A 72,089-nucleotide genomic window follows, 5' to 3' on the forward strand; every position below is an offset into this window, starting at 1 on the left:
GTAGAAATTCAAAGTTAATCTCAAGTAAAGTAACTCCGCCCGTAAACAGTTGCAGTGGACGGCCATTTGAAATTTATCCACTTTGTTCAAGAAAACAATGTGGAAACGCCGGAGAAGAAATAAACAGGAAAAGAAAGATTACGTGCAGTAAATGAATAGACGTACACTTATATCGTCGTACATATCGACTTGTTATTTTTATTATGACGTTATTGCAAACAATACAAACTATTGTTAAGATTATTTTGTCTGGTGGCTTTTATCTACTGAATCAGAAGAAATAATTCAATTACATTTTCCGCTTACAGTAGTATTTATAAGAATTATTAGCGTATTCTATTAATAGTATCGAATTCTTAATTCTGTTGTAATTCAGATCAGAAGTTCAATTTGACATTAACTGCTACCCGAGCAAAGCCTGAATTATTATTTTATAGAAAAATCAGTAAAATTATACAAAATTTCCTTGTATTACTCATGCAATTACATTCATTTAAATTCATAGTTAAAACATAATAATAAACCACAATTATTGGTATTTGATAAATTGAATTATCCAGTACTGCGAAAGTACTACTCCAAAGGATTTCAGATACTCTAGATTATTCATTCAAGCGTTCCACATTCGGATTCTGTGTTCGAAATCAAAATGCTTGTGCTACACGTATACAACTATGTGAAACAGTGTAACGCAAAGAACGTGATCGTCTATCTGTAATTTGATGTGCTCTGAAATATAGTGAGCAATTCGTATATATTGATCATGAATGAATGCCAAAATTGGCTTAGCAATTAACCATTTCGGTTGCGGATCCAGGAGTTCGTTAAAACATTCATCGATCCTCGATCAAAAAAGACAAATAAAATGAGATTTTTGGATTTTTCTCTTTGTATTTGTCTCAGTTTGACATATTCTCAAAAGCAGCTCAGACTTAGACCAGAGTTTGATGATGTAATAGTTGTACCCGCAACATTCTAGCTGAGTCGGATCCATTTTATTGACACAACACATTTAATTCTATAAATAATAGTTATAAGTATCAAGATGTGTATTAGTTTTAAGTCTTTAATGTGTTGTGTTAACAAATAAAGTGTTTTCCATTCTATTCTAATACTTTCCTGTTTTGGAGAGCAAGTTAAGTTGGACCCTTATTTTTCGCTGGGAAATGCATCTCGGTCGAAGGAACGCGCAGTTTCAGTCAGGGTATATGGTAGTTTTACCGTCCTACAGCCAGAATATTAATGGGGAAGTAAGTTTAAGAATTCCCTATCTTATATGAGAGACAAAGATCTGCAGCTGATAAAAATAGGCTGATAATGATGATGATAAGCATAGACAAAAATACAACGAATAGTTTCGAGAAAAACTTGGTAATGCACTCTCGTCCGTTTTTGCTTTCCACTGCCGTGCCAAATATATTCGTAAAAGTTCCGTCTCTATTTATTCAGTTACTAGCGGACGCCCGCGACTTCGTCCGCGTAAATTTCGATGTAAACTTTACTACTACCCCTACCCTACCCTACCCCTACCCCTACCCTACTACTACCCCCACCCTACCCCTACCCTACCCCAAACCTACCCCTACCCTACCCCTACCTTACCTACACCCTACCCCCATCCTACCCCTACCCTCCCCGTACCCTATCCCTTTCCTACCCCTATCCCACCCGTACCCCTATCTCACACCTATCCTACCCCTACTCTACCACTTCCCTATACTACCCGTACCTCTACCCTACCACTACCCTACCTCTACCCCTACCCTACCACTACCCTAAACCCGGCCCTAAACCTACCCTACCCCTACACTACCCCTACGCTTCCCTACCCGTACCCTACCCTACCCTGTAACTTCTCTATCTTACTCCTACCCTTAGCAAAATCGGTCCAGTCCTTCGAGAGTGGTGGTATGACCAAGAGAAATAGAGACTTCTATGCTAATAATATAAAGAGGTAAAGTTCGTGTGGTTGTAGGACGTAATCTCTGGATCTACTGGACCGATTTGGAAAATTGTTTTACCAATAGAAAGCCACGTTATTTGCGAGTGTCATAGGTTATGTTTGATCCCCATATTCACACAGGAACGGGAACTACGTAAATGAAAGCGCCGGGCGTCATATAGCGGAATTTCTGCGTCTTTTAGAAATTTTGTATTATCTCCGAAACTATTTAAGTAATTAACATACTGTAAAGGGCAAATTTTATCTCCATAATATCCTTGTGATTATTGAATAATTTATTTAATAAGGATTAAAGTTTAGTTGTATAAATAATGACGTAAACCTAAGTATATAAAATTAATAATTTTTAAAACACAAAAGGTACTATATCTGCTAATATATAGAAGATAGATATATGGTGTCGCGGACTTTTATGAAGAACTTTTAAAGATACATAAAGCCTCCATACATTAATTAAAATTTTACACAATAGTTAAGGCAGCGCATGCGAATAAGTCTGTTTAAGAGGATTTTCAGTCCGACCTGTATGACAAAAACTGTGATTACTCGGCTAATATATATGATACCTATATAAAATAGCCTATAGCACTCCCCGATAATGTAGCATTCTACTGGTGAAAGAATTTTTAAAATCGGACCAGTAGTTCCGAAGATTACCCCATTTAAAAAATGTGACAAACTTACAAACTTACAAACTTTACCTCTTTATAATATTAGTATAGATGTATTGTACTAAAATGATGACGAATTTGAACAGCACCGTTTAACGATTTTTCATTTTTAAATCAACCACTCTACAAAATCATATAAAAGCAAAATGCAAGCATCAACAAACTAGATTTTCAAACACTTTATAACGGGTTAGTTCTTCAAGTTGTTTTCAAAGTTAACTAACTTCGGCTGCACTCGATCATTCTTTAAAAAGCAATAAACGTTCATAACTGCGAAGTAAAACTTCTTCTAACGGAAAATGTGCTGATACACATGTGGATACTGAGCAATTTTTAATTTGTTACAAAACTTAAACTTAAAGTTTAAGTCCAACTTAAAGGTACGGAATGGCATTTTTAGATAGTTCCTCAATTACTCATTTAGTGAACTTATACTAATTTTTCGATCTTCATTAAATTAGTTATACTGATTTTTCGATCTTCATTAAATTAGTTATACTGATTTTTCGATCTTCGTTAAATTAGTTGACTATAAATTATGTAAAGTAAATACTTATTATATCCATCGCTTATAAACTTGTCTTTTTTCATGTGATATTGACCGAATGCTTCAGAATCATTTGCATGTTTTTAAAGTACACTTTCGTGGCTATTGATAAAGTATTTTGATATTTCATACATGTAACGCTATAACGACTCAACATATCCGTCCTTACATTATAATTATAGTAACTAAATTACTTTTTACAACGTGCGCGTCCATTACGCGCCAAATATGTGTCAGCTGATGTAACTGCTCAATACAACCAGAGTTGGATGTACTCGTAGTATCGAAGCGCCTCCCCGTTGCATCGCCAGCGGATTTTCGCCTGCAAAGAGATTTGAATAAATCGACAATTCGTGAAATCGGTTTATATGAATATCGATTAGAATAACACTCGGCTGGGAATCGAAGTGAGGTTGTTTCTTCGGATTAAGAGATCAGAAAGCTTAGTAAGAGTTGACTGCATATTTGAGATTATATTTCATAAAATAAACTTGAATTTGGTAATTCATATTCTAATAAGTAATTCGAAAACAACAGACAATTTCATATAAATGTAATACTCGTAGGTACATCTATGCCTATAGTATAAAGCTGAAGAGTTGTTTGTTTATTTGCTTGATGGCGCTAATCTCAGGCACTACTGGTCTGATTTGAAAAATTCTTTCAGTGTTAGATAACTCATTTATCAAGGACGGTAACGGAAACCACGCGGCATCACCTAATAGTACAATTATAAAATAAATAATCATTTCACGTATCTTATTCTTACTCTAACTTCAGAAAATTATTATTAAGAAATAAAAAAGTTTCTTACACAACGTTAACATTAAAGCCAAGGTTTCAATCATCAGGCGTTATTATGTTTACGGTACTCTTGTTATTAGTGAAGTTTTGAAACCTTTTATGATAAAGTCGATTGTGTCGACGAACTGTTTCGTGTTTATGAACGATTTTTCTGAGAATTTCCAGTGTACCAATAAATTATAGTTCAAATATTTGAAAAAGTAAATCTTCATTATAATTATTATGGGCATCAATTATTATGAAATACTAATAATATAGAGAGACGATTTGATTGTTTGTTTGCTTGCATTGGATAGGTTCCGAAACTATTAAACCGATTTGAAAAATTCATTCACTGTTGGGAAGTTACAATATCCCCTGGTGCTATAGGCTATATTCTTTATTCCCGTATTCTTACGGGAACGGGAACTACGCGGGTGAAATATAATATAATTTTGTAAACTATAAAAACTATAAAACTATTTCTATCGTGAGTGTTATTCATATTAATTGATTATGAAACACGGCTAAAACTCACGTGAAATTACGTCGGAGTATGCCCGACTAGTTTCGAACCCATACGGGGCCCTTAGTCATGAGCTGGTTCTTGCATCGCGGCACGATCCAAACTGCGAAGCGGCTGCGCGACGCGCTGCTGCACGCATTGACTAAGGGCCCCGTATGGGTTCGAAACTAGTCGGGCATACTCCGACGTAATTTCACGTGAGTTTTAGCCGTGTTTCATAATCAATTAAAACTATTTCTGAGTAACAGCAAATATAATGGATAAAACAAGACGATCTTAAACAAAGCGCAAGGGAGCTAATCAGCCTGCTAATGCCAAGTCCCGGTATATTAATAATGCATTGCTTTTCATCAAGCAAAGCTAAAGGTTTTAGTAAACTTTCAGCATTAATTATAGTCAGGGATAATCAAGGTTTGTGAAAATTTAATGGAAGACTGAACTATGGAAATTGAATTTCATTTAGAATGAAAATTTTATTATATAATTACTCAGAAGTCCTATTTCAATAAAATACTTATATAGTACCTATTTAAATAAACATTACTACAATTCGTGTGATACGATGCGTCCGTTACGTACGATGCGGGTATGTGGACACCTACCATAAAACAGAAAGAGCATCTGCATCGCAAAAACATATTAATTGTTAAGTAAGGAAAAATTCTTACTTAACAATTAATTAATAAAATTTTCAATTTAATTAATTAAATTTTAATTCAATTAAAAAATAAAAAAATTTTAAGTAAGGATTTTTTTGTTTTGGTTTCTATGTCATACGTCTCTATATGACACTAACTATAGCAATGCGTTTCTGTTGTAGACGAACTTAACTTCTACATACAAGGACAAACCGTCGTCCAGGAATAGAAGAACTATAACTAATATACATATGTATACTTATAATAAAACTGTAACAGGTCAGGTTTTGTTAGACAGCATTAATTAAAATTGATATTGAAAGTGAAGCTTAAATGAATTTGACAAGATTTGAGACCATAGTATGTAAAAGGTTATCGGATACTTTTAGTCCCGAAAATTAAACCAGAAGGGGGTGAAATATGGGTTGAAAGTCTACGTCGATTTCCACGCAGACGAAGTCGCGGGCGTCCGCTAGTACAAAATATTGATATACCTCTTAGAACATGCACAGACACGGCAGACGCGGCAACGTCCGCCAATGAGCACGTGTAGTTTCCGGAGTCATTTCTATTTGCGTTCGCTATGTAGAGCCTAGAAAGGGCGCCGTTCGTAGAAGCTTCGGTTTTCACACTGTTGAACAAAAAAAATAGGTTACTGATCGAAATTTACCATGAAAAAATTAGTCTAAGAAACTATAAGAACATATTAAAAAAAATTGAGTACTTAATGGTCTACGTAACACATATAAATAACAAAGTTGTTAACTTTGAAAAGCCCAGGTTACTATTTACAACTTGGAACAATACTCCAAGTCACAAACAATATTACATCCATCTAAGGCGCTAATATTCAATGTGTGTGGCGCAATTGGTTTCCGTAAATAGTGGGGAGTTAGAGAGGGGTACCGATCGTTTGGCCGGAAGGACTTGCAATATAAGGCGCTCGTCGTGCGGTCGGCTTCAGTATACCTACTCGTAGTGTTTGAGCCGTCCACATTTCTTGTTCTGTATTTCTTACTTTATTATTTATATTTTAATTTGCTTAAATCGCTACATTAATTTTATAAATAGAATCTTGGAAGAAGGATATTTGTGACCAAAATTAAACTTGAAAATATTGAACAGGAATGATAAAAAAATATCAAAATTTTACAGAAAACACATCTAGTTGATTCATCATCATCAGTCATCTCAGCCAATGAACATCCTCTGTTGAACATATGATAACGAACTTGCTTTTGATAACTGACAGTCACTACCCTTAAAGTTAGTTAAAAACATTTCAACAAAGTATGTCTTTCGTAATGTAGCAGAAAAAACGATAGCTACCAATTCTCTGACTGTACTAATTCACACAGAATGACACTTCCATTCTGAAATCGGGGTTTCAAGAGGCACCCGCATAATGAAATCAGTGTTTTAATTAAAACATTTATTCAACCATGATAATACTCAAACAAAAGGCAAGTGAGTTTTAACTGTTACAATTTTCTTTCAAATAAATCTCGGTCCCAAATATTCACATACGTTCACAAAGGGCGGCCACCAATTTCTTTGTCCACATTTTCAGTATGCAAATTGTTGGGAAAATTAACGCTTAGGTCGGTCATCCTTATTATTATGTTCGGGATATTGTAAGATAGGAATCCGTTCAATTACATTTAGTATTGTTTTGAGTTTATTGGTCCTTTGAGCGGGATAAAGGAAAGTGGAAAACTACAGTCGTTTCGATACGTGGTTTGATTGTATCTTGGTTATGTTTCTTTATTATTATTTCTCTCATTTATTTATTTGCCTTTTTTTATTCTTAACAGTGTTAAAAAATACAAAATTAAACACAAAACACTTTTAATTATTTAATAAAAAAATCAATTTGATTTAGATTGTTTATTCTAAGCCAAAACCTAATTTTTATAACACCAACTTCGGCTATTATGTTGTTTAAGTTATCTTTTGTGCTATTTTAATCAAAGCAATTTGATACATTAGCGACTTATTTTTCTACGTTATTTTTATTATATTTGAAACGCCCTTTGTTTATATTAAACGGTACGAACCAATGGCCTTGCTTTGTTGGAAGTTTCATTTGAGCTACATTACCAGTTTTTTATTTTGCATTGTTTATTCAAGCTTTGTTTGTATTTTCAATTCAAGGTCCAAACTACAAAGGTCAAGCTGTTAAGTCAAAAGGCTATTTATATTTCTACTATACTCTAATGTTTGTTATTTAAACGTCTTGTAGAGTTTGGTGTTTATTAGGATACCAGAAATCGCAGAAGGCAGGTAGATTTTGCGTCCACACCGGTTAGTACTGCCTAGACATTGTATAAAATTCCTAGGTAATGTTCAATCATATTCATATTATTCATACAGATTACCGGTAATATAATATATTACAGGCAATATATATATAGTTCAGGTATTCTGTACAATGTTTAAAAAATTAAATGTCACGTGTCTCAATCGGTGAAGGAAACTGCATACCAGAAATTTTCTTAATTCTCTGCATGTGTGAGGTCTGCCAATCCGCATTGGACCAGCGTGGTGGAGTAGCCCCTCTCATTCTGAGAGGAGACTCGAGCTCAGCAGTGAGCCTAATATGGGTTGACAATGATGATACAATGTTAAGGCAACTTTTCAATTGTCGGTAAGTCTGAAGGGCCATAAATCGAACTAGCTGAGTTTCATTTTTAGAAAACATACCTACTAAAAAAAACCGAAGCTTGGTCATCCAGGCTATTAAGTGGCACAAAATAATTCAAATCCACGCGATGTTCGTTTGAATTCACCAGGACTGGTGCTATTTAATTTCAAACGTCATTAATTTGGTTTAATTTCAAATGAAAAAGCTAAATATCATTTTAACGTTCCCAGTATTCTAAATTTTAGCCATTTAATATTAGCCCTAGTATTAATTGGTATATTGTAATAAAAATTCATGGTATCTTTGACGTTTAATAAATTTGCGTGAGTACCCTCGTAAGACTATATTATGCAATTACAATGCTATTATTATTCCCAATTTTCGCAGTTGTGAATATTATATACTTTGTTTTCAATTTTCGCAGCTGTGTATATTATATACTTTGTTTTTATTTCGATAGCTATATTGAGCTAATGGTTAAGTGGATTTTGTAATCAGATATAATATATAATTCCTTTTTATATAAATATTTATTCTGATAAGAACAGTTTGACCGTCCATATGTAGCTGTTTGAATCTCTGATAAGAAATCTAATTGAACCACATAATAAATATTGATATATCACAGCCTTGCATTTTAAATAATTTTCCATATCTCATATTTCACCGTCATTTTTATTAGTAGTAAGAAAACAACACAGAGAGGATTGTGAATTATGAATGAGCTGAATGAATTATGAATGGAATAAACAGAGTATTAATAAAAAACATGTGGGATGTTTTATAAAAGAATGCTTCGTTAGGGCGAATTTGCTTAGGGGCATTGTGATCTCATTGAGCTACTTTTACATAATAGAAATTAGAATATAGCTTTATCAAATCTATGGAAGTAGTAGCTACAAACTACAAGTAAATCTAGGGGTCATAGCACATATAAGAACTCGGCAAAGGATCGTCACCGAATTCTCTTTCGTCTTGCAGTCAACCAGGCGTCGTCTCATTTCATTTCATTTATTGATTTATTTGTTGAAAATAGGTACACAAATTAACAATATAATTATGCATTCGGCCATTTCTGACATACAACAATTTGTAAAGACACGAATAATTAAAAAGTCAATAGCAATACATAAACTATGTTTAGTAAATAAATATATTTGTAAATACTCTTTGCTTTACTGAGTGAGAAGGTACCTATTTGGTGGAAAAAGCTAAAACATTTGTCCTTGATTCTTCAAACGGAATGTTTCTGCAGGATATTTCTAACAGTTTTTAATAATCAAATTAATTACTGTTCTTTAAAAAAAAAATGTTTGGCACAATGCAGTTAGGCGTATTCCTTTTTTGTTGGTAGATATTTCTAAGAAAATTTCAGTAAAATGCGATATTTAGTGATGAACTTTATATAACTAGTTAAATTTAACTAATTTCACTAGTTTTAACTTTTAAGGTTTGGGACCGGGAAATTGGCGGTGTTACATCCCCTTTATGTTATACCCTTGTGCCTCAGAGAGCACTTTTAACCTTCGTTCCCAGTCATTATTATCATAAACATGCGCCAGTGGCCGGTATCATAACATTATAATCACTAAACCCACCAACCCGCATTAGAGCAGCATAGTGGGTCTGAGCTCCATATCCCCTCTTATAAAAGGAGGGAGGCGTTGCGTGTAATGGGTTGTTAAAATAGGCTGATGATATTTATTTATTATTCTTTTCAAGTTAGCTTTTATTCTATCCAAGATGGAAGCGGACTAACTTGTTAGGAGGAGGATGAAGAACCACACACACCCCTTTCGGTTTCTACATGACATCGCACGGAACGCTAAATCGCTTGGCTTTGTCGGTAGGGTGGTAACTAGCCACGGCCAAAGCATCCCATCAGCCAGACCAATCAAGAAAACCTCAATCGTTCCAGCCGGAGATTGGACCTTCGTCTTGTGAATCCACCACGAATTCCACTATGCGCATTCTAAGGGAATAAAAGAAATGAGTACTAACCTAACACCACCACGCTTGGTGTCATAGTTGAGTAGTCTTCCGCCATGCTTCCAGCTGACTTGCCGAGCTGGTTGGGGCACTTCACTGACGACACACCGCAGTTCTATGATAGAACCCTCCTTGTAGAACTTGTCTTGGAGAGGTCGGCCCCGCTCGTCCACTATCTCGACCTTTGGTACTGTGGAAAAAGGGTTATTATTTGTTATTTGTATTTCAGATATTTTAAGTGAAATGGCAATGTCACTCAGATTTGTAATTATTTGGATATTATTTTTTGGATCTAGATTTTCTAGAATTTTAGAAAAATAGAGCCTTTTGTTTCGATGGTTTTTTCTGAGGCCCTGACGTAATTTTTACGATGTGTACAAAAAATTTTATGTTGGTCTACAGTTAACTTATTTTACCACTTTGAACCGTTTAGTACCTAATTCTACAGATATTTTCGTAAATATTTTTTGTATTTTAAATATTACCAATATTTTCGTTTAGTCCTTCAATAAATTGATCCAGGAGCCTTTAGCGTCAAGCCTCAGACCAATTACAGAAGGACCAGTATCGCACCTAAATTCACTAACTAAATTGTCTGTCATTTACATAATTTTTGAGGAAAACGTGATTAATTTTGGTATATATCTTACTTACTAAAAGTTTCTGCTTGTTTTTTACACCATTCAACTACCATTTAATTTCACTAGTATTATGGTATAGATAGATAACAAAATATTTGGTCTTTACAGTTACAATATCTCGTTTCTATTCATAAAAACCCTGCATAATTGGTTTAGCGATCGGATTCGTTTATCTCTTTGTTACAATGCCGGTAAACTGAATATTCTATCAGTCCCGTGCACATACTGCAAACACAATTGATGGATTGTAAACCACTCGGTGACATTGTCAAATGAACTTTAAAATAGTAAAAATCGAATCGCACTGACAAATGATTTATTACTTTCTGGAAATGATTTATGGGTTTTGACAATTCGCAAAAACCTCATGAAATTTTATTGGAGACCATATTTTAGTCGTATCGAGTTAAATTATAAATGCTTTGGAAAGATTGGTGCATGTTTATTAAAGAAATTTTTTGCTTTGTCTGTTAAAGGAAATAAATGTTCTAGAATTTGTACCTCTACGCCTTAATTTTTAATTTAATGTACCCTCAGTTGAAGTGCTGATTCATAGTTCAGTCTTATGTTTTCTTTTTTTTTAGCTTTCCACCTAACTGCGGTCTTCAGAGTTTTTTTTTAATTATTTTATGCGAAATGTGCAAGCCGTTTAAATATGTGTAATATCGTTTATAAGGCTTAAGATCAATCAACTAATATAATATGGTTTTAAAATGTGAAAATGTTTCTTTGTTTGTGTTCTTCTTAATAATGCCCCAAAATGGCATTTTTTAAAAATATGAATCGTAATTTTTATATAATAGGCTAGTTGACATTTTTTTTAAATGGTCTTTAATACTTCATTATTGTTCTACTAGATTGATTTTTTTTAATACGTGATTACATGAAAATTTTAGTTTTAAAATATTTTTTTGACAGCACGAGCCAAAACGCCTGTTGGCCATGATGGTCTGTATCTCAACTGTTTCATGATATCACTATAATAAATATTAGTTAACAATCAGTCAGTTAGAACATGTCACAATGTACATCATGAAATGGACGACAGCGTTTTTGACATGATTTTTAAATTAAGTTTTATAAGAAATCCTTAATTTTTATTATTAATTAATATCGATATATTTCGGACCCATATTCCCAATACTATGCGATTTTTTTTTACCTTTTATGTTATGTTTTTTTTTTTTTATTATTGAGAAAGAATACAATATGGAACTTAAGCTAACTAATCCTAATAACTATACAAATCATGCCCACGTGGAATGGTGGCAAGAATACTGGCTGCATTTCCGCGCTGGACAGCCAGGCTGATCCTTTGCGCAAAAAATGAGCCAGCCCTTCTGTCACCAGTCGAGGCAACTAGCCGCGGTGAAATTAATATTATATATTTTAAATTTGATATGAGTCAACTATCCTATTATATTTTAGTGTTAAATGAAACTAAAGCACGTAAAGCCACGGACACAAGCTAGCGTTTTATAGTCAGCGAGTTTCCGGTTTTTAACCAAGGCCCCTGTTTATTTATTCTGACCCACACTTAGTGAGCTGCAGATTTAAACGAAACTCTAACTTTATCCGGGCCTAAACAGCAGTTAATGTTATAATAAAGGTTTATTATGAGACTGAGATAAAACGAGTACAAAAGCTATTTAAGGCAAATTATTTCAACGTTTTTAGCTTAATTTAAGCGCGGTTTATACGTGTGTACATGGCGGCAATATGCTCTCTCCTTTATAATAATTAATTTAAGGTTCATTTCCTCTTAACTGACTCGTTGAGCCCTGATAGCCCAGTGGATATGACCACTGCCTCCGTTCCGAGACTTAGTCGTTAACTATGGGCCTCAGAGTCACACAGCGGGCGATGGAACGAGCTAGGAGTATCTCTGCGTAATCGAATCAGAAATGAGGAGATCCGTAGAAAAACTAAAGTCACCGTCATAGCTGAACTAGTTGCGAAGCTGAAGTGGCAATGGGCGGAGCACTTAGTTTAAAAAGCCGATGGACGTTGGGAACCCAAGGTGCTGGAATGGCGACCCCGCACTAGAAAGCGCAGTGTTGATCGACCTCCCACCAAGTGGAACGACGACATCAAGCGAATCGCAGGGATTCGCTGGATGCAAGCGGCTAAGGATCGTGATGTTTGGAAGTCCCTACAAAAGGCCTATGTCCAGTTGTGGACGTCGGCTGATATGATGATGATGTTGATGATGATTAAGGGTGTAGTCATTTGTTACATCACCAAAGCCACCATGATCTAACACCTATAATTGCGTACTGCACCTACTTACATATAGTAGGAACAGGCTAGAGTTTTTTTAAAATGATAATGTTTGTCCATCAAAAGCTCTGAAGACTAACATACACAATTTATTATCCTACACGTCATGATTTGGTGTACTTTCATAAAAAAAACGAGGCTGTGGAGCTTTAACTCACCATGCTGTTGCATACGCTAGCAGACCATTATCAAACGCGCCTAAATCAAGTAAGATGAGGTCTATTCTGTAATGTTGTTTTGTATAACTCGCAAATGCGAGTTTTGATTTCACCTCTGTCTAACACGATACTATAGAAAGAGAAAGGTAGATGTGCATTCGAAACTCTTGCGAGTTAAAACATCCTTACAGAATAGCCCTCCTGAAGACGGACGACGGGAAACTCGCGCGTCGTGTGAATATAAATTATTTAACGTCTAATCCGAGCCTCGACAGTGGATTTAGATTTCTATTTATGTTCCAACTCCAGTTTTAATTACCTATTCGTGCCGTTTAATATATTTTGACCGCTTTTAATTTAGTGTAAATCTAGTCTGTCAGTGCGCTTATTGAGTTACAAGATAACTCCATTTTACTAACAAAATCAAACGCTATACTAAAATTTAAAACATGCTTTTACTAAAAATAGGACAAGCATTTTCACCAGCTGATGGACGTCTACAGCAGGGCATAGGTATTTTGTAGGGACTTCCAAACATCACGATCCTGAGCCGCCTGCATCCAGCGTATTCCTGCGACTTGCTTGATGTTGTCAGTCCACCTGGTGGGGGGTCGACCAACACTGCGCTTTCTAGTGCGGAGCCATTCCAGCACACCCCAATGTCCATCGGTTCTTCAAACTATGTGCCCCGCCCATTGCAACTTCAGCTTCGCGACTCGTTGCGCTATGTCAGTGACTTTGGTTCTTCTGCGGTTCCTATGGTTCCGAGACTTTGTCGCTAACTATGGACCTCTTAAGAATGGAACGAGCTATGCTCAGAGTATATCTGGGTGATCGAATCAGAAATGAGAAGATCCGCAGAAGATACTAATTGGTTGAGAATTTAACAAGCGGGGATGACCGTACGAAATAATGCGTAGGTATAAAGTACCTAAATAAATTCCTACTGAAAAGACGAATGACTACTTCTTATTGCATAATAATGAATGAATGATATTTATTATGAAGTTTGAATGAGTAAATCAAACGCTAGGCTGTAGAACCCACATTTTACACGAGGGTGAAAAAGATTTTTTTTTTATGAAAAGTCGATTATCTTACTGGAATTTGAAGCTATATAATAATACTAGCTGATGCCGCGCGGTTTCACCCGCGTGGTGCCCGTTCCCGTGGAAATACCGGGATAATATAAATGGACTATCTAACACTAAAAGAATTTTTTAAATCGGACCAGTAGTTCCTGAGATTAGCGCGTTCAATCAAACAAACAAACATACAAACAAACAAACTCTTCAGCTTTATAATATAAGTATAGATTATCAAATAAATATAATAGAGTACCTACCCTCATTTGTTTACTATAATGAATCACCAGTATGATCCTAAAACGAACCCTTGTAACCAATTTCTAAATAAAAGGATCGTGTTATACAAATTTCTCCCGGAGCATTTATCGATAACAAGGATAGGTCCCGTCAGCCTTGAATTAATATTCCCGGCGTACCTACGCGTCTCTTGGGGACGATAGTATTCTATTTAAGTCTTTGTTCAACCTCTTTATTTCTCACGTCCGGCCTCGTTATGTCCGGTCAATTACATCGGTCATTACCCGTGTTCTTGATTACTCCTTATAAGACGAGGGAGTAATCTACAAGAACTTTCGTACGGTAAGTAAAATTCCTGTCTAACTAACAAACATTGTTGAGATGTTTGCGGAAAGAGAAATGGAATATCTCTCTGGAATAGCGAAAATATGCTGCCTACTAAATACTACGACTATACTCCTTTTTTTATCAGTAGTCTATCTATCTAATATTTATGTCGCCAATAAATTGTAAAATACGTTAGTTTATAATTTATCTCACGAGATTATAAACTGTCGATAGATTGTGAACTGAACATACTGCTTACAATTTAACGTGTTATTATTCGGTAGATTGTAATTTATCGAAGTGAAACAGTAAAATTGTCTAAAAATTCATCGTCGTCGTCGTCATCAACCCATATTCGGCTCACTGCTGAGCTCGAGTCTCCTCTCAGAATGAGAGGGATAAGGCCAATAGTCCACCACGCTAGCCCAATGCGGATTGGCAGACTTCACACACGCAGAGAATTAAGGTAATTCATATAACCCTAGAATTTTTTATGGCAAAAAATTATATTTTCTCCCGCTCGCCGCGAAGCTAATTGACTGGTGAGTGATGACTGGGTAGATACATGATTTCTCATATTTTTCCGCGGAAAATAACGCTTTATACTGGATGGTTGAGGATCCTTGAACCCTGTTATTTTCAAAATTCTTAACACAAAAAACAGTCTAAACTCCTTAATTGACTATTTGTACTTACTTACGATACGTTATTGTAATGTTATCAATCAATTGTAAATTATAATACTGTATGATTTTTTAAAAAGAGCAACTGTTGAGTTTCTTGCCGTTTCTTCTTCTCAGCAGAACCTGCCTTCCGAACCGGTGGTAGAATTTTTACAAATAGTCAGTAGTTTAGTAGTAAACTGAGCCTACTTGAAAGAAATGATTTTTGTTTTTTTTTGACGTTGGTACGTTTGAGCAAGATATGCTGCTAAATAAACTAAGGAGCAATCTCCCTGTCTATAAATTATGGCGCGTCAAAATAAAAAAATTGACCTCACAACATGTTCAAAGCAAATTGCTTCCACTTGATTTACGATTTGGACATGACTCCAATATATTACTCTAGATTAGAATAAGTTTGTAAACAGTAAAATACGATATAACACACATTTCTTTACGATCTACTAAAATCTAATATCTATCTCAGACAGATATGAGAATTAGGGTACATATAAGAGACTCATCGCAGACTCTCCATACATGAGTAATATCAATTGAAGAATACTCAATTTTCCATGAATTCTTGAGTACTGAAAATGAGTCGTTTAATTAATTATTCCGCATGTTAGAGAACATCTAACATCAAGGTCAAGTATTATTTACGGGACACCTGTATAGATAGATAAATTCATTTTCGCTCGCAAGGACATGAACGTGTAGAAATTAAATTGCCCTCTTCCTTACTTTACGTGTCCAATTTAGGTTGTTTTGCGGTTACGTGCTTACGTATCACGAGGTGTTTTGGGTTATCTTAGGGATAATGTCATTTATATAACGACAGATATGACCGCCACAACCTATGTATACCATGTTTTCTACTAATTTATTGTTATTGTTTTTTTTTGTAAATAAAACATGAATTATTTTTTTATTACAATTTCGTTTTTGTCATTTTTATGAAGTAAAACTTTTTTACGCACGCTTGACTTGGGAAGTATGATGATGAATGCGTTACAAAAAGTGTAATAGTTGAGGCGAACGGACCTAGAGATGGAGAGCTAAAAAAGTTTTATTTCAGTCGTGTGTTACACGGTGTGTTTTATTTCAGTTTACAACGCATACGTTTTTTTATAGTATTTAGCTGCATAAAATTATTAATGGCAACTTCCAAAACCACCATTAAACATTTGTCATTAAGGCTCTCTAGCAACGGGTTGGTATTGCCGTAATTTGTAGCGAATGTGGACGTGATTTGTCATATTATTTCGAAGAAAAAAATATTACGTCCCATACTTAGGACAAGTCAAGTCAAGCATAATGCACATTATTTTAAAAAAACCTTACAATCATCACGTGTGAAAACAAACAGATGACAAAAAACCTATAGTATATGACCACTGCCGTCGATTCGGAGGGCATAGGTTTGAATTCGGTCCGGGGCATGCACCTCCAACTTTTCAGTTATGTGCATTTTAAGAATCATTGTGGGGAAACCAGCATACCTAAGAATTTTCTTAATTCTCCATGTATGTGACGTCTGTTAATCCGCATTGGGCCAGTGTGGTGGACTTAGTCTTAACACCCTTCCTGTTTCCTTCCGAAATATTACTTCCGTACAAAGTTCTCCTCTGTCCTTGCTCCACCGTAAACAGTGGAATAAGAATAAGAATAAGAATTGTTTTATTTGAATAAACTCGGTACATATAAATAGCAATGACGTCCTGGCCCTTAAACTAGGTAAGCCCGTGTCTTAAGGGCCAGTGACTTCCCTGGGTACATTTGCTACATACAATATCCATACAATATCCAAAAGAATTTTTACAAAGATCTTAAAAATACATTACTAAAAAAAAAAGAGTTTATAATTTTTAATGTTGTGTGCATGTTAGTGCGTGTGTGTGTGTGTGTGTGTGTGTGTGTGTGTGTAAATACATGCATGCGCGTAAGTGCGGGTATGTCTGTGTGTGTGCGTGTGAATATTGTGTGCAAATCAGCAGTTTCACTGCAGTACATACATGTCTTTTACATCCGGCCTTTTTCCGATTCCTGCAAGGTAGTCCATGCATACACCATGGCTTGTAAAGCATTGGGTCAAATGGTAAGATAAACGGCCATGTTGTCTGCTCGTCCAGTTTGAGAGATTCGGAATAAGTTTAATTGTCGGATGTGTCCCACTCCTTCTGCCATCGCGCAAGAGTTCCCTGATTAGCTGTCTCTGGCTTTTGAGACGTTGTTTACCTTAATTCTGTTCTCTCCATAGCTATTAGGTGGATAGGCGTCAGGTTAGCGAGAATCAATGCTGCATCAGTGGATACCGACTTGTATGCGGAACAGACACGGAATGCTAGTACGCGTTGTGATTTTAGAACTTTTCTTCTGTGTATAGCATACTTCATGGCTGGTCCCCAGATCGGTGCTGCATATAGGATTATCGACTGAGTAGCCAGAAAATACATGTATATTTAGCATAGATATAAAAGCTTTGCCTCTCAGAAAGTGGCACCATTTTTAACCAGAACTATGTTTTGAAAATGAAGTGATTTTTTTTGCTTTCACACACATTTTCTCATAATATGTCTCGCGGAAAGGAAAGTTAATACCGGAAATATAAACAGCATAACTTACTGAAGCTTTTCACAGCGACTACGCTTTATGGAAAACTTTTTCATGCTCGAAATTTAAAAGACTTTCCTAGATATCAAAGCGCCAAACAAAAATTAACCTAATGTGTCTCGTTTTAAAGTTCTAAGCTTGCTATGTTAATGGAGTACAGCTTTATAACAAGACCGTGAGTAAAACTAGTAAACTTATTATTTAATTTAATAAACAAATAATAAAATACTTTAAAAAACTAAAAAACACGCTTTTAGCACGCACTAAAAATTACATATGGAGCGTTTTGTCCATAAAAAACTAAAAATACGGTTTTAACACGCACTAAAAATTACAAAATCCAATCCGCCATCTTGGACGTCCGCTATATTGGAATTAAATCACGTGACTATTTTTTTCGTATTCTTGGCAGCAAACCCTTTCATTTAATATCCATGATCATGGGGGTGCATTTGTATTGATGAGAACTTTCCACCTAGATTGGTTGTGACTGTATTAAGGGTCTGATGATGAAGACGAAGGACAGTTAAGAGAACTCCTCAACGGTTCACAGTAGCTACCTTGTGTTTTGACTTGATAATTTTGTATTGATGAGAACTTTCCACCTGGATAGGTTGTGACTGTATTAGGGGTCTGGTGACGAAGATGAAGGAGAGTTAAGGGAACTCCTCGTTGGTTCACAATAGCTACCTTGTGTTTGGACTTGATAAATTTTATATTGATGAGAACTTTCCACCTGGATAGGTTGTAACTGTATTAGAGGTCTGGTGATGAAGATGAAGGTGAGTTAAGGGAACTCCTCGACGGTTCACAGTAGCTACCTTGTGTTTGGATTTAATAAATTTTATATTGATGAGAACTTTCCACCCATATGGATTGTGACTGCATAGGGGGTCTGGTGATGAAGACGGAGGACAGTCACCTTTCACGTTTTTCTGAATATTATTGCGTGTGGATAAAGGGGGAGTGAAATTTTGTATATGAGTTAAGGTAGTATTTTTAAAATTTTGATTGTAGGACTTAGATACTTATCATAAGAAAATAACGTTTCAACTAATTGCTCATTATTTTTTGTTCACACTCAGTAGGTGTGCTAACACTAAAAATTAAAAAATAAAAATTTTAATAAAAAAAATTCAACCGACTTCCAATTCAAAAATTAACCTAAACTAAAAAGCAAAAAATAACATCTTACCTATGTGCTACCTTCTGATCAGTTTGAAGGCGGTGCCAATCCAGTGTCATGTTTTAATTAAAGCCGTTTCTGAAAGAACCACAGAAAATTTGTAATTTAAACGGCTTAAATTAAAACATCACTGACTTGGCACCGCCTTCAAACTGATCAGAAGGTAGCACATAGGTAAGATGTTATTTTTTGCTTTTTAGTTTAGGTTAATTTTTGAATTGGAAGTCGGTTGAATTTTTTTTATTAAATTTTTTTTTACTGAATTAAAATCCCAATTACTTACAGTGGAATTAATAGACGTTGCAGGGGCACTTCTAGAGGATAATTCACCCGCTGAGTGTCAAATTCTCGAACAAATAGAGGTTAAATTCGATACTCAGCGGCTAAATGATCCCCTGGGGGTATCCCTGCAACGTCTATGAATTCCACTATTAGTTTAGCTTCGATCCTAACTCAAGCGGTCATGTTTCACATCACGAGGCCAATAACTAATTACGATAATTATTTCACTCCGTAACCGGAGCATCCTCAGAGGATGTTGACTCTACAACGTGTAATTGCAAAGAATACACTTTGAACCTTGCAATTGCACGTTGTGGAGTCAACATCTCCTGAGTTAGCTCCGGTTTCGGGGTGAAACGTACGTAGAGAGTATTTTGTCGGACCTGGGTGACGTTGTCGCATGGGTTCGTCGACTTTTCGCGGATAATAGCAAAATAAATAAATCATTATATAATCATGATGAACTTCCGTAAAGTAACGCCTGCTTCTATCCAATAATTACGATGAAACAAAACAAACTCAAGCAAACTCCTCAGTACGCGGTAGTTTGAATATTCTCTTGTTTATTTCTTAACATTTGAATTCGGATTACATTTCTGTCTCCAAGGGGTTTGTGCTTCGAATTTTATCTGCCTCATTGTTAAGAGTTGACCTTTATCCGTTTGGAAATTCTATACAGTAAAGATGTATAGGATTTCGGCTTGAGATCTTTGTAAATTTAATCTATATAAAGTTAAATTGAATTAATTTGTAGTGAAATTTGTTAACTTGCGTATTTGCAATTGCTAAAACGAAAATATTTTCATTTAATAATTAAGTACCTACATATTTATCTATACTGATATTATAAAGCTGAAGAGTTTGTTTGTATGTTTGCTTGAACGCGCTAATCTCAGGAAAAAGTGGTCCGATTTGAAAAATTCTTTCAGTGTTAGATAGCCTATTTGTCCATTTGTTTGTAGTGTAGGCTATATGTATATTAATACGAGGATAATAAATATATTACGTTATAGTATTCCTACGGGAACGGTAACCACGCGGGTGAAATTGCGCGGCGTCAGCTAGTTTAACATAAAATTCCCTAACTTAATATTTTATTGAGTTTCTTTTACACAAAAGCTAAATGATTGATAGTACTAATTTGCATACACAGAAGCGACTAATTTAATCTTTATTCTATAAAACTCAATATTGGTCTTTAACTGTCAATATTATGTACTAATCTATAATATAAAAATGAATCGCAAAATGTGTCGAAAAGCGCATAACTCAACAACGCCTGGACCAATTTGGCCAAATCTTTTTTTTAAATGTTCGTTGAAGTTCAAGGATGGTTTTTACGGCGAGAAAAAATCTAATAATTGCCGGAAAAACCACAAAAATAGTCCTTTTCTTTTTCCCATACAAATGTTTTTTAACTAAAACGTAGTCAATTTGAGCTTTATTGTTATTGTATAAAGTTTATATTAATAATAATTAGAAAACGGGGTAGGGGTAGGGTAGTGGTAGGGTAGGGGTAGGGTAGGGTAGGGGTAGGGTATTGTAGGGGTAGGGTAGGGTAGGGGTAGGGGTAGGGTAGGGGTAGGGTAGGGTAGTTAAAAGTTTACATCGAGTTTCACGCGGACGAAGTCGCGGGCATCCGCTAGTTATTAATATTTTATTATAACCAACTATGTAATCTCAGGATTTACAGAACCGATTTACAAACGCCATGTGGTTTCATCAGTTCCCATTCCCGTGGGAATATGCAGATAAAATATGGCCTAAGACACTCACAAGTAACGTGGTTTGCTATTGGTAATTGTAGATCCAGAGATTACTCCCTACAACCTCACAAACGTTACCTACCACTTTGTAATATTAGAGAGATAAAATAAATAGCTGTTGGTACGTAAGGTTAAACTCCTAGCCCCAAACTAAACTAAACAATAAACTATAAAAAAACTACATATTTATTTTATTTTCTACCCTTTATAACTGCTAGTTAGTGAACCAGCAGTATTAATAGAGATAGAAATTTTATCAAAAGGCAAATCCGATATGAACTTATTGGGTAAGCGTTCTCTCCTGACCTTTATCTCGGATGAAATATTGCGGTGATACGGTCTAGCCAATATGTGCAAAAACTAATAACCTGCCAATACCAATAGATTTATAAACATGTACCGTATTAAGGCTTGCGATACTTATAATGATGTATTGAAATACTGCAGTACTTTTGAGATATTTGACAAATTTCTTTAGTAATAACAGGAGATTATTTATCATCTTAGATAGTATACTATATGTGACGTGACGGATAGCAGTGACAGTGATTGTACCATTATTTTGTGGTAGAGGAAACACCTCGAGCAGGTCCCAGGACTTGTGACCTTGGGAATAGGTTTAAAGGAACCTTTCAGAAAGCATAAACACTCACCGTCCTTGCCCGACATGTTCTCCATGCCCACACTAAACAATTTATGATAAATAGTAATTACAACACAAAACATTACTGCACAAAATCACTAACGCGACTGGCAGCGTGGCGGTGTCCACGCTGATTAACAAACAACTGAGCTCATCAAATACCCTATTATTTATACGAACACTGACACCTCCCTTCCACAATAACATAAATAATGTATGTATATTAATATCACCTATAATCGAGGAACTTGTAACGTATAGTAAATCCATATTAATTTATTGTACTGGATATTAATTATGTGTAGAAATAGACAAATTTGGCGCGTCAGTGATGAAAATAAATAACGATCAGATACGACAAACCAATCGGAAATTACTCGTAGCACATACATACATAATTACATACCTCTTTCCCGTTGGGGAAGGCAGATACCACGTCCTTCTATAGATATAACCAATTTAGGTATGTCAAATTATTCGCACATATATTTTTACACACATTTTTCTTTCTCTCTATAGCCAACTAAAAATCTCATTTTCAGTAAGTTTGATTTTTCTGCGGATCTCTACATTTCTGATTCAATCACGCCTATTTATACTTCGAGATTAGCTCACTCCATCGCGCGCTGATTGACTCTGAGTTTAGCGGCTAAGTAAAACAACTAATAATCTACGAACACATAAATGCTTTTTAAAAAAATAACTTACCAACAACACTTAGAAGTACTCTCCGCACCAGTGGTGGGTGCGTGGATATCTGGCATTCGTAGTATCCCTCGTCCCTTTCACTCACGTACTGTATGAGCAGGCGCCAATCATTGGGCTGCTCAAAGGCTAGAGAGTACCGCGAGTCCGCTGAATAGGTGTGCCGTCCGAAGGAAAGTAGGTGAAGGTCTTCATCACGGCGCCTTACCCATGATATCTGGTAAAGACATATTATATACTTTATTACTTTTCATCACCATTATTAATAGGCTCATTAATGTCAGGCCTCTTTAAAGCAGAGGTGATAGAGGTAAGGCTGGAATCAAGCTACCGACACCGTGGTTTGTGAATTTCTCGTCGTACGACGCCCGTCGATCGCAGCGCCGTTTTTGTTGTATACTGACAAAGACATGGACTACGAGTATGTATAATAGTAGCGTGGAGGAGAGGAGGTGAGATTCTAGGCATTTCTTCGTTTGAAGACATTGTTAGGAGATCATTCGAAACGAGCACCAAACTCTGAACACACACCAACCCCGGCACCCACCACGCACACCACACACAGGTCCCACACGGTAGGCGTCCACTGATCCGCATCGTCCGGATTGTACGAATTTGCCGTAAAATTAAAAATCCGTTTAACGCGATGCATCCAATACGATGCGGATCTGTGAACGCCTGCCTTTAAACTTACCACGCAGATCCGATGCGGTATGCGGATTTAGGGTGATCATGTTTGATTATACATTATACATATCACTATCAGGTGTTAAATACGATGACTGGGACCGCTTAAAGCTCTTTCCGAGTTATGGGAGTGTGACATCGCCAATTCTAACTCCACGCCGAGAATTTTAGTCGAGAATTTCTCGGAAGGAAGACTTTGTATAGCCCGTTTCAGGATCTAATGATATAAAGATCACAGAAAGTGTCCGCCTTGAATTTTTTTCTTTAACCCTAGATAGCTAAGCACAGAAATTTCGCTGTCATTATCTAACAGTACACCCAATTGTTTCGTCTCGGCTAGCCATCTCTGTCACCAGCAAGGTCTCCGCGTTGGTGCATGCGTTGGGCTGGTAAGTGTTAAAGTTATTGAGATACTTGAGTTTTCCCGTCGTTTCGACGGATGGTTAGCTTAAACGTAATATGTCCGAACGTTAGCTATCTAAGGTTAACTTACGTACGTACCTATTACGTTTTTGACATGACAACGTCTTATAATTCGATGGAGCGGGCTGCACACTCGAAAATATATGACGTCATGCGTCGTTCCCTCGCTCTAGGGTTGCCAACTTTTTTTACAAAAAATAAAGTATATTCTGGTCTATGAAGATTATTAAACAGTATTTTAGAAAAACGAACATTTTCTTTTGAAAAATGTAAAAATTTCATCAGTATATTCTTATGACGTTGTCTCGTTCAACTAACGTCGGTAAACATACTTTACAGACTACCGATTTTTGTACTTTAAAAGTTGGGAAAAGATGAAAGACGACGGACCTCATGATATATTTTAATAGAAATTAATGTAAAATTTAATTTTGTAATACTAAGCAATAAAAGGAAAAAAAGCTTGAAAGAACAAGAATATTGAAATGGATTTATACTTTACTCCGTCACCCATTTTCATTGGGAAACGAGCGAAAGAACAAAGATCCCTTGGAGCTAGTTTCGATGTCGTTAAACAAAAAGGTCCCTTTATACTTGAATTTTTATTCCATTATACCAGGATAGAATCGTCGATCCCTTTAATGTTTTGATTCTTATGTTATTCCAATATATTTGTACAAATCTTGTTTAGAAAACTTTCATCTTATTTTCCGAAATCCATTTCTGAAGCCACTTGTATTTTCATATATAACTAGCGGACGCCCGCGACTTCGTCTGCGTGGTAATTAGTTATTCACAAATCCCGCGGGGCACCATGGATTTTTCCGAGATAAAAAGTAGTCTATGTGTTAATCCAGGCTATAATATATCTTAATACAAAATGTCAGCTAATTCGGTTCAGTAGTTGAGGCGTGAAAGAGTATCAAACATTCATATCATCAAAATCATTATTCGCAAATTTCGGGAAACCATGGATTTTTTTCGGGATAAAAAGTAGCCTATGTGTTAATCCAGATTAAAATCTATTTCCATTTCAAATTTCAGCTAAATCGCTTCAGTAGTAGCGGCGTTATAGAGTAACAAACATCCAAACATCCAAACATACATCCAAACATCCATACAAACTTTCGCGTTTATAATATGACAATAGTAGGATGCGTTTACATTTCCTATACTTTGAGTAAAACATGAATTCTCGTCCAGTAAAGTACTACCACTGTTCTTATTATGCCGCCAACCAGCGTATCTATATTTCGCTCTAAAGTGTATAGTTGGTGGTAGTAATTACAGGCACATGACTTATGGCTTAAGACTACGCCTCCAAATGAAGGATTGTTTATGTATTCCTTACATGATCTGTGTACTGCTATAGAGCAGTACTGAATTATGCAACTTGAAAAACTTCACCCCATTGGTTAGTTCAGTTACGTAAGCAACCAATAAGCGAGAACCTGAAACTATAGCTGCTTATAATAATTCTTCATTTGTGCACCACTAAAAAGTAAAGTGTTGTCTCCTATATTTCGTTTGCTTATATAGGGTCACCTGGCAGAATCTACTATGGTGAAAGAGCCGTCGCTAATTGATATTTTCATTTCAAAAGAGCAACTGTTGAGTTTCTTGCCCGTATCTTCTCGGCAGAACCTGCCTTCCGAACCGGTGGTAGAATCTTTACAAATAGTCAACTGACGTGTCAAAAGTGCTTGTAAATTGAGCCTACTTGAAATAAATGAATTTTGATTTTATTCTGTAATAATTAATATTAGTGTTTGTGTACCAGTAAAAATCTATATGTATAAAAATGAATTGCTGTTCGTTAGTCTCGCTAAAACTCGAGAACGGCTGAACGGATTTATCTTATCTTGGTCTTCAAATGTTCGTGGAGGTATAGGGAAGGTTTAAAAGGTGAGAAAAATTAGAACAATTGCCGGGAAAACCATAAAAACAACCCTTTTCTATTTCCCATATAAACGTTTAAGAGTCAAGGGGTAGGGTATGGTAGGGGTAGAGTAGTGTAGGGTAGGGATAGGGAAGAAGTGCACATAATTCAAAGAGAAGCTTGACCGGGTCCACTAGTTATTAATAATTGTGCACCACTAAAAAGTATTAATAATTTTTAGTGGTGCACAAATGAAGAATTATTATAAGCAGCTAAAGTTTCTGTTTCTAGGTGATAGCTTAGTGGTTGCTTACGTAACTGAACTAACCAATGGGGTGCAGTTGTCAAGTTGAATAAGTCAAAGCGAAGCTTGACTGGGTCCGCTAATATATACCTACATAATACATATATAAATGTTTGTGAGCCGTGATAGCCTCCGATTTCGGAGGGCGTAGGTTCGAATCCGATCCAGGGCATGCACCTCCAACTTTTCTGTTGTGTGCATTTTAAGAAATTAAATATCACGTGTCACAAACGGTGAAGGAAAACATCGCGAGGAAACCTGCACACCAGAGAATTAAGAAAATTCTCTGCGTGTGTGAAGTCTGCCAATCCGCATTGGGCCAGCGTGGTGGACTATTGGCCTAACCCCCTCTCATTCTGAGAAGAGCCTCCAGCTCAGCAATGATCCGAACATGGGTTGTTAATGATGATAATGACAAATGTTTGTCCAGAAACAGACTTACAGTTTTTTCTCCCAAATCATGCACCCGACAGTGCAGGTATACACGGCTTCCCAACTGCGCTGTCACGTTGTTCGTGGAAGCGTCATCTTCGAAGAAAGGCAGCGGTTCTGAAGTAGTCGTGGACGCGTCTTCCTCCTGGTCTTCGTACACCTCCGTGAACACCTCGTGCCAGAACGGCCCGTTGATGATCTTTTTGTCACCGGTTTTGAAATCTGCCGAAGAAAAATTTTGGTAAAAAAAATTGAGCAAATTACCTACTAAAATATTGGTTAATATAATATTTAGTTTTGAATTCGTTGAATTTTTCGTCTAATTTTTGTTGTGACAACTTAGTTTTATTGTTTCAGTGTAATTTGTTTTAAGTCTATATATTACAAATAAAAAATTCAATAGGCGAAAATTAATACTTTCTAGTATTGTATCTATGAATGACGACTATATTAACACAACAATAATGTCATTACGGAAACAATTAACGCAGTTTAAGACATTGTGCAAAATTAATTTGATATTTGGCGAAATAATTTCCCGCCATCTTTATGGCCTTGTCTAAACTTAACCATCGAAAGATGTTTTCATCCTTTATGATATTATTCATCATATTTTGTAGGAGTACGTACTTTTCTTATGTACGCGTATGTGCAAATAAACGTGGAATAAACGAACAATTAATTGATAAATTTAGCAGAAATGAATTTTACACTTATTAAAAATCCAGAACTTAAAAGGCAAAATATTGCGACAACATAAAAGAGAGCTTAAGCGTGGATTCTACATAACAATCAGTTTTCAACTTCAACGTTTGAAGGACCGAGTAAAATCCAAATTGTACTGAAAGTAATAAAAATGCTGAAGACGAGACAATTAAATAGAAGTGAAACAGTTTTAAAATTTGTTGAGGGAAATGGCAAACTAAAGAAAATCTACCCGCTACTGTGAAGAGGATGCTTTGTTGAGAAGTATTTCTCCGCTTCGTGGAGCAAAGCTAGTTATTTCTTAAATGTGTGTTACTTGTGTTGTGAAATAAAATTGCACTTGTTGATGAAATATACGAATATCTCATCAACAAGTTTGTGTAGCAATTCAATTAACTATTATCCCCAACGCTGAGGCTAACGCTACCATACAATATATAAGCTTATTATCATCATCGTCATCATATCAGCCAATAGACGTCCACTGCAGGACATAGGCCTTTTGTAGGGACTTCCAAACATCACGATTCTAAGCCACCTGCATCTAGCGAATCCCTGCGACTCGCTTGATGTCGTCAGTCCACGGTGGTGGACACCTGGTGGTGGCACACCTGGTGGGGGGTCGACCACCTGCACTTACTAGTGCGGGGTCGCCATTTTAGCACAGCACCAACGTCCATCACCTCTTCGAACTATGCGGATATCCTCATTTCTGATTTGATCACGCAGAGATACTCCTAACACAGCTCGTCCCATCGCCCGCTGTCTGACTCTGAGCCTTCTTACGAGGCCCATATTTAGCGACCAAGTCTCGGAACCATAGGTCATCACTGGCAACACGCACTGTTCGAAGACTTTTGTCTTCAGGCATTGAGGAATTTGGACGAAAAGATGTCGCAAAGTTTCCCGAATGTAGCCCCGCCGAATAAATATGGACGATCTTAATCCTGCATCCAGTGGTTTCTTCAAAACTGATTAATTTTCCACCTTGATTCACCTAGTTTTGGATCGACGAATTGCGCTTTTCGCTGTGGGATCGGTATTTCAGCACCTTGAGTCCCCAACGTCCAATTACCACTTCTGATTTGAGACTCGTTGCTCAATGTTAGAAACTCTCTGACTTTCTATAATCTATAGTAAAGCTTAAGCACCGAAGGTTTATTGCAATATTATAATATGAACTTTTTAAAGTCTTTGCAGTTGAATTGTCAGTCAACATCTGAAGAAGCTTCGCCGTCAAAGTGAACGATGCACCGATAATATTGTTTCAGATTTAGTTGGATATAGCACATACTTGAACGGTTATTGCAAAGTGAAACTCGACTTTCAACTCTTTGCAATTGAATAATGTCAGTCAATGTCTTTTATTCTTCAAAAGCTCCGACGACGTGAAACGCTCTAAGAGCATTTGGTCACGGTATTTGTTGCACGGTTGTGTGCAAGGTTTTGGCGGATAATATAACACGAAATAATAATATTATAAATTATGTTTTTAGCACTAGTTTACTTAACAGTTCAGTTTATAACGGCCAATTAGTGACTCTGCTATCCGATTGGCTTGGCCATATTACTGAATTTTCATTGATGCTACGCAAGTAAATAGTAAATTCGAATGATTCACTACAGATCCAGGTCTCCCTCCTCATAGGACATGAGCTTAGCTCTAGAATGCGTGCAAGATAAGTCTGCACGCGATTGGCGGCGCTCTTGATGCCAGCTTCAGTGCGATCTCTTTTACCCGCCTAGAGATAGATATAGTTTTTGATTTTGGCCACGCGCTAACTTATTATGTGTGCACTTTACCGTGCGATAGATATAGTTCTTGATTTTGGCCACGCGCTAACTTATTATGTGTGCACTTTACCGTGCGATAGATATAGTTCTTGATTTTGGCCACGCGCTAACTTATTATGTGTGCACTTTACCGTGCGATAGATATAGTTCTTGATTTTGGCCACGCGCTAACTTATTATGTGTGCACTTTACCGTGCGATAGATATAGTTCTTGATTTTGGCCACACGCTAACTTATTATGTGTGCACTTTACCGTGCGATAGATATAGTTCTTGATTTTGGCCACGCGCTAACTTATTATGTGTGCACTTTACCGTGCGATAGATATAGTTTTTGATTTTGGCCACGCGCTAACTTATTATGTGTGCACTTTACCGTGCGATAGATATAGTTCTTGATTTTGGCCACGCGCTAACTTATTATGTGTGCACTTTACCGTGCGATAGATATAGTTCTTGATTTTGGCCACGCGCTAACTTATTATGTGTGCACTTTTCCGTACGATAGATACAGTTCTTGATTTTGGCCACGCGCTGACTTATTATGTGTGCATTTTACCGTGCGACAGAATATATAGTTCTTGAATTTGGCCACGCGCTAACTTATTATGTGTGCACTTTACCGTGCTGCTCCAATGTCTTTAGCAAGGTGAAAATGTATGACTCTGTCACTAATGTTAATGATAATGACCGCGACCGACGTTTAACGAGCTTCCGATGCACAACGTGAACACCACTTTAACTTTTCCAACTCCAGACTACTAAGATGTTAGTTATGTTTATCATTATTTTAATTATGTAATAGGATGTGAAGAAAAGGAATATATAAAACATTAAATGCTCTGGCATAATCGATCTGTCGCGATTTTGTTTTTTTTTTTCGTAATTGCGGCGCACGATATGACGGTAAAGGACACAGGCGAACAAAAACAGTCATGCAACACAAGTCATGAAATAAAAAAAATAAAAAGAAAAACACGGTAGCCCAGGGGGATACCACGTTACTTTAGAGTCTATTTTTAATGATTGTCCTTGTAAACATATTAGGTTAATTATCACCCCCAAACATCTCGATAACGTGATACTTTGGGAAACCATGTTGCTTGATATTTCTTGTTCATCTAGATAGTATGTCCTTCACCCATTCTTACATACCACTTTCTTTGTGGACTGCGATTAATAGAATATTTGCCATTTTTTTTAATATATTCCCATTTTTCTCCTCCAATTAGTCGGAAAAGACTGTGATAAGAGTCAGTACGATATTAGTTCAGCAGGCGAAGATCAAACCACCACCTCTCGGTGTTGAGACCGGCCCCTTCACCACCAAGCTATTGAGGCTTTTACCTGGTATCTGCGGCGCAATGACGCATAATGTCCGAGTGAGTAGCGTGCTGAAAATCAGCAGCCCAGCCGACGGCATCTTGTCATTCGCGAGCGTTGGGAGATTGAGATTTCATTTGGCTAGCTGTCTCTGCTCCTGAAACAACATGTAGTACGGTTATTCTAAAGGTCGTGAATAATTATTATTAATCATTACTAGGTCCCGGTCAAGCTTCGCTTTGACTTATGTGCATTTTTTCCCTAACCTACCCTACCCTACTTCCCCTACCCTACCCCTACCCTAACCCTACTCTATCTGCACTTAAAAAATCTCGTCAATTCGTCGCTCCATTTTGAAAGACAGACAAACAAACTGAAAGACACACGCACTTTCACATATATAATATTATAGTATAGGTGAATCACACACATAAAAATAATATAACTAGCTAACCCGGCAAACGTTGTTTTGCCTTATAACATAACGGGTAAACCATAAATATTAAATAAACAATTATTATAAAATAAATAAACATAGTACGAATAAATTAAAAGTATTGACAACGCATTCAAAATGAAATGTAACAGTAATGGCTTTTAAATATCTGTTTTCGATTACACAACCGTGAAAATGTGATTAAAATATTAATTGATATTGAATAACAAAGCAAGGGCCTGTAATGGCATAGACCACTTACGCTCAGATGTGGCGTTCAGATAGGGTTGCCAATCCTACTGTAATATATAGTATTGCACTATATTTCGGTTCGGCGTACTATATACTGTTGAAGAAATATATAGTACGCATAAATATTATTTTGAACACTGAAGTCTAACAAACAAAATTTTCATTTTAAAACTTTATGAGTATTAGTTTTGGACTTGCCTATTCGAACTTGTTCTATCTTACTGAGTTCCAAACAACGAACAAATCAGAAAAACAAGTTGTTCTTGATTTTCAAAACTTTAAAAATCAATGTAAAAAAGCATAATATGACACTCTTATTTCAGACAAAAAAATCTTTAAAAAATTCAACAAGAGTAAATATATTGTTTTTTTTTAATAAATGATGTTTTTTTTGCTATTCCTTAAAATACTTTATTTTTATGAAAAAATATTGGCAACCCTACGTTCAGTGTATGCGGACATACCTACCTTGTACCTACCTACTTGATTTTATAATAATTAGCAGCCTTTGGTAAATTTTATAAACATTAAACCTAGTTAGATCAACCATTTTGTTTGCCGGCCGATTACAGTCTCTACTTTCATTAGCCAAACTCTAAATACAAACAAACATGTTTGCGGTTCAAATTATTTATAGTGGTTAAAAAACTTGCACAGGTGATAAAAAAACAGAACACGAAAGTTTCAAAATAAATCCAGCCAAACTCAGTAACAATCTATGCAACTGCAACAGCGCTTGTTGCACGTTTAAACTTTATTTACAGTTTTAGTTAAATCAGAGTTTATTTTTTAACAAATTGCAACAACTAAATATATAATAATATATTATATATTTAGTTGTTGTTGTTGGGATTTAATATAATACAAAATATAATAAATATGAAAACAGATGCAAACGAATTTTTTGACGGCCTTCATGGCGCAGCAGCATGCACGATGGATATACAAGATGGAGGTCCTGGGTTCGATCCCCGGCTGGGCTGATTGAGGTTTCTTAATTGGTCCAGTTACCCACCTTACCGACAAAGACGTACGTACGTTCCGGTACGATGTCGTGAAGAAACCGAAATGAGTGTGGATTTCATCTCACTTCTAACAAGTTAGTCCGCTTCCATCTTAGATTGCATCATCAGTTACCATCAGGTGAGATTGTAGTCAAGGGTTAACTGGTAGAGAATAAAAAAATAATCTATTCAGTAAAAATTAGCACTAAGGTTGGTAAAGTTGGTAGTTGTTTTGGTTTACTTTTTAAATTTTAAAGCTGCAATGAAGTAAATAACTTGATGCAGTCATAATATAGAAGTTTTTAATTCATTGAGTAAAATTAAAATGCGTATTTCATTAAGTAGATTATGTAATTACGTTTTAATAAGAGCATTTACTCTTAAATGAAAAGGCGCTATTATAATATTTATTCCACCTTATTATAAATTAACTCAATAACATGTATTTAAAAACATATTAGTAAGCTATAAATAAACAACTGAATTGTGCTATCAAATGGATTTTTTTAGTTTTTTTTTTTTATTGGAAAAAGCTTTAGATTTAAAAAAAACAACAACTATCCGCACTCCACACAAAATTACAAAAAAAAACATCCACACAAAAAAAAACACAACAGATAGAACCAGAGTGAACTCAATAATAAAAATATCTGGATACAAATATAAGTAGTTCTGCACACAATAGTTTATATTTAACTAGATGCCGCGCGGTTCCCGTTCCCATAGGAAAACGACGAACGAGGATAATTTATTATATTATATAGCGTTTCCCGATAAATGGGCTACCTAACACTGAAAGAATTTTTAAAATCGGACCAGTAGTTCCTGAGATTAGTGCGTTCAATCAAACAAACTCTTCATCTTTATAATATTAGTATAGATTAGTATAAATAACTTCCTTATAGCTTTTTTAAGGAAGATAGACTATTAAACTTTTCATTTACATTTAGGTAGGTTACTACCAATCATTGCCATGTTTTCTACATAATTAATAAAAATGAGATAACCACTGAACACTAAAATTTTGAATCTCTTCATTCTACTTGATTGACTAAACAAATTGTAACCTTCCCTGAAAAGATTTTGTAGACAAATGCGAACATATTCATTCTCATACTCATTTAGAACGTCCTTTTATAGAAAGGGTTAAAAAAAACAATATTACGCTTACCGCAATAAAAACTGTGCAGACAAAAATATTTTTTCGCTACATATTGCAGGTAGAGACTTCAAACCAAGTTTGGCGCTCGTCCTGACATTTTTCTCGGATAAAATGTTGACTTTTTGACACTTTGAAATGGAGTCCCCTTGCTGGTGGCGGAGCAAGCGATAAATCAAATGCATGATGCTTATATTACTACTGCGTTATGCAGCAGTTTCCCACGATTTTACTTTTCCAGATCATATTTCTTTTTTTTTCTACATCAACTAAGCGAGCTGCGATGACACACATTGTTATCAATTGATTTTAACAGCAACGTATATTGATTTACATTTACGTCACGTACATTCATAAAACGGCGTACAAAAGTGGCTCCCAATGTGGGGAGCAACAATTTGACAAGTTTTAAAAGAGTTTTCATCAAATCCGTTGGCGTAGCAATTGACAGAGATCATAGAGTCTATAGAACGTAGTGTGACGTGACGAGTCACAGCGATCGTGATTGTACCATTATTTTGTGTCAGAGGAAACATCTCGAGCAGGTCCCAGGACTTGTGACCTTGGGGGTAGGTTTAAGGGATCCCTTTAGAATGCATCCCTTGCCCGACATGTTCTCCATGCCCATACTAAACAATTTATGATAAACAATAATTAAAACCAAAATCACTATCAATAATTACATCACAAAACGTTATTGCACAAAATCACTAACGCGACTGTCAGCGTGACATTGTCTACGCCGTCTCACAAACAACCGAGGTCAAGTCATCAAATACCCTCTTATTCATACCAACACTGATACCTACCCTCTACAATAACATAAATAATGAATGATTACCACCTATAATCGATGAACTTGTAGTACTTAGTTGACATATACGAATTTGAGGTTTTATGTTAAAATGTCATCCGGTGCTTATTGGTGGATATCATCACAGTAGGTAAATGACATTTTGTCAATTTTAATAGGTTGATTAGATGTTTATTTTAATAGGTTGATAATAAAGTCAAAAATAGTGAATAGACCAGCTGGGTACAACGTATGCCGATGGTTATTAACAACCTATGTAATATCTATTATACACTGGCAATAACGTATTAAATTAGTAAATATTTAAAAAAACATGAACACTATACCTACATTGCAACTTCTCGACAGATTAAAAATATATTATCGGGTTATAAAATGGGGATGGGGATTTTTTTCGATTTTTTTTTTTTATTTTATTGAGAAAGAATACAATAAGGAACTTAGGCTAACTTATCCTAATAACTATACAAATCATGCCCACGTGAAATGGTGGCAAGAATACTGGCTGCATTTCCGCGCTGGACAGCCAGGCTGATCCTTTGCGCAAAAAATGAGCCAGCCCTTCTGTCACCAGTCGAGGCAACAAGCCGCGGTGAAATGGTACGGAAAAATTTTTTGGATCTCTTGTATTATTTTAATTTGCCATTTGTTTTTTATTTGCATTACGAAATTCCGCTAGGAAGAACACTCTTCAACCCTTTTAGATCCTTAATACATGGGTACTAAAAACACATTTACAAATATGTACATAAGCGTAGATAAACACACCAAAACACTGGAAAATAAGAAGTCTCAATAAGAAGCCGACACTTATGACACATACACAATCCGAAATTAAAAAGAAACAATCATTTTGCAGTTGTGTGAATAGAATCACGACCTTGGCAGAAGGCAATCATCCCCCATACAATATTATAAAACACTTTTTTCTTTTTATTCTTTACAAATTAGCCCTTGACTACAATCTCAGCTGATGGTAAGTGATGATGCAATCTTAGATGGAAGCGGGCCAACTTGCTAGGAGGAGGATGAAAATCCACACCCCTTTCGGTTTATACACGACATCGTAACGGAACGCTGAATCGCTTGGCGGTACGTCTTTGTCGGTAGGGTGGTAACTAGCCACGGCCAAAGCCTTTCATCAGCCGAAACTTCTTCACTTCTTACCACCTTAAGTAATCTACCATCCATGGTTTACATTACATAAAATTTTGGGAAACCATATATTTCTAACCATAGTAGTTGTTAAATTAGGTATATCATTTGAAATAGCAAAGCATTTCACCTGCAAACCTAGTAACTATACTGTAATTGACTTTAGTATAATTACGCTAATTTGAACACTGGCTTCATGGAAATTAGCCTCGATTAGTGTTAAGAGTTGTTTCATTTTGTATATGTACTCGTACATAGTTTGTTGATATCCTACTAATATTATAATCGCGGAAAGTTTGTATGGATGTTTGTTTGGATGTTTGTTTGTTACTTTTTAACGCCGCAACTACTAAACCGATTTGGCTGAAATTTGCATGTAGCTATGTGTATAATAGTATGTTCTTGTAGATATTACTGAACCATGGAAAACAAATACTCCTAAAATCCCACAATAATCATCATCATCAAACAGCCAACGTCCACTGCTGGACATAGGCTTCTTGCATGGACTTCCAAACAAAACGGTCTCGAGCCGCGAGTATCCAGCGGCTCTCTGCAACCCGCTTGACTTCCCCGGTCTACCTATTGGGGGTCGACCAACACTGCGCTTACGGGTGCGGGGTCGCTATTCCAGCACCTCGGGACACCAACGTCTATCTTCTCTACGAACTATGTGGCCTGCCCATTGCCAATTCATCTTCGCGACTCGCTGAGCTATATCAGTGACTTTGGTTCTTCTTCGGATCTCCTCATTTCGATCACGCAGAGAAACTTCAAGCCTAGCTCGCGCCATTGCCCACAATAATACCAACTAGCTGACGCCGCGCGGTTTTATCCGCTTGGTTCCCGTTCCCGTAAGAAAACGAGTATAATATATATTTTATAGGCTTACTCGATAAATGGGCTATGTAACGTTGAAAGAATTTTTCAAATCGGACCAGTAGTTCCTGAGATTGGCGCGTTCAATCAAACAAACAAATAAACAAACTCTTCAGCTTTATATATTAGTAGAGATTACATATTACAATTACCTTACAAATTAACTAACTAAAATTGGCTGTAAAAATTTATTTTTAAAGTGATCATGCTATTCTAGAGTTTTAGCCAAAATATGGGCAGTGGAAAATTATTAAAAGATTTTATTCTACCTAATGGATGTTGAGATAATATTACATACAACATACGTAATTTCTGCGATTCAATTTTCTTTTAAATTAAAAGAATATAGAATATCATTCTCGTAACATAAACAAAATTGAATTCGTGGAAGCACTGTCAGAAAGAGCACATTTTAATAGAGCAAACATTATTATTCTAGGACAAAATTTTCCCAGGAAAATGCATTAACGTTTCTGTATAGGGAGGAAGTGATACAATAAATTCACATTATTTTCTTTTTAAAACGCGACAGAGTTGCGATAACCCGTTAAAGTATCGCCCGTACTACGAGTCTCTTTTGTGTAGTTTAAAATATTGTATTTCGTGTAGCAAGTTAACACAATAATAGGATATCGGTGCTTTAGTTCATGCCAACTTTATGTAAGCCTTGAATTAAAAGTTCTCGTTTACCTAAAGACAAAAGTCTTTGAACAGTGCATGTTGTCATGATCTATGGTTCCGAGACTTGCTCTCTAACTGTGGGCCTCTTAAGATGTGTCAGAGTCACACAGCGAACGATGGAGCGAGCTATGTTAGGAGTCTGCCTGAGCGAATCAGAAATGAGAAGATCCGCAGAAGAACCAAAGTCACCGACATAGCTCAACGAGTCGCGAAGTTGAAGTGGCAAAGGACTGGGTACATAGTCCCAAGTTGCAGCTGGAATGCCGACCCCGCACTAGTAAGCGCGGTGTTGATTGACCCCCACCAGGTGGACTGACGACAACAAGCGAGTCGCAAGAATTCGCTGGATGCAGGCGGCTCAGTATCGTGATGTTTGGAAGACACTACAAAAAGCCTATGCCCTGCAGTAGACGTCCATTAGCTAATATGATGATGATGATGATGATGTATACCACAATCACATTTTTAGGTACTTTAATGTGAAGTACATTGAAACTTTTGTAAGGTGCTACGGGCCACTGGGTTACTTACGGTTACGAAGATATTAAACAAAATTTGGGGATTCGAAAAATTATATTTATGTATTAAAAACATAATTTAATAATCAATCTATTACTATTGTGTTGATAGATTTACAAACTAATTCAAAGAAATTAAATAATATTATATTATGTGCTTTTAATGATAACATACGCGTACGATACATTTTTTTAAGAAGCCAAATACTATTCAAATATCGACTTTTACAATTGGTAGGGGTTATTTGTACAAGAGGCAAATATATTAAATGTGCCATGTTAGATATCTTTTTAAAACTGAAATTGGAAAATATACGAGTGCCTATATCACAAAATACCCCAAATACTAGTAGCATTTTCCGAGAAATATCAATCTCACGAGTTATATATTATTTTGTGTTCAAACCTTATATACAATTGAAAAGATATCTGCAGACTTATTCACTATCTTTGACGTATGCTAGTTGACATATACGAAATTGAGATTCTATGTATAAATGTCATCCGGTGCTTACTGGTGGATATCAGACATTATATAAATTACTTTTGTCAATTGATTTTATATTAAAAACCAAAATAGTGAGCTGACTTACTACGGAAAAATTTAGATTATTATATTAAAATAATCTTATTAAGTTATATTCATAACATTATCACAGTAACCATATACATGTTGAATATTCTTTTTAAATTTGGACACTTTCCAGCGTCCATTTTAAAGGAAATGTGGAACATCGGTTACGTTATAGCAGAGAAACTTCAAATTAAAGGATGATTTATGGCATTTTTAGCCCAATTTTTTTGGCTCCTAACACCTTTTTTATTTACCTACTTGATATATCTTTGCGGCTAAGAAAATTATAAAGCTCCAATTGATCGCGGCGTTGAGTCCGACCCATTAATCGTTATTATGGGGCCGGACTCAACACCGCGTTGGAGCAGCGTTGTGGGTCTTTGCTCCAAGTTCTCTCTCTTAGAGGGAGAAATACCCATAAGGTAGGCTGACAATGACGATGATTCAACACTGAGAGTTCATGGATTCGATTACCCACTCGTTAGATTATTATAGAACCCATTTCTAATACTGTATTTTCATCGAATTGGACGGGAACTAATACATTATTCACAAAAGATAAAAATATTAGGTAAAAGTATATATATTTTGGTTACTATATAATGAAAATATATACTACTTATACCTAGACTCTGGTAAGTGTATTACAAAAATAAGAAAATCAATGTCGAAGAAAGGTCGAAATTCACAATATTTGTCAGAACAACTTACTTAATAAACAAACCAAACTGTAACCAAAACAAACCCTAGAATGGAAGCAAAATTGAGCAGTCACAGAGGTTTTTGACTCCGGATGCAGGTTTAAGGGATCCCTTCCAATCCAACATCCAAGTGACATGCCAATACTCACCATTCACTGCTCAAGCTATTCTAACCGCTATCCCAAGTAACCCATAAAGATTTACACAACAAAATGTGGACGTCTCGAATACCACGAGAATACTGAAGCTGACCGTACGGCGAGCGTCTTATATCGCCAGTCGGTCCCGTCCGATCTCTACCCCTCTCTAACTCCCTACTTATTACGAAAACAGGTCGCGCTAATACAAGCCAATACGAGATCGAGCGACGTCATATCACCTTGAATAAATGTTTTTAAATAAGTTATATCGACATTTGGTACTCCCTCCCGTTTATGAAATGCGAAACAACACTATCTTCGCCCTACTGTCTCCAGCAGAACAATAAATAAACAAGCGAAGTTATTCTTTTATAATTAAACGTCTTCTAGACTCATGTAAAAGGAAAAAAAAACAACTACAGAGAGTCGGCGACATCTTATTTGTAGCAATACGTTCAGTGTTGTTACATTTATCACAATGCGCCTTGCAAAGTATTTTATTTCTTATTAGACCGATTGTGTTCATAATATATTTCAGCTCGTAGAGAAATAAAAAGAAATTACTTTTCATTGGATTGCCGAAAGAGAGTTATGTTTTCCGAGCATATGTATTTGTCATATATTTTGCTTGGAATTTTTGTGAGGCTTAGTATCTATAAGGTGCTTGGTCTCTGGTATGTGAATCATAAATACATGGCTACAGAATAGCGATACATTCATCGGAGTGACAAAGACTATGAAAATTTATTTTGAAATATATACTATATACGGTTCAATTGAGAAACCTCATTTTTTGAAGTATTTTAAAGTACTACGAGTAAGTAATTACTGATATCATCACCATCAAACAAACAAAGTTACATTCTCACCATTTTTTCAAATTGGAACCTGTAAAGTTTGAATTTTTTTTTTATTGTTTTTTTTTTTTATTATTGAGAAAGAATACAATAAGGAACTTAAGTTAACTTATCCTAATAAGTAAACAAATCATGTGGAACGTGGAATGGTGGCAAGAATACTGACTGCAATTTGATTTTAAGAGTATAAATTTTTAAACGTCTAGTATTTTCTTGCAATAATATTATTATGTTAGAATAGATACGCTGATAACATATTGGCGATTAATTAAAAACCAACAAAAGTTTGCTGATAAACAATAACTTATAAAGTTCATTAGTATGAAGGCATATTTTTTATGAACTGCGTTAGCGTGATTAAGTATCGTTCAACGAATGGGCGAAAAGAACTTGAATACACAACTCATATTTCCCAAAAGGAAATATTTTTCTTTGGCATAGTAACATTTGGAGGTCGTGAACAATGGGAATCGGTATTTTTTTGCTTATTTTAGAGATTTATGAGTTGGAACGCAAACGGGACACGCTATAAATTAACCGACAGTTTAACTCTACGAGAACTTTAGATCGTGGTTTTTACTGCTAACCGCTCGGCAAGTGTTTTGTGTTCTTGTGTAATTGTCATTCCGTAGTTTGTAATAACGAAGTATATCCCACGTGTAGAAGTATTATATTCTTCTTTATCATCATCATCATATCAGCCGATGGACGTCCACTGCATGGCATAGGCCTTTTGTAGGGACTCCCAAACATCACGATTCTGAGCCTGCATCCAGCGAATCCCTGCGACTCGCTTGATGTCGTCAGTCCACCTGGTGGAAGGTCGACCAACACTGCACTTACTAGTGCGGAGCCGCCAATCTGGCACCTTGGACCCCAACGCCATCGACTCTGCGAACTAAGTGCCCCGCCCATCGCCACTTCAACGTCGCGACACGTTGAGCTATGTCGGTGACTTTAGTTCTTCTGCGGATCTCATCATTTCTGATTAGATCACGCAGAGAAACTCCTAGCATAGCTCGTTCCATCGCCCGCTGTGTGACTCTGAGCCTTCTTATGAGTATTTGGTATGATAATTATAAATAGCATTATTGTATTAAGAATCGGAATTAACGCCAAGTATACCATTAAAAAATGCAATTTTATGAGATACTCATTTAGCTGAAGCACGTTTCTTTGTTACTTTGACTGTCTTTACAGTTAAACTATTTTGAATAGGATGAAAAAAAAAAACATTTCATGCAAGGCCAGCGCAAAGGCCTTAGTAACTTGTTTTCACAAAGACTAGGTACGTTTCAACGAAAGTCTATTTATTTCTTTTAGTGTTTTTCTAAAACAAATTCACGTTCAAAATGGTGCTCTAGAGTACAAAAATTGAGCAAAAATTGGGTAATTTTGGAATAATCGGTTTATTACTCAATAACGAATCAATCGACATTTTTTCACAAATTTGGCAAAAGGACAGATTGTAATCTGATGTAGCACATTGGCCTTTTTCTTTTTATGACGATATATATTTTTTGACGGCCTCCGTGGCGCGGTGGAATGCGCAATGGATTTACAAGATGGAGGTCCTGGATACGATTGAGGTTTTCTTAATTGGTCCAGGTGTGGTTGTTGGGCGGCCGTGACTTGTTACCATTTTACCGGCAAATGTACCTACCGCCAACTGATTTAGAGTTCCGGTACGATGACGAAACCTGCATACCAGAGGTTTTTCTTAATTCTCTGCGTATGAATTCTGCCAATCCGCATTGGGCCAGCGTGGTCTACTAGACTAATCCCTCTCATTCTGAGAGGAGACTCAAGCTCAGCAGTGAGCCGAATATGGGTTGATAACGACTGTTTCGCATTAACATATTGTCTATATAACGCTAACACGGCTTTCTCTTACCAAAAAACGCTCAATGCGAATAAAAATTCGCTTCCAAAAATATTTACTGTTGATTTTACGCACCTACCCTCAATTTATATAATAATAAAACATTATTTTCGCGGAATATTTCACATTATTTTGCTTTAAAGGTGGAAAAGTAACGCATGTATGAACTGTTATACATTTCCCATTTGTACGAAGCCTGAGCAAGATATTTAACTCTCATTTTATAATTAAAGCGGCCATTATTCTCGTTTATTGTTAGAAAACGAATATGCTTACTGCATGTTCATGCATTTGTGAACAATAGTGTGCACATGTAAGTTTTAATCTATGCGCAATTGTGGCAAAGTTTATTTTACTCCCGTGTCTTTGAAACTTAGTTATTCTTTATATTATTGGTATTGTAAGTATAATAAAATACAACCTATAATAATTTATTAATAACAACTAGTCTTGGGTAATCTATAGTAATACTATAAAGCTGAAAAGTTTGTTTATTTGTTTGTTTGCTTGAACGTGCTAATCTCAGAAACTACTGGTCCGATTTGAAAAATTCTTTCAGTGTTAGATAGCCCATTTATCGATAAAGGCGATAGTTTATCCCGGTATTACTACGGGAACGACGATACAGTCATTAGAAAATGATTTTTTCGGTAGTCCTATTTTCTTTTACTTGTTATATTATAATCGTATAAATTAACTTTAGAACAATTTTGAAGTATAAATGATTTTGGTTTAGTTGTTATGCGGATTAGCAGACTGCAAAAAGTTTAAGGTGCATGCGCCGGATAGGATTTGCCCAACCTGGTGGTCTATAAGCCTAACCCCTCGCATTACGAAAGGAGCCTCCTGCTCAACAGTGAGCCACATATGGGCTGTTAATGATGAATTACATAATACCATCATGAAACTTTCATTGTTAAAATTGACTTCCTTGCATAATATTATAAAATACACGCAATATTATATTAGTACAATTTTTAGAGGTCACCGTAACGTCATATTAAGAGCTCTCTCTGAATATGGCGTCGTCCGGGGACAGATAACGAATAATATATTCGGCTTTCAACAGTCCGACAAAGCACTACGCATTGCGGTATTACACAAGGAGCATAGAAATATAGAATGGTTCGCGCCATGTGTTTCCCCGTTGGCCCAAAAAGTGTGAACGAAATGAGATGAATATACGAATTTATTTTATTGCCACAGTTACGTACGGGCGTGATCGATATGAAAAATATTTAAACGAACTTTGAAAATGGGTTCTACGAAGAATGAAAATAGGCATTTTTAAATTATTATTGTCTTCATTACTTGCTTTTAAAAGGCCCAAAATTATTCCAAACTTTTAAACCTTTTCGACTTTTTAAGACGTCTTTGTTTGGCACTTTCGTCGGTCCCGATCATTGTTAACGGCTGATAATGATTGTTATAAAGTCAAACATTCCCTAAGTTACTTGCATTAAAACAACGTCTAATCTTCAAATACTCTCTCCTAAAAGAAGTGAGGCCATTAAAATAGGTTATCTACTTTAAGTCAAAAGTCAAAGTCAAAATTCATTTATTTCAATTAGGCTTAGTTTACAAGCACTTTTGAAAGGTCAATATTATGTCATAATTTAATTTAATCTAATGGTGGTAATAATAGTCGAAAACTTAAAACTAAAGTTACGAGGGCTCCAAACGCGCATTGGTCCGAGATAATAATGAGATGGAATTTATAAAATCACTATATCAACAGCATTATAACCGCAGTAACTCTACGTCTCTAAAAAATTTAATACTATCTTTTTTAAGTCAGTAGAAAAGCGCTATATTCTTCCCATACAAAGAAAATATTTGATGTTCCTTTTTAAATAATACAGCGTGTTCAAAGTCTTTAGGAACCGCGCTGTCTCTCCTGCTTCCTGGTATTTTTAATCTTGTCTGCCTTTATTTCTTCAATTTGAGCTTGTTGGATTGCGGGGTACATTTTTACGCGGCAGCGGTAGAAAGGAACGTTTCAGCCCTTCTATTTTTTAATTCAAATGCGTTCTCATTTACGGAATGTGAATTACGAGGGGTATTTATGTTGTTTGTGCGAAAGCGGGCAGAGTTTTTGGTTTGGTGGTGCTTTTTTAGGAATTAATTGAATTAATTCAAAACGTTGGGCAGAACTTACGTGGTAAACAAAGAGTAGTAGTAGTGGAATTAAATTTAGGTGCGATATAATGATAATGATATATTTTTTATATTTATTATTAATGGTTTGAGGAGGACGGATAACTCGAGACCTGCTGAGAATTTATGAAAAGAAAAACCCATTTTGCAGATTATGATTAGTTTATCTTCATATATTTTATGTTATGTTTATTAATACATACAAACATTAATGGATGTTCATGTATTAATGCCAATTTAAGGAACGTTTATGTTAGTACAGGAAATCTAGAAAAAATCGTATAAGATTTGTAAAATAACTACATGACTGGAAATTTTTTAACCATCGGTCGGGAGCAACCCAACAAGCTTAACTTGAGTACATCGACCCCCCCCCCCCCCTCCCCCTTGGAGTGGCTCAGAAACTCAAAAAGTTTTTGGATTGCGTTTTTTTCCTAAACTATGACTTTTACATTAAAGTTTATTTGATTCGTATTCGATATTTCGATATTTGATCGTATTTAAAATCGTACGATAGTACCTCAGTGACTTTAATGGTAGATGAGAATGTCTTCTACATTTTTTTTCAAGTAAACTTTAGTGTAAAACTCATAGTTTAGGAGAAAAACGCAATCTAAAAACGTCGGTCGATGTACTTAAGCTAAATTTGTTGGGTTGCTCCCTACCGATGGTTAAAAAATCTCGAGTCATGTAATTCTTTTAGTCATGTTTTCTAGATTTCCCGTACTATGTTGAGAAATTAAGTTATGTCATAATTTGTTAGAAAACTATAGTAGAGTACATAACTTGCGAAAAGATAACCTGAAACAATACAAAATGAGAGCATTTATTGTTGCGACAAACTCACAAATGATAAGACACGCCCACTGGTTTCATAATAACTTAGTAATTAACGATCCAACCCACCTTATTAGGCTCTATCCATGAAAGTTGGAAAGTACCCAATGGGGACACTTTTTGTGGGAAAATTACTTATTTTATTGCGGACCCTAGAAAAGTGTGAGGGTTCGACCGAATACTTCAGTTTTCATTGTTGATAATTGACCGTTATTATATATATACCGACTTCCAAAACAGATAGACTTCAATAGTAGGTTCAGTAGATTACTGAATCTATTTAAAATATATAATTTATCAAATATGTTCTTGGAACCTACAAGCTACTAGTAAAAAATGCTAAGATAATATTTTCACATGTGTAATCCCATTTGAGAAAAAATAATAAAAAATTTAGATTTCGATCATTTTTGGCAATATGCACAGTCCAAAAATGAAAAGGAAAATATCGCCAAACATAAAATGACTTGTGTAAAACAGCATCCAGAACTTGAGAACAATGTACGAGTAACACTTGCTCTTTAACTCTTTTCAAGAATTATTTAATTCAATTTTCGTACGTAAAGCGATAACGATTACTGCGATACTCAGCGAGTGGGCTACATCAGATTTGAATAGAAAAAGAGAGAAATTGTATGATTTATATGCTAAAGGTCAATATGATACGTCATCAACCCATATTCGGCTCACTGCTGAGCTCGAGTCTCCTCTCAGATTGAGAGGGGTAAGGCCATTAGTCCACCACGCTGGCCCAATGCGGATTGGCAGACTTCACACACGCAGAGAATTAAGATAATTCTCTGGTATGCAGGTTTCCTAACGATTTTTTTTCCTTCACCGATTGAGACACGTGATCTTTAATTTCTTAAAATGCACACAACGTTGGGGGTGCATGCTCCGGGCCGGATTCGAACCCACACCCTCCGGAATCGGAGGCAGAGGTCATATCCACTGGACTATCACGGCTCTTCAACGGTCAATATGATACTAATGATGAATTCTACAAATATGTCGAATTATTTTTCAAGAAGTCAGGCAAGATTACAGATTAGCAAAATCGCTTTATATTCAGAAGAAAATAAAAAATAGTTAAAATGTAAAACCACCTTTGTTTCGAAAGTGCTTTTTTTAAAAAGAATATTTTGTAAACTAAGTTAAGAAATAAATGAATTTTGACTTTGACTTTAACTTGGACTTTGACTTTGATAAGTATTAGACAATGATTAATAATAAAAATTAAAGAAATATTATAACGATTTTCACTTTATTTATTTATTTACGTGCACATTTTTGTTAAATAAACGAATTACATTATAGTGTAGATTATATAACAAAAGCAATTTTTAAATAACAATAGAAAATAGAGAACTTTTAACAAAAGGTTATTTTTTTTTTTTATTCTTTACAAGTTAGCCCTTGACTACAATCTCACCTGATGGTAAGTGATGATGCAGTCTAAGATGGAAGCGGGCTAACTTGTTAGGAGGAGGGTGAAAATCCACGCCCCTTTCGGCTTCTACACGGCATCGTACCGGAAGGCTAAATCGCTTTGGCGGTACGTCTTTGCCGGTAACTAGCCACGGCCGAAGCCTCCCACCAGCCAGACCTGGACAAATTAAGAAAATCTCAATCTGCCTAAGGCGGGATCAAACCCAGGACCCCCGTCTTGTAAATCCACCGCACATACCACTGCGCCACGGAGGTCGTCGAAAAAGTTATTAACTACAGTTTAATACCTGCATTGATAGGTATAAAATTGCGGTAAAAATTGAAAGGCTCTGTGTACGTGTAGTGTTGTAGGCTTAAAATAACAAGTGCACTTTGCACTAAAAGCATTTTAGATTTGAAGTGACTTTAAAGAGACTTTTCAAAAAACCTACTTCAAATTCCACGGCAGCGTAAAAAGTTAAATATACACAGATGGCTAACTTAAAATTGCACTTCACACACTAATTCTAACAATTTTTGATCGAATAAAAATATTAAATCCTACTATCCTACTATCTTATCCTACTAATATTATAGACGCGAAAGTTTGTATGGATGTTTAGATGTATGTTTGGATGTTTGTTACTCTTTATCTACTACTGAAACGATTTGACTGAAATTCGGAATGGAAATAGATTTTACTATGGATTAACACATAGGCTACTTTTTATCCCGAAAAAATCCATGGATTACCGAGATTTGCGAAAACTGATTATTGATGTGCCTATTGAAAACCATACAGCATTGTCTTGAAGATCGCATTTGTGTACCTTACCTTTCTATGGTCAGAACATCGATACATACCTAGTTCCTTCAATCTACTAAAGGAGGTGTAGTTGTTTCATCGTGCTAGCCAGTGTGTAAGCACTGACATTTTAGCTCATAGCATTGTGTACTGTCACCGCGTACACAAAAAAATTTGAAATAATATCTTATTTTTCTAAAAAATATTATCTTATACGATTTACAAATACAATAATACAGCGGTAATAGTGCATATTTTATTATTGTGGTTCGATCAATTGAGTTTCTTAATGTTTAACCACGTGCACGAAAAATGGCGCACGGAGCAAGACAACGGAAGCCAATCCTTCTGTTGGTTCGGACTCAATGACGCCTGAGAGGAACTCCATACACGAGGATACTTCGAGTTTCAACAGCGGTTCTAACAGTGAGCAGGAACGAGAGGAACCTCAACAGGAAAAACGAAAACTGACCTCACAGGTAACGGTCGATCCTCGGATCGACGCGTTATGCGAACAGGTGAGTTTGCTCACTAATTTTATTATGCATCAATCCTGTGTGTCTAATATGACTTTGAATCAGAATGATAGACCTACTGGTTGAAAAACCAAATGAAAACAATAACGATTTCTTAACAAACCCGTCGACAGCATGAAAATCCTTATATTTATGTTTTTTGTAAGACTGACCTGGATGATAAAAATATTCTACAGCCAGGTAAAACGCTTACGTCGTTTAATCGAATTGCAAAATTTTTTATTCACCTACATGGCAACATATAGGATATACGAAAACGTTAACAGATATGTTAGCTACACCACTACTAATGCTCTGCTATATCAAAGAGAGCTATTGCAATCGGGTTTACAAAAAATCATCGGTTGGGCTAACATAAATCCAACCTACCTAAATATCGATACCCTCTTTAATAAATTTACTAAAACTTTTGGAAAATCGTCTTTGTCTTACAAGTTATCCGAACAATGTTTACATATAACTGTTTACGATAAAAGAGCCGAATGTATAGAATCAAGGTGCAATAGTTATGATCATAAATTCTGGATAAAATTAATCCAAGCGGCCCTTTGCAATATACCCCTAATGGAGTGTTCTTATTTGATAAAATAAAATTGATATGCGTTTATTCAATCTCTTGGTGGCCCACATTTCTGGCTATCACCTCCGCAATCTTCTAACAATAGAGAACAGCTGAAGAGAAAATACAAAGAACATACATATAAGGGTACAGTCACAAAGTAAAAATAACTTACACGACACCTATAAGCAACAAAAGACAAAGCAAATATACAAGGGTAAAAGAGAGTGCTAACAAGCAAAACATAATACAACTAAGGAAGCAAACAAAAAAAAAAAATAATAATAATTTCCGATAAACTTCAGAGTTACTTTCAAAAACCGGTGGCAAGCTCTGGGCGAGAACAGTTTTTAACTTCAATAATAACGGGCTTCCGAATACCCTTATACAAGAAACATTTTCTTTTAATGCCCACAAAACGAATAATGCGTCAATATGCAACCAAGGCGTCACCGACCATGATGAAAGTGATACAACAATTATTAGACCAACATATACTGGAAGTAGTTCACAGGAAGATACTCGGCTTTTATCTCAAAGCTTTTTCTCCGGAATAGAAAAGGTGGTTCTATGCGTCCGTTTTTTCGACCTCCGAGAACTAAACAAATTTGTAAAAACGAAACATTTCCGTCTGATCTCTCATGCTTCAGTTCCCAGCTTTATACAACCTGGAGACTGGATGATAAAGCTGGACATTTCTCAGGTCTATTTCTACATACCGGCTGCATAATCACATCGACCATTCCTGAGAATCAGCTACAAAAGGCAATTGTACCAGTTGACAAGTCTACCTTTCGGTCTGGCGCCAGCACCTCATCTTTTCTCATCTGTAACATGTTGGGTTGCGGAAACCCTACGTGCGAAGGGCTGTCGGGTTCTGGCATACCTAGACGACTCCCTTCTGGTCAATCAAGACCAATCCAAATTATGTCTTCAGGCTGCGGAAGCCGTGAGGCACTTGGAACTGGGCTGGCAATTCAATTACCAAAAAATTAATCTTAATACCTACCCAAGATCTGGATTACCTTTGTAGCTACCTACCTACATACATCCGCTCGCTGCGCCTTGCGGCAGCTGACTAACTATGCGCGCAAGGCGAGCCGATATATAAGTCCAGTCTTCGCGAGCCGCCGATCATCGGAGTACGTACCTACATCAAATTCTAGTGTGGAATGATACCGCGACCATCGGCGCCGCGGTTTTATAGTACGCGATATCAACCAGCGTTATTGTGATTGGTCGTTTAGATTTCGTTTACTGTCGCGCGTACCTAATATTATTTAATGTAAACTGTAGATATAATTAATACATTCTGACCGAAATATATTCAATACATTCGATACAATTCGATACAAACCAAGTCTTTCATTACATCTCTCCAACCGGCTAAAGTGGTGACCCCGAGGAACAACAAGCACCCCGACAAAGAAATCCGAAAAACAACAGAAGCACACCCGACGAACAACAAGCAAGCGCGTCACGGTGAAAAGCCAAAAAAAAAAAAAAAAGAAAAGAAAAAAAAAAATAACAATCAACTAAAAAAAAATAATAAAAAATGGCATCACCTAACAACGCTTCAGTAGCAGATAGCCAGGGGGAAATCGCAGGAATCGCCTTATCAATGCGAGTTCCACCTTTTTGGAGAGACAAGCCACGACTCTGGTTCATCAGTTTCGAAGCAGCCACTGCTGATCTCAAAAAAAGTCAGGACCAGTTGGCACAAATGGTCGTTGCGCAACTACAAAAGGAAGATATCGAGCAAATTTCCGATATACTCTTCGATCCACCGGCAACGGACCTATACACCGCAGTGAAGAACCGCCTCATCTCCGCATACGAAGAATCTGACAGCCGCCAGCTGCAAAAGCTGCTGTCTGAAATTGAGCTAGGAGACCAAAAGCCTACTCAGTTACTTCGCCGCATGAGATTTCTTGCCAGAGAAAAGGTCCCGGATTCAACGCTGCGCATACTGTGGACTAATCACTTACCATCACATGTGCGATCTGTACTCGCCGCAAGCGAATCATTCAGCACGAAGACCGCACTAGACGAGCTCGCTATATTGGCCGACAAGATGGTGGAATCAAGCCCAAGCTCACACATCGCAGCCGTCGAAAGCCCCAGTACGAGCGTTCCACCCAGCGATACGAAGTTCCTAGTCGAAGAAATAAGGAAGCTGTCACTTGAAGTCGCTGCGTTGAAGATGGTTCACCAAAACTGCCAACACCGCGGAAGACCAAACTATCGACGCAATCGGTCAAACTCGAACGGACGCAGATCTCGAAGCTCGACACCGTCGCCGTACTGTTTCTACCACCGGCGTTTTGGGGCAGCCGCAAGAAGATGCACTAAGCCGTGCTCCTACCAGACGAAGCCGGAAAACTAGTAGTTACGCTGGACGAAGCGGGATCCGGCGTATCAGAAATTTCATACCGCTTGTTTGTCACCGACAAGAAGACTGGAACATCATTCCTAATCGACACCGGGGCGAACATCTCCGTTATACCGCCAACTGCGAAGCAAACACCGAAGCCACTGAAGTTTCAACTCTACGCCGCTAACAATACAGTCATCCCGACCTACGGTGAGAAGACTATGGCACTAGACTTCAACTTACGTCGAGTGTTCAAATGGAGATTCATCGTCGCGAAAGTCAGCAAACCAATCATCGGAGCTGATTTCTTGAAGCATCACCAGTTGATTGTCGATCTGAAGAACAGAAGACTCATCGATGGCAAGACGAGTTTAACATCGCAGTCGTTCATCTGTGCAACCAACATACCGACCATACGAAGTATCGACGTGCAAGAGTCATACCACAACATATTGGCTGATTATCCCGGAGTGACAAGACTGACGTCGATGAAGCTGTCACCAAAAATCAACGTCGAACACGTCATCGAAACGACTGGCCCTCCACTGCATTGTCGCCCTCGTCCCATCGCACCACATCGGTATGAACTCGTCCGAAAAGAGTTCGAAAACATGATCGAGCAAGGAATATGCCGCCCAAGCAAAAGCCCTTGGTCATCGCCACTACACGTCGTTCCGAAGAAGAATGGGGATATACGAGTCTGCGGTGATTATTGAAGACTCAACAGCTGCACGATACCAGACCGCTACCCGATACCTCGCATAAAGGACTTCACACATCAACTGGCGCACAAGACGATATTTTCAACCATCGACCTCAACCGAGCTTACCAGCAAATTAGAGTCCGAGAAGAAGACATAGCGAAGACAGCCCTAATTTCTTCCATGGGATTATTTGAGTTCCCTAGGATGACGCCGGGACTACGAAACGCCGGACAGACCTTCCAAAGGTTCATCCACGAAGTACTACACGGCCTTGACTTCGTCTTCGCATTCATCGACGATCTTCTAGTCGCAAGTCCCGATGCAACCACGCATGAAAAACACCTACGAATGGTTCTACAAAGACTGGAAGAAAACGGGATCACAATCAACCCGTCAAAATGTGTATTTGGTCAACCTGAAGTCAAGTTTCTCGGTTTCAACGTGAGCGAAAAGGGAATCAAACCGCCTGAAGAAAAAATCATAGCAATCTGCAAGTACGAAAAACCGAAAACTATCGAAGAGCTACGAAGATTCCTTGGAATGACGAATTTCTACAGAGAACACATTCCGAAAGCAGCCGAAATTCAAATTCCACTTCACGCCTACTTACACAACTCGAAGAAAAAAGATCGGACAAAAATTGAATGGAGCGACGAAGCAACGAAATCATTCGAAGCGTGCAAAGAAGCCATACAAAACGCAGCCCTGCTAGCACATCCATCGCACGAAGCGCAGCTCGCAATATTCAGCGATGCTTCGGACCTGTCAGCCGGTGCTGTGTTACAACAATACGTCAACGAAGCATGGCAACCGCTCGGATATTTTTCGAAGAAATTCTCAGACGCTCAGAAAAAGTACAGTACGTTCGACAGAGAGCTACTCGCAATCTACATGGCAATCAAACACTTCAGGAAAACTTTCGAAGGACGAAGCCTGATAATATTCTGCGATCACAAACCGTTGACATACGTACTACAGAAGCCGCCTTCCACGACCGAAACACCGCGAAGAGCGAGACAGCTGATCTTTATCAGTGAATTCACAACTGATATTCGTCATATCAACGGGAAGGACAACGTAGTCGCCGATGCACTGAGTCGCGTTCCTATCGACAGTGTGTCATATCCATCGACGCTCGACTATGAAAAAATCGCAGAAGCGCAAGACAAAGAGAGCAATGTAATCAAAAAACTTCAAGAACAAGAAAATCTCTCGATAAAGAAAATCATAGTACCAAACTTGAAGTCGCCGATCTACTGCGAAACATCGACATCGTCTGCTCGTCCGTACATACCTACGGAATTTCGCAAAGCCGCATTCGACGCTGTTCACAACATCAGTCACCCAGGCATACGATCTACACTCAAACTCGTCACGGAGAGATTCTTTTGGCCTGAAATGAACATTGAAGTCAGAGAGTTAGCGAAGAACTGCATTCAATGTCAACGATGCAAGGTACAACGCCACACGAAGAGCAGCCCATCAACATTCCCACCGAGCGACAGGTTCGAGCACGTGAATTTGGACTGCGTGGGCCCTCTAGAGACGTCTCCCGAAGGATATCGATATCTCGTCACAATGATCGATCGAGCAACGAGATGGCCCGAAGCTGTACCTACCGACAACATCTCTGCAGAATCAGTCGCGAAGATATTCTACGAGCACTGGATATGTCGATATGGTACACCAAGCTACGTCACTACAGATCAGGGTAGAAACTTCACCAGCAACCTGTTCACGAAGCTGCTGAGAACTATGGGCATACAACATACCCGTACATCGCCATACCATCCGCAAGCAAACGGAATTGTTGAACGATGGCACCGCTCGCTCAAGACATCACTGAAAGCCCGTCTATCGCAACATACTACGTGGATCGACGAGCTACCAACAGTACTTTTGGGTCTACGAGCTGCAGTACGAACTGACACTAACGTCAGCGCCGCCGAAGTCACCTACGGAAGAAATCTACGCCTGCCGTGTGATTTTTGCACTACTACGTCATCAAACGAGCAAGACTTGAACTATGATTATGTGAGCAGACTACGCGAATCAATCAATTCAGTCAAGCCCAGCCAACCAATAGCCTCGCACGGAAACAAAAGAGCTGTATTCATACACAAAGATCTCCAAACATGCGAATACGTGTTTTTAAGAAACGATGCAGTTAGAAAACCTCTACAAGCAACATACGAAGGTCCATTTAAGGTGCTAGAACGAGACAGCAAGACCTTCAAGCTACAGTTGCCAGAGAGACGTTCCGCAGTCATATCAATTGACAGACTCAAGCCTGCATACACGATCAACACAGACGATTCCGAGCAGTATACGAAGTGCACAGAGCAGAAAGCTACAACTTCGAAGCCCGAATCATCAGTGAAGACGCAAGATTCAAGACCTCCAGCAACGTGCAAACAGATCAAGCCGATTTTGAAAACAACAAGATCCGGGCGAGTGTCTAGACTGCCTGTACGTTTTCACTAGGGGATGAGTACTGTAGCTACCTACCTACATACATCCGCTCGCTGCGCCTTGCGGCAGCTGACTAACTATGCGCGCAAGGCGAGCCGATATATAAGTCCAGTCTTCGCGAGCCGCCGATCATCGGAGTACGTACCTACATCAAATTCTAGTGTGGAATGATACCGCGACCATCGGCGCCGCGGTTTTATAGTACGCGATATCAACCAGCGTTATTGTGATTGGTCGTTTAGATTTCGTTTACTGTCGCGCGTACCTAATATTATTTAATGTAAACTGTAGATATAATTAATACATTCTGACCGAAATATATTCAATACATTCGATACAATTCGATACAAACCAAGTCTTTCATTACATCTCTCCAACCGGCTAAACCTTGGTACTCATTGACAGACCTCCAAAAAATTCAATATCGTTGCCCACAGTATAAACATTCTCAACAAAGCCCTGAGAAATTCGACGTTGAAAGGTCGCATCACCCTTCGCGAATTACAACGGTTGGTGGGCCAATTAAACTTTGCCGATTTTGTGATTCTCAGACGCAGACTAGACGGTCGCAATATTCAAAGATTCCTCAGAAGTTTCGACAGGAAATGCCCCCGTCTAAAACAACTGATTTCACAAGTAGTGGAACAGGAGATAAAATGGTGGCTCGGAGCCACATAACTCAAGTGGCCAGTACATCTACAACCTGCATCCCACTTCCTGGCAACGGATGCCTCAGATTCAGGTCGGGGTGCTCAATCAAAACTACTGTCAGGAATTTGGTCAGCTCAGCTAAAAACAATGTTGATGAGCTCCACAAAAAGGAGCTGTATGCAGTTATAACGGCGATCAGAAGGAACACAAAGGTTCTACGAAATCCCCATGTTCAATCAGACAATCGAACACTTGTAGCGTACGTTTGGAAGGAGGGTGGATCAACGTCACTGGCCTGTTGAATCTAGAGTTCGATCTCTTACACATGACAAACAAGTTTCAGATCACGTTATCAGCTCATTACCTTCCATTCCGCTACAACATTATCGCAGACAGACTGTCTCGCGAAAAACCGCCGCCGTGCCATCTACTTCCTCAAGCAACAAAGGAAATCTTCATGAAATGGGGACGACCAGAGATAGAATTGTTTGCTACACAACATTGCTGTGGTATCGAATTACGTCTCGATAGACTGCAGAGATCATAGCTACTACATAGACTACATAGCAGACCGTGGAGACATCAACTAGCACGGGTGTTTCCTCCTTCAAATTTATTGCCAAAAGTACTGACAAATCTAAACAATGTGACAGGAACGTCGCTAATAGTGGCACCCGAGTGGCCGCGTGCTTTTTGACTGCAGAATCTGAAAGCTAAAGCATTGGATCACCCACACGAACTACAAAGCCTACCAAAGACCTTGATAGATGCCACGTCACAGTGTCCACCTCAGGCGCACACATTGACCCCGAAAGTCTGGACAATTAGGGGTGGGGTGCCCAAATAAAAGAATAGTCTACTCAGGAAAGAAAAAAGTTAAAGACAATCAACCTTGTCAACATACTTACCAGCCATCAGAAAATGATTAAACTGGTGTGAAACCTCCCAAGTAAATCCTAAATCTCCCCAACCTGCAGAGTTAACAAAATTTTTGATATATTAATTTTTTAAATGAGAAACTATCTTATAGCAGAATCTTAGTACATAAATCCGCTGTCTTAATTTTCATAATAAAACATGCCCTTAAGGCTATTAGTAAAGCTAAACCTAAAGTCGCTAAGTCAATTTCCATATGGGATCCCGAGGTTGTGCTCAGATGACTTTCATCACAAATCCACCTAAAGATACCCTTTTTGAAATGTCTAGGAGAACAGCTACATCAGCGTGGTGTCTTGCAACACAGGTTTTGTACCCGGTGCGAGCACCGGTCCCCACATTATCACATATTGAAATTGTAACCTAACACAGTTATATTGTTGTACATATTATGGTGTGGAGAGGATAAATAAAATTTCAATTTCAATTTCAGCTACAGTTTTGTTGCTAGCATCGGGTCGTAGAGTTCACGACTTTACTTTGCTAAAAATTGCAAAAGATAATTTCTGTGATACTGGGGAATATATATACTTAATACCGGAATATGGTTCAAAAAATGACTCTCACTCATATAGACAATCGGTATGGAAACTTCTCGTTCTGTAATAGGGAACTAGGGTCATCAGTTCCTATCCAAAGCGGCATTGACGCCTCTCCGGGCAGTTGTAGATAAGTAGTAGCATCTCTATGATGGTCAGATAACCAGCCGATTGACGATATATTATTGTGCGAAAACTGGAAATCATCAGTCACATTTTTTAATCATTATTGACGTGAAATTGATTTTCCTAAATATAAACATGATATATATTTTTAAAACGTTCAGCGCGGTGTGATTTTTGCCAAATAAGTGTTTGATCTTAGTTTATTTTCACACAATTAAGATTGCTTAATATTTTGTTTCTTTTTATTATCGTACGATTTATCTTCAAAAAATTAATTCAACTGTAATAATACAAACGCTAGTACAATTTTCATTTTACATTTGTGATCAAAGTACATAAAAATTGATTTCTTTTTATTTAAACACATATTTGCTTATATATAAAGTAGCAAAACCATGATAAAAATTATAAGCAAAAGTTAAATACCTAGTTAACTTAACAATTATTTTGATGTCAGATCTTACTATCGACATCATCATCATCATAGCATTGTGTCTATAATATGTTTCACCAGCAGATAACAAACACGTCTTCAAGACAATGCTGTATGGTTTTCAATAGGCACATCAATATAACGGTTTTACATAACAATAAAACCGATATTATGTGCCGAGAGGAAAACCATACAGCATTGCAGGAAGATCTTCCTGGTGAAGACTATGAGCTAAAATGTCAGTGCTTACACACTGGCTAGCACGATGAAACAACTACACCTCCTTTAGTAGATTGAAGGAACTAGGTATGTATCGATGTTCTGACCATAGAAAGGTAAGGTACACAAATGCGATCTTCAAGACAATGCTGTATGGTTTTCCTCTCGGCACATAATATCGGTTTTATTGTTATGTAAAACCGTTATATTTTGATGATATGAATGTTTGTTACTCTTTCACGCCTCCACTACTGAACCAAATTAGCTGAAATTTAATATTGAGATATATATTATAACCTGGATTAACACAGAGGATGAGAATTCGCTCTTGATTTTTTCAATCAATCAACCAATTTTGCCAGAATACGCAATGAATTTTTTCAGTTTATTTTTGAGTCGTCAATACATTTGATTGTTAATTTTTAGTATTACAAAATTATCGTGTTATTTAACGTCGGAAATTTAAAATAAACGCTACAACGGCTCTAAGCGTGCCTTAGATTTTATAAGGATAAGAAACTCAACCAGGTTTTATTTTGGTTATTACCAAAGCAAAGCCTAAAACCCAGGAACAATGTAAACGGGCTTCATGTTAAATGTTAGGGAGGACATAAATTGCATTTTTTGCGACCAAATATCCTACATACCTACCTTTTATACGTCATGCGGCATCTTTTGGTCTTAATATAAGACGCTGGGAGCAATGAATGCTGCTTTTTACATTTTTTACAGGTTTTCCCGAGTTTTTCCCGTATTAACCTCTATATGAAACTATATTTATTGTCTGTAATAATATTTTATGTGGTTTATTGTGTTAAGGTAGTCTTTACTATTGTTTCGTACCGTAATTCTGTCTTATTAATCTTGAACTTTATGAGATTAGAACGCGGTTCTCTGTGTAATGAAATAATAACAAAGAAGCAAGAAATGTATAACCATTTACTTGTAGAATTAAAGTTAATTTGCTAGGAATAGTTTACGTATGTACGAAAGCCTTAATAGCTAAACGTTAAGAGCGGTAGGACTCATCACCGGGGGTTGGTGGTTCAATACTCACCCCGATGGTCTATTTTCGCCACTCCTATCACAAGTTTTCCAGACTAGTTGAAATATTGGTCATATTATAAAAAATATGGCAAATATTATTTAAAAAACAATAGTTAAGTTACTTGACAAAATTAATTAATTCGTATTTTTACTACACGCAAAGTTTCTTATAGTTTTCAGACATATAATTAAACTAGCTGACACCGCAAGGTTTCACCCGCGTGGTTCCCGTTCCCGTAGGAATACGGGGATAATGTATAGCCTATAGCCTTCCTTGATAAATGGACTGTCTAATATTGAAAGAATTTTTCAAATCGGTCTAGTAGTTCCTGAGATTGTCGCGTTCAATCAAACAAAGAAACTAATCAGCTTTATAATATTAGTATAGATTAAAGCTTCATTCAAGCCTCCACAGTGATGGATTGAACTGAACACTGAACGATCATGGGTTCAAAATCCGCCAGTCTTTATGACTAGTTTGAGGGGAATGGGGACATCTCCCTTCATTTTACTATTCTTATCAATCCTATCATACTAGTTCGTCGGTTTTGGCCTTACTGTATCAAGTTTATTACAGAGAACGATCTTTTGTTATCACAAAGAAAAGGATAGAGTTTGGTTACTAAAAGAAGAGACTGCCATAGCCAGGCCAATAAAAAAAAATTCTTTTTGGCCACAATGCTTTTTGGCCATCTGCGTATTAATAGTAGTAATATTTGGAAGTCTGCGCTTGGCCTAACATGGGCCATTGCGAACTAACAAAATTACAGTTGAAAATGAACACCAGTCTTTGAATACTCAAGCCAAAATAATGGAAGTACGTATCACGTGTGTTTCGTGCACAACCCTTAGACCTAAAGCGATCGATACCCACGTGGCAAGAGTGTTGGTGTTAATTGTAGCCTTGATGCCACGTTTTTGTTCCGCAGAAGTAGCATGATCTGACAGTGGTATTTAATTAACGTTCCACAGTTCAAGCCAGTTTATTACAAAGAACGAGCTTTTGTTCTTTCTTTTATTCTCTTAACTAAAATATAACCTTATGGTATGTCATGATGCAATCTAAGACGGAAGCGGACTAACTTGTAAGACGTAGGATGAAATCCACACTCCTTTCGGTATCTACACGACGTCTAACTGGAACGCTAAAACGCTAAAGATACCTTTTTCAAAAAAAATCAAGTATTAAAATGAGTGGCGTTTACCACCATAATTTTGGATATGTCATCTAATTTTTTTTTCAATTGGACGGGTGATTTTAGTCTCTAATTTTTATTAACCAAACTCTAATACTCATATTATAATGTTTAGTGATGCAATCTAAGATGGAAGCGGACTAACTTGTAAGGCGTAGGATGAAAATCCACACTCCTCTCGGTTTCTACACGACGTCGTACCTCAACGCTAAAACTCTATAGTACTAAAAATCTACACTATTAAAAAAATTTAAGTATTAAAATGAGTGGAGTTTACACCATAATTTTAGATATTCCATTTAAATTTTTTTTTCAATCGGACGGGTTTATATTATAGAGTGTAGGCTCGTACAAAGTTTTCGCCGTAACGATGTCTTACCGATAAATGCGCGCAGTATAGTATGAAATTGTTTGGTACAATATTGTAAAGTGATATTTTGCCGTAAAGCTTTTTGGCCGCGTGGCGAAATATTTGGAAGTCTGCGCTTGGCCTAACACTGTGACTACACTAACTAACAGAATTACACTTGGAAATGATATTTCTTCTTTCTTTAAAGATGGATTTTCTTTTGTTAAATACAGATACTTGAAGGATTATGACCGGATGTTATACATCTTAACAACTCTCCAGCGCAGTGAGGGTTATGGTTTTAATTCTTTCTTTTTTTACCACCATACCTGATTGAAAGCATATACGAGTTAAATACGAAAGTACTAATAAATATCCAAAATACACGCTTAAAACTAATAACGATGAATCAATAATAAATCAATATTATGTTGATCAATTTTATTATTTAAAAATTAATTTAAAATTTATAAAACGCAGTTGCAATGCTAAATTAACATCGGTCATGATTAAAGAATTTTTAAAATCCGTATTTCTTTACAAATTTATTAATTTTCCGTAAATTTGAAATGTATAAATCTATTCATTGCTGATTAATTATACTCTATATGTATTGAATAGAAAATAAAAATATAGGTAGGTGATTTTATATCGCACCATTTGAATGAATAGAATCATACAGAATCAAATAAAGCTATTACATTCAACTACACTTATTAGATTATCTATTCATGAGAACCTTATATTTTTGTAAAGTTATAATTTTGACATTATAAATGCTAAAATAATTATATATATATGTGTTTGATACGTTAATTACAATTAATTATCACGAATAGAAAAAGAGCTAATTTTGACTTTATAAAAAAAGAAAATCTTGAAGAGGGAGGGGCCTGGATGTGTAATGTAAAAAAAGTGTGTGATTCTGGTAGCTAACTGGGTTACCAGGTAATAAAAATTTCTGAGCGTCGGAACGAGAAAATGTTCCAAGCTATTTGTAATACATTGCGGCTGTTAAGTTGTATAACTATTAATTAAGTAATAGTAAAACAAGGCGGGCGTTAGTGACAACTTTTAATAACCTCTTTATTGATACAAGTTGAGAGGAGGGTAGTTTACCAAAAGTTTACAAACCAGATGTGTTTTTACTGTTGCGTAACAGTATTTGTTACGCAACAGTAAAAACACATCTACTGTACTGTTGCGTACAAATTGCGTGGTACATTGTCTCGTTCCGACGCTCAGAAATATTTATTCCAGGTAGCCCAGTTAGCTACCAGAATAAAAGGATTTTCGTAAATAAAAAAGTTGAGCGTCTCATTAAAAATTAACTTTATAGTAATCACTTGTAAATTTTTTCCACGGATCCCGGGCTACTACTTAATGTAAATTCATAAAATTGTACTGTCCTCGTTTATTGTAAGCCATGGTAACAGTAGTGCTAAAGTTGTTTTGCCGGTCGCGGTGGGATTGTGGTCTGATACGCCCGGGGCACCGATATTCTTGTTGTTGAAACGTGCAAATTCCATTTTGGGTAAGTGATGTTCCATTATCTTGTCCATTTACATTCGACTTAAAATGTTTCTTTTAATTTTTAGTTCAATTAAGGGCAAAGGTGGCTGTTTTGTGTATTTTTTTATCGTGATAGAATAGTTATTTATGTCACAGTCATATAATAGGGGCACGAGTGCTACAATCGCTGATTACGTGCAGTGACATACAATACTTTTTCTACGACCATGATAAAAGAACTAAAAGAATTGACAAAACTTGCTAAATCTATACTAATATTATAAAGAGGAAAACTTTGTTTGTATGTTTATTTGTTTGTTTAATTGTAATGAATAGGCTCAAAAACTACTGGACCGATTTTAGAAATTCTTTCACCATTCAAAAGCTACATTATCCACAAGTAACATAGGCTAAATTTTATTTTGGAAATAAATAGGGTTCCGTAAGATATTTGGGTTTTTCGGACACAAGGTGTAAAAAATCAACCAGAAGTAGAAAGTATGGTAGGGGTAGGTAGGAGTAGGGTAGGGGTATGCTAGGGGTAGGCTAGGGGTAGGGTGGGGGTAGGATAGGGGTAGTTGAAAGTTTACATCGAGTTTCACGCGAACGAAGTCGCAGGCGTCGGCTAGTAATACATAATTTGCGTTGGGCATGGTCTGTTCGATTTTTGCATCGACTTGACCTCCTAGATTTGGTCTCGGCGTAGCATCGTAGATTTGTCTCTTATAAGGAAGCCTGAATTTTTATAGCCAAACACATGGAACTATTTACCAAACGACCTGTAGGAATGAATAATTTTGTGGTACGGAGGTTTTCTATTGGCATATTTTTTTTTTTTTTATAAATAAATATACTTAAACAATACACATCACTATCTAGCCCCAAAGTAAGCATACAGAGTAGCTTGTGTTATGGGTGCTAAGATAGTTGATATTATAATATTAATATACAATTATATACTACATATAAATACTTATATAATGTATAAGTACATACAGACACTGGAAAACACCCATGCTCATCACACTAATATTTTCCAGTTGTGGGAATCAAACCCACGGCCGTGGATGCAGAAAGCAGGGTCACTACCCACTGCGCCACGCGGCCGTCAAATATAAATGAACTATAAACATAAACGCACAAATAACAAAGATATTAGTAATTGTGTCCCGCCCATACAAATCTAACGATCAATATGCCTACCTACCTACCTACCTACCTACGACGTCATTAAATCGTACCAATTTGTATGGGGCGTTTTTCAGGGATCCATGGCGGTGCCGCAAATCTGACCTTTTAAATCCCTATAGCTCCGAATGTAGTGATCGCAGATACCCTGTTACTTTTACAAAATTGATTTACTATTAGCATACTCTTAATTTATATACAATTTAAAATACCGTTATCATCCCTATTGCAATTTTCATCAAGATGCAGTCGGAATAGAACATTTAACAAAAGTAATTCTAATAATTGAGTAGAATGTCATGAATTGAATTGTCTGCTTATTTCTCAAACGTTGCTAAGTCTCAATTTCTATTCTAAACTGTACAGTGAGAGAGTTGTAATATCTTCCGCTTCGCAAAAGCTCTCCCAACTGAAATGCTCTAACCCCAGTCAAGACGTGATATTGTTATGTTCATTTTGTTATGTAAGTAATTGTTATAAGCCTGTTAGTGAATTATGCTGAAGTGAAGTTATGTTGAGTTTATTGTTGTTCTATTTATACGTAATGTGATTTAGTTAAAATCACTTAGTACTAATAATATTAATAACTAGCTGACGCCGCGCGGTTTCACCCACGTGGTTCTGTTTCCGTAAGAATACGGAGATAATATATAGCCTATAACCTTCCTCAATAGATAGATTATCTAACACTGAAAGAATTATTCAAATCGGAGCAGTAGTTCCTGAGATTAGCGCATTCAACCAAACAAACTCTTCAGCTTTATAATATTAGTATAGATTAGTTTGATATTGAAACATCGCGTCTGTGAGACATTTACAGCCTTCTTTAACGGCCTACTGCAAAGCCAGCCCCCTAGGCAAGTGGCATGTCGATTTTCTTTCTACGATCACTAACGCTTCGAAATCTAGAAAGATGTTTGGGAATGACATTTGATATCGACAGGTCACGTGATCTAAATTTGTCATTTCCATACATTTTTCTAGTTTTAGGAGCGTTAGGTTTCGTAGAAAGAGAATCTATATGCCACATGGCTAGGGGGCAGGCCATTTATCAATCTAGTAGAATGATTATGATTTTAAAACCAATTAAAAAAAGTGTCAACTAGCCTTTTTTTGGTCAATAGTGAAAACTTCTGCGACTGCATGGGTATCTCGAACGTTCATTTAAAAGTACCTAGAAGCACAATAAGCTAAGAGACGTCATAGCCCAGTGGATATGACCTCTGCCTTCGCTTCGGAGGGCGTAGGCTCCAGGGTTAAGATATTATCAACTGAAACCTTTTTTGATAGTCAGCCAAGGGCAGAGAAACGTTTCTCTTTTTATAAGGGAGATCATTAGGACCGCTTTTCTAATGCGAGTTGGCCAACAAAGAGAGAAAAGAAAGAAGAGAAGAAAGTTTGACATAACCTCAGCTATCTGTGTATCTCGGTAATACGTTTTATTTTTTTTTTAATTTAATTTCAAACAAATAAACCTTCAACCTCTATGAAAGCTTACAGATCAAATTCAAATCAACGCTGAAATCAAATACGAGAAACGAATCGATATTTGCGAAGTACTTCGTGCTAGCACAGCACTTTGAAAAGCCAAAAACCAAATAAAAATAAAAAACAAATGACTAAAAACGATATGCAGTTCAAGTGTTAAGGACCAGTTTTAAAAACTAAAAGTTTTGTGGTCAAGCCTCGAGGTTACGTACTTGTAGTGTAGTCGATATGACTAATAGTACATTATGATATAAGTGCGGTAAGTTAAAAATTACAGCCGAGGCGATATTGCAGCTCGAGCCGAAGGCGAGAGAGAGAGAAGGAGGAGTAAGGAAGCAGAGGCTGTAATTATCAAAGCGCACGTATGTCGTACGACATTTTATAACACATTTGCGAGGAAACACATTTTGAACACACTTTCTGAAAATGAATTTGCATCTTTGTCTGTTTTCCATATGATGACATTTTAATACGCTTGTCATTTTTGCGCACACCAGCGTTTTTTTTTTTGGCAAATGCACCAAAAACAGCCAGTATTACTGATAAAGTAAATTAATATTTGTGTGTTTCTGTTACGTAAAAATGGTAGTCATTTATTGTCAAAATTATTAAAATGGAAGAACTAAATGTTTAATTATTATATTTTATCTCACAAAGTTATTTTATTCATAAAATGTTGAGCACTTTTCTGACATAAAAACTCTTTGCTAAGAATTAAAAAAGTACCGTTCGTTTTTAGACGGATGGTAGAGGTTTTATATTACATTACGGCACATGTGCATTTTACATAACATTACGGCCCATGAGTTTAATGAGATACATTTCGTTATCAACCTATATCACTGCTGATCTCGAGTCTCCTCTCAGGATGAGAGGGGTTAAGCCAATAGTCCACCACGCTGGCCCAATGCGGATTGGCAGACTGCACACACACAGAGAATTAAGAAAATTCCCTCGTATGCAGGTTTCCTCACTATGTTTTTCTTCACCGATAGAGACACGTGATATTTAATTTCTTATAATGCACACAACTGAAAAGTTGGAGGTGCACGCCCCGGACCGGATTCGAACCCACACCCTCAGGAATCGGAGGCAGAAGATTTTCAGTATTTTTAGTCCGGCAATTTCAGTATTGTAATGAGATACATTACAATAATAGTGAGCCGTGATAGCCCAGTGGATATGACCTCTGCCTCCAATTCCGGAGGGTGTGGGTTCGAATCCGGTCCGGGGCATGCACCTCCAACTTTTCAGTTGTGTGCATTTTAAGAAATTAAATATCACGTGTCTCAATCGGTGAAGGAAAACATCGTGAGGAAACCTGCATACCAGAGAATTATCTTAATTCTCTGCGTGTGTGAAGTCTGCCAATCCGCATTGAGCCAGCGTGGCGGACTATTGGCCTTATCCCTCTCATTCTGAGAGGAGACTCGAGCTCAGCAGTGAGCCGAATATGGGTTGATGACGACGATATAAGTGCGGTAAGTTGAAAATTACAGCCGAGGCGATATTGCAGCTCGAACCGAAGGCGAGAGAGAGAGAGAAGGAGAAGTAAGGAAACAGAGGCTGTAATTATCAAAGTGCACGTATGTCATACAACGTTTTATAACACATTTGCGAGGAAACACACTTTCTGAAAATGAATTTGCGTCTTTGTCTGTTTTCCATATGATAACATTTTAATACGCTTGTCATTTTTGCACAGATAGCTAAGTGCGCTCACCATATTACTCATAAAGTAAATTAATATTTTTGTGTTCCTGTTAATTATAAATGGTTGTCATTTATTGTCAAAATTATTAAAATGGAAGAATTCAATGTTTAAATATTATATTTTATCTCACAAAGTTATTTTTATTCATTAAATGTTGAGCACGTTTTTGACATAAAAACTCTTTGCTAAGATTTAAAAAAGTACCGTTCGTTTTTAGACGGATGATAGAGGTTTTATATTACATTACGGCACATGTACATTTTACATTACGTTACGGCACATGTGTTTAATGAGATACATTATAATACTGAAATTGGAGAAATTAGAGATACTTTACGAGCAAATGTGTTATAAAAATAATTACAAACCCATCTTCGCCATGGCAGTTAAACACACCCCAATATGTTTTATATTCGTATAAACCTACCGGCAAAGACGTACCACCAAGCGATTTAGCGTTCCGGTACGATGCCGTGTAGAAACAGAAAGGGGTGTGGATTTTCATCCTCCTCCTAACAAGTTAGCCCGCTTCCATCTTAGACTGCATCATCACTTTCCATCAGGTGAGATTGTAGTCAAGGGCTAACTTGTAAAGAATAAAAAAAAAATACCAACCAACTAGGTAAGAAGTAGTTGCTTAATTTAACTTGTCTAGAATTTCTTAGGCTTCACCCCACAGTCGGATCTTAGCTATGTAGCTAAGATCCGACTGTGGGGTGAAGCTTAGTCTAGACGCAAATTCCTTGCTATTAAACATGCAAATCTCATTCGGATTCTCATTCATCTCTATTATCTGCATACTTGTATATACGAGTAGATATGTATTAGGTACAAGGAGATATAGTATATTGTGGCCCGTAGTCCATACTTTACCTAAACTTTGTCACGAATTAAAACTACTCAACCGTTTTTCTAAATTCTGTCACCTGAATCACTCACTGTCTTAGACACAGAACAGAGATCGCTAAAAGCTAACGCTTTTAGCAATAGAAGTAGCATAGGGGCGTGGCCCGCTTACACCCGGGTCTGCGGAGCTTCGCAAGCCTATCCGCGCATGTACTAGCAGTCTTGTTTCGTTGACTGACACGTTACGTCCTGCGGTTGTCAAATTCGGTAATTGAAAATAATTAAAAACGATTAGAAAAATGCTGAATTGTGCCGTTTTGGAATACACAAATGATAGCCGCCACAAATATTTATCAAATTATGGTGTTTCGTACCATCGTTAAGACGTATTTTATTATATTTTCATTAAAATATGAAAAAAATAATTTTACTCAAGGTCACAAACTAAAATGAACTTTACGGGAATAGTACTAAAGTTTACTTTATTTTAATACAAGGTCGATTTTCTCGAAGATTCTGTTGACACCAGTGGGCATACATTTGCTGCGTCAACAACAACAAAACTATCATAAATCAAAAATATACAAAAATGATTTTATTGCAATAATTCTTCTATTCCTAAATAAATAAAAAAAATTAAATTTATATTTAACGAAAACACCGTGACAACAAGTGACATTTGATTTTGCATAAAATTTACAACAAGAAATTGTAACCATTTGAATTTTGAATTTTCATTGTTATCGTGCGAAATATAATCTAAACTGCTCTGAGTTGCGCGTTGATTCTGAGTTGCGCGTTGTCAGTCGAACAATAATCACAAAATAATCTGTGTTACTTTTTAATTATATACAAAATTTCAATATTTAGGAATGCTCCAGCTTTTAATAATAAAGTGAATTTTTAAATGAATATATAAAATTTAAATTTTTAAAAAATACCTTTTTATATTATTTAAAAACTGGTTGTTAGGCATATAAAATGTACCTAAACGAACATTTTCTTTCAAACAATTTTAAGGTCAAAATAAACTTAAGAGACAGAGTTCGTTTTGCCTTTAGGTTCTTTAATATTTTTTAATGAATTTCTCTCTTTAGTCGGTCCCTCATGGCTGACAATCGGTACCACCTTGGAGAGTCATCTTTCGATAAACAATGCTCGTCCATCGAGTACGGATACAGGCCATCTAGATGGCATTATAAAAGGTGTGGGCACCTGTTTCTATGAAAAGATCCGACCATCAGATTGGTGATCTACCTCGTGGCCGTTTTCCTTCTAAATACCACCACGTTTCCACTATCATGACAGAGCTGTCAATTAATAAAAAAAGACAGAAATGTAAGCGTCGAATCAGTAAAAATTAAATTACGTGTACGTGTACACCACCGCAGTATAAAATAGATAAATAAAAAAACACAAGCGACGAAGGGGATTGTTTATTGATTTGAGACAGTGATACAAGATTAATACGATTTTTTTACTGTCTGAAATCAATAAATATACAATTATTTTATTGATTTCAAAGCCAAAGGTTTCAATTGAAAAGCAGCATATTTTATGCTTTTAATATCTCCTCTAGCATTAAGTTTATCAGAAAACTGCAAAACATTTTAAAAATATGATTCCAATGTATATATTTTATTATGCTTTATATAAAATAAGAGGAAAAATATACCAAAACATAGTTTTTATTTTTCTTGTTTTAATTCTTCTGAAAAAAGCGTAATTTTGATTTATGTTAGTTTTGAATTTAAGCAGCTGCCATATGTCATTTGGCTATTCATTTAGGGATGTCGATAATAATATATCGATATTTTATATCTACTACTATTATATTTTGATGACACGATAATGATGAAATTTTCGGATTTTTTTTTAGGAATCCGGAGAGGAAAAAAATGAATCGAGGCGACTAGGAAGCAAAATTTGTTTTATGCAAAACCGCATTGTAATTTGTAATATAAAAATAGAAAGGGTGAAATACCCTATATCACCTATTTCTATTTTTTTAGGTTTCGTGGAAAGTACTTAATTTTTCTAGTACACAAGTTATGGTCTTGTGTTTGACCTTCTTTGTTGTGTAAACTCGAATCGTGCAAAGTTTCAGTTGAATTAATGTTTTTTCAGAGTGGTACATTAAAAAAAAATGCTTGTTTTTTACTTTCTCGTGTGTGTTTCTTCATATTATATTTTATTTTTTTATTGACCTATGTTCTGACCTGTTGTTCTTCTTAGTTTTATAAAATTCAATTTTTTTTAAACATTTGTTTTATTTACTGCGAGTAACGAGACTATCGATGTTTAAGACTATCGTTATTTCACATCCCTAGACAACATTAATAAAACAAAGTTAGGATCATTTTGAATCTTATTTATAAGGTAATAAAGCTTATATATAGAGACAACTTGTGACGAGTAGCGGTACTACAGATTTCATTCATGAATTTTCATTCAATAATTTTCATTTGTTCTGAGACAACAGTAATAAATAATTTTCAACTCTAAAATGAGGGTCATATATTTCTTTTTTCACTAAATATTAAACAGCCAATTAAGTGAAGAGTTTATCAGTGTGATAAGTATTATTACACTATAAATGTGTTTGTAAGGCCACGCCCCCGGGTACGCTGGTTTCAATACAAATAGTTGGCACTTTATAAATCTAGTTACTTCTTATATCTGTGGTCTTAGAACATTCGCTATCGTTATCAACCCATATACGGCTCACTGCTGAGCTCGAGTCTCCTCTCAGAATGAAAAGCGTTAGGCATTAGTCTACCACGCGGGCCCAATGCGGATTAACATTCTAATCACTTGCATTTTCTATTATAGTCTTTGACAATCTATTCATGGCTGCACTCACAGCAGTTAATCGGTGAACATTGCTTCCTGCCATCTCTAGAAACTGCAGTTTAATTTTCTTTTTACTTTTTACAAAGTGTGTCCTTGACTACAATCTCACCTGTTGATAAGTGATGATGCTATCTAAAATGAAAGTGGGCTAACTTGTTAGGTTTCTACACGACATTGTACCGGAAGGCTAAAACGCTTAGCGGTACGTCTTTTCCGATAGGGGGGTAACAAGCTACGGTCGAAGCCTCCCACCAGCCAGACCTGGACCAATCAAGAAAACCTCATTCGGTCAACCTGGGAATCGAGCCCAGGACCTCCGTCTTTTAAATCCACTGAGCACACCACTGCGCCATGGAAGCTGTCGAATTCTGTTGTTTTCATCAGAAATTAATCGTCACCATATTGTCTCCTAAAATTAAATAAAAAATATAAAATAATAATAATATTATAGCAAAAGATATGAAAACTGTGCCAATGACAAAAACTATACACGAAATAGAATAGATAAAATTCATCATACATTTGTTCTAAATGCAATCTAGAAGTGTACATGTATGCCTCAAACTTCACAATAGACAATAGCGTGTTGGTGTCAGTCTTTCATTAATATACAGAAATTGTGGTAACACTGCAATTTGGAAATGTTGTTCCATCTAGACCGCGGTATTGTGGCCGGTTGGTCAGGACATTCATCCTTTAGCTGAAATTTGTAAATTCCATTTAAAGGATCGGAATAGGATCAAATTATAAGATCAAACATTATGGATCAAGTAGAGTCAAGTGGAAATCTAATTAGCCAGAAGATTTTTTTTTGTTCTTTACAACTTAGCACTTGACTACAATCTCATCTGATGGTTAATGTTAGGAGTGGATACAACAATAGTCCAACGGAGGGACTTGAATCCAATCAATGAACATGAACTTGACATGACCATAAACATCGAACCCATGAACATTACATGACCATGTACATCGAACCCATGAACATGACATGACTATGAACATCGAACCCATGAACATGACATGACCATGAACGTCGAACCCATGAACATGATATGATCATGAATGTCGACCCCATGAACATGACAGTCCTGTCTGAAACTGCTAATAAACATATTATGCACTTTCAGCCAGGAAATAAAATGTCCTACAATCAAACTTGAGGAATAAGCGATGCGTCTAGTAATACGCCTGTAATATTAACCTTAAATATTAACGCACCAAATCTGCTTACTGGCAAAAACTAAGCACGAACTCTTTCATGAAGAATTCTACTACTACTAAATTGCGAGAGTAAGTAAAAAGTTACAGTTACAGTAAAAAGTTACACGTGTGTTACATAAAAATATACCTTTTCTTTGTTTTTCGTCGGTTGAAAACACTTTTACAGTAACGAGATTCCGAATTCCTAAAATGTAGTCCCGAGTAAACTATATTTAATTTTATTTCAACAGTAATAAATTTCACATTTCATATAACAATCGAAAATAACCTGAAACAAAGGAAACCTAGATATTCTTTATTAAAAAATTAGACCTCTCAGAACTGAAATTAAAATGAACGATATTTATTTGAAATCAATTGAGAATAGTTTTGTTTTTAATAATTCTGCCTTTTTTTATTTTAATAGCCTAGAACTTAGAACTCTCATAAACGCTTTATTATCTTAGTTTAGCTATATTAGCTAGTTAGCAATAAACGCTTTATTAGCTCTTTTAATAACTGTATAAGACGCAGGCTTCTCCGTTAGATAATAAATAATTTGTTTCACATGTTACAAAACAATAAATGATCATAATTTAAGATAAGTAATACCTTAAAAATACTTTAATTATTAAAAATACTACTCAATTAAAGTGTACAAAGTTTCAAAACAATCTGTCTGGGAATTGTCTCTATCGAATGAAAAAGCTTTTTTTGAAGACAAATTATAAATTAAAAGTTTTAATTAGGTACCAACATAGACAAAGTTGTAGCGGCAATTATAAAACTTTACCAGTCAAACGAGGTTTTTATCATCCAGAGAGTTTACTGCCTACATACACGTAGAATACACATTTCATAATTCAGAAAATCAATATGGACTTCATGACGGTATAATACTTTTAAGCTTTTCAGTAGAATTATTTAAACGTACAAAGAATCTTTAGTGTACAAAAATATGTCGAGAAAATATTTTATTCTGGCGCTGCCTTTTCCCGAGCATTCTGATATTGTGCGGATAAAAGTGAAGCCTTTTCGGCATTTTAAAAATGTAAACCACTGATGTCCATTTTCGACACCGCTGGTTTTATATGATAAACTTTTTTGGACAATGGAATGCGCATTTTTAGAACGACAGAGTGTTTGAAATCGCTATATCAATCATCAGACTATTTTTAAAGGCGGAATTATATTTGTCTGACGTGTCATGCCGTGACGCATCAGAATAGAATCGGTATTATAAATTTTGTATGCGACACATCAGAAGCCATCACGACATATCACAACATATAAGTGTAAATGTTGCCATACAAAATGTATGATATTCTGTGCTGATGCGTCACGACATGACACGTCCCGTCAGACAAATATAACTAATTGCGCCTTAATAGTAACAACAAGGAGCCGCTGGATGCTGACGGCTCGTGATTTTTGTGCAAAGAGGTTCATGCAAGAGGCCTATGTCCAGCAGCAGTCTATCGGCTGATAAGTTAGGTAGGTAGGGTAGTAACAACAAGACAAACAACAACAACAAGTGATCAAATCTCTTTCCTTTAAAAACGAGGACTTAAAAATTAGATTCACCACGCTTCTATTAAGCAGGTTGGCGGGTATAGAGTGGTTTTAACTCTTTACCAATTACTTCCAAAATGTAATGATAATTAGGTTAAAAAGTTATTTCCGAGGCAAAACAGTAAATTTATAACCCCAGGGGTTACTAAGTAAAACTTCGTGATATCGAGAAAATCCTAATATTTTCAGAAATCAAGACTCCAACTCAGTACCTCACAGTTCTTAGATAAACACTGGAACTAGACAAATTTTATTATATTACGAGTAGGTACCTTTAAATAATCATATTACAACTATTACAATCAATTGCATGTTGTGGTATTCTCAGATTAGGTACGTTTGGAAACCTCAAAAAAAAAATTAAAAAAAAATGAAAAATATAAAATCATGTAAAAAAAATAATAATTTATTGGCGAATCAAAATAGACGATTCTCATTGTATAATATCAATTCGTTTTGATATTATTATATTTATACGTTTGTAGGAGACACGTATCCACAAGTACAAGTACAATACACAAATACAAAGGCTGCCTTACGGACGCTCCTTAAAATAAAGATTTAAAAAATATATAAATACCCACGTATGTAGGATACACGTATCTTCAAGAACAGCGTTTAAAAATAGAAGTATATATATGCTTTTAGTTTTATTTCTCAATAATAATAGGCGAATATTTTTCTCACTGTTCCATGCATGTGATATATCGATGGGCGCGCCTGTACAAACCACCGGTCTCCATTTCAAAGTGTCAAAAAGTTTACATTTTATCCGGCGGAATGTCACAACTCGCACAAAAAGGCTGCTTTGAGCACCTGCACGCTTTGTAACTGAATAAAATATTTCCTATATTTTTAACGGTTTAGAGTAGTTTATTTTTTTGCGTATTTAGAAATACCATTTTTCTATCAATATAGCTTTAATATATCAATGGTGAAGGGACCGGACTCATCACCGGTCGTGTCTCAATCCTCACTCGCTCGACTATTGACAGTATTCACCATCAATGAATCGGTCCCTTTTACCTTCTTTAATATCTGATAGAGATTGTTGATAGCCCTGTGGATATGACCTCTGATTCCGATTCCGGAGGGCGTAGGTTCGAATCCGGTCCGGGGCATGCACCTCCAACTTTTCAGTTGTGTGCATTTTACGAAATTAAATATCACGTGTCTCAAACAGTGAAGGAAAACATCGTGAGGAAACCTGCACACCAGATGTGAGCCGAATATGCAACCCATATTCGGCTCACTGCTGAGGTCGAGTCAGAATGAGAGGCCAATACTGAATAATAAAATAATTATTTATAATTTTATATCTAAGTAAATATATAGAATGGTTCTACACTGGCCTAGAAATATATTAAAAAGTCAATGTCCATTATATAAATGTTAACA

General features: G+C 36.5%; 2 protein-coding genes across 2 annotated transcripts; one reads left to right on the top strand and one right to left on the bottom strand.

Annotated features, from left to right (window-relative positions):
- Positions 1-1,554: 1,554 nt before the first annotated feature.
- LOC112045594 (cell adhesion molecule DSCAM-like) lies at positions 1,555-30,051 on the bottom strand. Its single transcript, XM_024081848.2, has 6 exons — positions 29,920-30,051; positions 26,085-26,296; positions 22,353-22,566; positions 9,774-9,951; positions 5,623-5,759; positions 1,555-3,503 (listed from the first exon to the last, which is right to left on the bottom strand). The coding sequence occupies exons 1-6, from the start codon at positions 29,993-29,995 to the stop codon at positions 3,415-3,417; spliced, it is 906 nt and encodes a 301-aa protein (XP_023937616.2). The 5' UTR covers positions 29,996-30,051; the 3' UTR covers positions 1,555-3,414.
- Positions 30,052-48,824: 18,773 nt separating this feature from the next.
- Positions 48,825-49,655, top strand: LOC128198895 (uncharacterized). Its single transcript, XM_052886422.1, has one exon. It carries the CDS (start codon positions 48,825-48,827, stop codon positions 49,653-49,655), a length of 831 nt encoding a protein of 276 aa, XP_052742382.1.
- The last annotated feature ends 22,434 nt before the right edge of the window (positions 49,656-72,089 follow it).

Source organism: Bicyclus anynana, chromosome 2 (assembly GCF_947172395.1).
Source record: "Bicyclus anynana chromosome 2, ilBicAnyn1.1, whole genome shotgun sequence".
NCBI classification, from domain to species: Eukaryota; Metazoa; Arthropoda; class Insecta; order Lepidoptera; family Nymphalidae; genus Bicyclus; species Bicyclus anynana.

Excerpts from the sequence above, each read along its gene's own strand:
- LOC128198895 (XM_052886422.1), top strand. The coding sequence starts at position 48,825 with ATGGCATCACCTAACAACGCTTCAGTAGCAGATAGCCAGGGGGAAATC.
- LOC112045594 (XM_024081848.2), bottom strand. The coding sequence starts at position 29,995 with ATGCCGTCGGCTGGGCTGCTGATTTTCAGCACGCTACTCACTCGGACA. Across the intron at positions 26,297-29,919 it reads CATTGCGCCGCAGATACCAG|ATTTCAAAACCGGTGACAAA; the intron begins GTAAAAGCCTCA and ends TTTCTTCGGCAG. Across the intron at positions 3,504-5,622 it reads GTCTGTGCATGTTCTAAGAG|GCGAAAATCCGCTGGCGATG; the intron begins GTATATCAATAT and ends ATCTCTTTGCAG.